We start from the raw sequence: 72,089 nt of genomic DNA, 5'->3' as shown, positions 1-72,089 counted from the left end.
ATCCATGTTGGAGAAATAACTCATTGACTGGATTTATATGCTGGGCTAAGGCAAGGTTTGTTGTAACTGAGATTTGCTGAAATAGAGCTATCCTATCTGGGCTGCAAAAATCAAGATGATCATGTATCTCTTCGTTGCTGTTGGATTTTTGCCGCTTAGAAAGGGTACCTTTGAATAAAGGTTCAAACAGCCATAGTAAACCAAATTTATTAAAGGCTTAATGTGTTGTGTAAAACTGGTTGGATATATTTTGGTTGGAGATTGCACATTTTGTTCTTATAGCCCCATAGAACAGCTGTTCTTTCCATTCCACCCCTCCAGAGTGTCCATGATTGATTGAGGGCCAATCTATGTAGGTCATGCCACATTAAGTATGCATTTTGAAAAGTATGTTGAAAAGACAATTACAATACATACATGGAGTTCTATGCAGAACTGCAAAATTGTTAGGATGCTCGATATCAGGAAACCATTTTAAACCCTTTCTCCTGCTAACACTTCCTTGTTAAAATGCAACCCCTTCTTATTTCCCTTCAGATGTTGTTTTTGCAACAAAATACACTTTCTGTAAGAAGGGAATACAAGGAATTTGTAATGCCTTTTGATATTAATTTGCCAATCTCTCTCTTGAAAGACAGAAGTAAGATCCAGATAGTTAATCTGGGGGAAGTGGGGAGGGCTGAGCCACAGTACTCTGTGGGTGCCAGGCTTAAAACTTTATTCCAGAATGAAAGGAAGATAAATGTATGCATTTTTAAAATGGCCAATATCTTAGCTGTCATCAAACATCTCAGGAATTTGGAATGCCCAAATAGGAAAGAGTGAAATCTCCACCTTTTTGTAAGATTTAATACTTGAACAGGATTCTAGCCATTTTTTGAGTAGGGCAGGAGACAGTTATCCAAAGCCTGGAAAGGTCCCTGAGCCTTGTGTTATAAATTAGCATCAGTTCCCCAAAAGACAAGCCCACAACTGAAATCATAAAAGTGTTCAGCAACAAATGCCTTCAGATATCTGCCAACTTCTTCATGGAGACTCCTTAGTTGGTTCTTTGCTGATCCTAAACCAGCTGACTGTTTGAATTAGACAGAGGTCACCATCCATTAATATATATATAAATATCCATATTCATTTAAGCAAGCATCTTCTAGACTTAAGTGTTCATTAAAGAAACATCTTTTACTATTAAGTGAAGAACTGCAGAGAGAGAAGAAACAATCTCCATGTTCCTCCTTGCCCACCTATGACACTTGTAATATTTCTCAAGCTAACAGTAACACAATGGTAAATATGCAGCTAGACCTGACAACCTTTTATTGTATTTTCATTTAAAATGGGAAATAGGTACTTATTTTGTTTTACTTTTATGAATGAATCAAGCCAAACACGCTCTGAAAGATACACAGCAAAGAAGTAATTTCTTCTCTATTTAACTTGCCCCAAGGTCCGAAGCATCAAGAAGGATGTTGCCTAGAAAAATCCTCCCTTGGTTTCTCTTTTACACTGATGAATGCTGAATTGGAATATAATTAAGGTGTCTGAGAGGGACAAAACACAAGAAGAAAAGAATGAATTGGCATTATTTAAAAACAGCAAATAAGAAAAAAGTTCATTGAACCCAATGAGAAAATTTCAACAGGCTTTCTATATCCATTCAGGGCAAATCAGATGTTCTTTTGAAATACAGCTAATTAGCAGGTTTCTTTCACATAAATAAGAGCAAATACAGGGGGATATGATCTTACAGGAAATGCAGAATACCAGGAAGGGAATCCTTCTGGTGCTAGCAAATAATTCGGCTTATTTTGATAGTAAAGTCAAATGTGTCTGCCCATCTCATCTGTTCCTTCTGCCCTCTCTACCTGTGACTAGACCTCTTGGGGAAAGTTTCCATTGACACCAATGGTAGGACTATTAGATGTGGGCTGTAACAATCTGGAAGACCATTAGATGGCAGCACAGAGATCTTCCTTCATCTTCTTTGTTGCCATCTAGTAGATTTTTGCATTCCATTGTGGAAACCCTAAAGAATGAAGATTAATCCATTCTTGGATTTCAAAATCTTCTAATCATTCTTGGATAAGACTGGAAGGGAAAAGATGACTCTATAGAGAAGGATGACCTAATGGGTGTATGGGCTTACTTGGACTTTCAAAAAGGCTTTGACAAAGTCATCCATCAAAAGGTCCTGAGCAAACTCAGTTGTTTTATAATAAAAAGACTAGACTCTTGTGGATTGACAATTGGTATAAAAAGAGGAAGCAGAAGAGGAACAAATTATCTCACCAGTGAGATATGCAGAGTGGGTTTCTCCAGGAGTCACAGCTGGAAACTGATGAAGCCAGAGTCAAAGGATTGGGAAGAGTTTAAAAAGGATTTATCCTAGTAGAGTGAAGGGCTTCCGACTGACAAATGAAGCTTTATTGAATGTATTAATCCAACTGCTGTTAAAAAAAAAAGTGGTGGGGGAGGAATATTCCATGCCTGGAATCATTAGGAAGATGTAAGTATCTATCCTGCTGTCTGGAATAAGCAATATTATGCAAAGATAGAGAAGGAAGAAGAATCAATATACGAAAGAATTGGATGAAACCAGTCAAGTACTGCTTCACACAGTATATACTGTATACCGTGTAGAAATAGACAATGACACCCCAAGTCCAAGGGGCAGGTGGAAGTCATATAAAGCCTCATACATGGGGCAAGACTTGATGTAACATCTGAATCTCTCTCTCTCCCTCCCTCCCTCCTTAAGGGAAGTTGGACTGTACGACCCATTCTGATAGATTGAAAGAAATTACAGTAAATATATAAGATGCAGGCAATAATTAGTAGCTTGCAAGAAAGTTTCTAGAGTAGAGATCCTAGCTGGCATAGAATAGCATGGGCATGGTGGGGACAAAACTGGACTCATGATCCAATGTCCAGAACAGAGTTTCTCAACCTTGGCAACTCAAAGATGTGTAGACTTCAACTCCCAGAATTCCCCAGCCAGCATGCTGGCTGGGGAATTCTGGAAGATGAAGTCCACACATCTTCAAGCTTCCAAGGTTGAGAAACACTGGTCCAAAACATTCCAAAGACAGCCAGGACTATCCTTACTATTAGCAAGGAATGTTGTGTGCAGTACAAGTTCTGTATCTTCTCTGTATTTCTAAAAGGGGATATATAGAAGCCTTAGTCATTAGGAGGAGTACTGAAAATAGAATTGTATGGATAATGCTCTTTCATAACTCAGTTCTGCTGACCAGTCCAGGGGGGCGGGGAATTTCAAACCTAGAAGAGATAGGGGAAGGCTATTGGGTTTAGAGCGGTTCTTCTAGGACAGGCTACAGATGTTTGGGCTTAAACTTCCAGTGAAGGAGAGTAAAGGAAGACCCAATATTGACGTATAGACATATAAATAACATAGAGAGAGAAGAAAAGGAGAAAAACTTTTTCTGACCAGGTTAGGACTAAAGGTGGTCAACTGTAATTAAATACAGGGTGATTCAGGAACCACAGAAGGAAATGCTTCCATACAGTGCGAGTACAGAATTCCCTGCCAACAGTTTTGATGGCAGCCAATTCGGATGGTTGCAAAAGGGGACTGGAAGAAACATTTTGGTGTAGTGGTTAAGACTCCAGCCTAGAAACTGGGAGACTGGGAGTTCTAGTCCCGCCTTAGGCATGAAGCCAACTGGGTGACCTTGGGCCAATCTTCTCTCTCAGCCCCGGGAAGGAGGCAATGGCAAACCACTTGGAAATCTTGCCAAGGAAACTGCAGGGACTGGTCCAGGCAGTCCCCAGGAGTCAACACTGACTCAAAGGCACCAAAATAATAATAATAATAATGGTGAGATGGGCTGGACAGATTCAGGGAGAATCAGATTCTCAGTGTCTACTAATATTGTTGCCTGTTGACTATCTCTAGAATCACAGCATCAAGTCTTCATATTGCTTGCTGGGAAGGGAAGGGAAGGGAAGGGAAGGGAAGGGAAGGGACAGTGGAAGGAGACCCTCATCCTCCACCCTCAACTTGCAAAGTTTCCCTGTTGAACTCAGAATGCTGGACCAGATGGACCATTGGCCTGATCCAGAAGGACTTTTCTGATGTTCTCCTTTTAACTCTCTCCAATGGTCCACTCTGTAAGATTTCTTTCCTGAACATAATTAGAGAAGTGGGGAAATATGGAGCTAATGCTATGCAGAAAGAGAATGAAAGTCAGTTTCAGAATGAAAGAGCATTAAACAGCTATATTGTACGTGTGTGTTACAGAGACTAATGAAAAAGAAACAGATTCCAAACAAAATGTTTTGGCTTCTGCCTTCTTCAGTGGAAATGCCTTGCTTTTAAATTTTTATGTTTCTGTTTTGTGTGGCATTATAATAAGCAGATGTTTTTCACTGATTAACTGCATCATTCTTGCATCCAGAAATAATTTGTCTGCTATTGGATGCTTTTAAAAAAAACAATGTCCTGGACTTTACACCACATCAACCACACAAACACTGAACTCAGATATTTTATTCTTTATAATAATGGGTTACTATCTCCAAAATATAAATTTAAAAAAAGAGGAAAAGCAGAAAATTCAGTTATCAGCTCTTCTGTGCTATTACGTGGTGAGGTTATATGGGCCCAAATATGCTGACCTCCTTTCCCCTATGATTCTAGCTACTTACTGACACATCAAGAAGGGAGAACCTTCTAACCTATGATCCTAACAAGGGAATCTTGGAATGATCACTACTGAATTTTGATGTAAGTAACCAGAATGGCTTTGGATGGCAACATTTCTGAGCACTGCTTCTGCTTGGATAAAGTGTTTAACCTCTCCAACAAACTTGGTCCAAGTTCTTTCTGGTATTACTAGCTTAAATTATTTTTGTTTATTTGTTTGCTACAGAACCAGCATAGGGCAGTATCAGACATGATGTGTTCCAAGGTACCCTAAATTTTTATCCATTTGGATTATCACACACCTGGGGAATGAAGGGGTGAATACCCTTAGCAAGTATGTTATTGTAAACCAGCCAGAGAGCTTTGGTTGTTGGGCAGTTTTTAAAAATTAAATACTTACATACATAATACATACATAATATTTGGAAAGATGTATACCATACAAGAGGTGCTCAGTGGAAAAGCGGTATCTTATTGCTCCTTCCATTTCAGAGTAACTGTGGTTCTTTTCATGCATGTTTGTGGAAAACCTTACCTTAAAACACAGAGAGAGAGCGAGAACAAACTGAACCCAAGAAACTTGTCTGGTTGCAACTGAAAAAGTGAATATATTTTAGGCTGTAATCTGCAGCTGATTATGCTGAAGTAAGTTGTATTTAATTCAGTGTCTCTTCCTTCTAAGTGGGTATTTATTTATTTATTTGCTTTCTATCCTGCCTTTATCATTTTTACAACTAACCCAAGGCAGTGAACATACCTAATACTCCTCAGCTTTGATGTCCGATTACACTTCAGATTTCAGAAATACTGCTAGACCAAACCAAATATAATTTTTTTAAAAAAAGAAAATCTTTCCACTTCTCTTGCAGTAAACACGGAAGACTTGGACAGAATGAAAAACGAAGCCCAGGTGTGAAGTTAGGTATTAGATAGACAGACTGTCTTGATGAAAGACTAATACTTGAACAATGCATGTAATGTTGTCCTATTAATTATTATTTACTTCCAGCACTGTTACTCCATTCTGACAAAGTATACAGTATCTCCCAGAGCTAAGATGGGAATTTTGGGAAGGATCATCCCAAAACACTTGGGGAAGGTTGCTATAGAATGGCAAAGATCCTTTTAAAGAGAAGCTTCCATGGGTTAGAGACCACCTCCTGGACTACAGGGCCCCCCATGGAATCCCAGGCCATAATGCACGATGCCATAAAGCAGCTCCTTGGGTTTTTGCTACAACAGCCTAGCAGGACAAACACTGTGAAAAATATGAAGAGCCTTTGGACCACGGGTGAAAGGGATCCTGATTATTTGCGTTAGTTGGCTTGTGCATTTCTCTTTCAAAAGGATGCTCTAAAAGTACAGACCTAGAAGGAGGGATCTGCCCCACTCCTTCGGAATGTGGCTGTCGATTCCTAGGGTAAACCCGGTCTGAGAAGGAGGGCCTTTGAAAGCTGAAGGGAGTAAAGATGGAAAGATTTGGCACTACCCACCATGGAGGATTGGTTGGTGAAATTCACAGAACTTGCTGAGATGGACAGATGGACTTTTTTGATTAGAGAAAGGACAGTATTAATGACTGGAAGCCTCTTATGGACTTCTTGTGTAAAAATGAAAAAAAATGAACTTGTGATTTATGGTTTTGATATTAGACAGGATAGATTATAGAAAGAAAAGAGTCATGATGTAACTTTAGAGAGAGAGCTTAAAATATAACTGCTGTGAAGAATATTGGAAGCCACTTCTTTATATCGTTATATACTTCTCTTTCTCTTTTTTTTCCTACTTTCTTCTACCTTTTTTTCTTATTGCACTTTTAACTTTTTCTGTTATTTCTCTTTTCTTTTTCTTTTTCTCTGTCCTATTTTAGTTTGTATTAGTTTTTATAATTGCTCTTAAAACATATCTGTCTGTCTGTCTTTTTCTTTCTGTCTGTCTCTGTATCTCTCTTTCTTTCTATCTTTCTGCATCAGGGAGTGTGCCAGGGCAGACACCTCTGTTGAAAGATGTGTTGATGCTAAACAGATGTTGGGAGTTTGCAATGCCTTCTTTTTTTAAGTATGTGGACTGCTTAAAAGGGAGTATGCTAAAAAGGGGCTAGGACATTAGAGGCTGCACTCCAAAGAGAAGTTGCAACCAGGATGACAATTACATCTTAATTTAAATTTAAAAAACCAGGTTGATCTCAAATTGAGCTTGGTTCCTGGTGATCATCATACCCATTCATGCGGTGGTGGTGATGGTGGTGGAGGCCTTCTTCTAGGGAGGTTTTCAACTTTCTAGCCAATAGAAAAGGGTTTCCTGGAGACCTCCTACCCAAGTACTAAACAGGATTATACCTACTTAGCTTCCAAGCCAAGACAGGCAAGGAGCAGCCTATTTGAATTTACAGCAAAGCAAAATAAATACTTATGGTGACAACTGCATATGATGGATTTAATACAATATATTGGCTCCTCTTGTCCCATTAAAAATCACACTTGGGTAACAGGTTTTGGAAGTAGCTGGATTCCTACCCAAGATTCTATAGGGCCTCATGTTTATGAGTTCAGAAATAGGGAAAAGTATATTCCCACTTAGTGGTACATATGCCATCCATTACCCCACTTTTTTTCAAGTTCAAAATCCAGTCGTGTTTCTTTCTGTATTTCAGGGGCTGAAAGGAAGGCCTCCTTACAAAAGCCACTGCCCAAAATAATTTTTCCCCAAGACTTCCCAAAACCAGCTCGCCCTGGTCACAAAGAGAGATCCAGACCTTCTGCTTTAAAGGCAAGTAGTTTTCCTACAGTTGTTTGAAAAAAGCTAAACTTTTAAAAGCAGTGCTAGCCATTAAGTTTTTGTGACATAGATGGAACCACTTTTCATGAAAATCATTGTCAACTTAGGATCATAATATTCCATTTAGAATCATGCTGTTAATCTGACTCTAAATGTGGCATATGTAAGCTTATTGTTTACAGTATCTATCTACCTGTCTAGTAGTAACTGGTGAAGGGTTTGTTTTTTTTATGATGATGATGATATATGTGTCCCACTGTTACCTTGGCAGTAGTTTGAAAAAACTGAAGAGTTACTAGATGCTAATGAAATGGCATGTTGGAATTGTATTCATTTTTATTAATTTTAAACATGGGCATGCTGCCCTTAATGTTTTGAATCCAGAGAAAGGGCAAGGCCTTATGAGACTGCAAAGTTCACTAGAGAGAATGTTTTCTCTCTTTTCATTAACAACACGACATGTGTATGGGGGGGTTGTTTGTAGTCTACCATAGCTGCACAAATAGGACTGAAGCTACAGTTAGGTTAATACTACGTGCAACCAAACGATTGTGGTTTGCCTAAGAGCTGGCAGGAGAGGGAAGTGAGGCAAAGAACTAGGCTACTGAAGAAAAAGGTCTGTGTGTGTGAGGGGGGGGGGAGGGAGAGACGATGGCGAGATGAAGAAGATTATCATGGTGTGATATCAAAGAAGTATCACTTTCACTCTATTGTCGTACTCATCTGGATAGTGTTGATACCCAAAGCCACAACTTCAACAGATAGTCATATTTCATTCAGACTTTTGCTAAGGTGTTCAGCTTGGAACAAAATCTTCTCTCTGTCTTGTAGGAGGTTGCAAGAAGGAACATACACACACACACACACACACACCAAATCTCTACAAAGAAGTGTGCCTCAAATAAAGCTTTCTTTGGGCTTCTCCACCACATAGTCCTTTCATTAAGACAGCATTTAAAAAAAAAACATCTCAGGGCAAAGACTAATCATGAATTCCACTTAATTTCATGCTCATGTGCAGAGTGGATTCCTTTCCTTGGGGTTTTGTCTTGCACTGATTTAGGATATTGTGAGTAGCAGCTGCAAGCTGAGTGGAAACGCAGGTTGACCAGCTCCGTGTGAGCTAAGTCAAAACATTTGTAGCTCCCAAGGAGTTGTGCAGAGCAGATGTCTGCATTATCCTGTTCTCTATGTTCCTATCAGAGCTGTTCCTGGAATCCAGAGTAGGAGGTGGCCTAGACAATGGTGGCCTCAGAGTTGATGAAAGGTCCCCTGTGCAAGCACCGAGTCATGTCTGACCCTCTGAGGGGATGCCGCTTTTGCGACGTTTCCTTGGCAGACTATAGAGCGGGGTGGTTTGCCATTGCCTTCCCCAGCCATCACCTTCCCCAGCAAGCTGGGTGCTCATTTTACCGACCTCAGAAGGATGGAAGGCTGAGTCGACCTGAGCCGGCTACCCGAGAGAGAATCCAGCTTCCGCTGGGATTGAACTAAGGTTGTGGGGAGAGTTTTCGGTTGCAATACTGCTGCCTATCCCTCTGCGTCACACGAGGCTCTGGCCTCAGAGTTAGGCATCTGCAAAATAGAAGGATTTTTTCCACACTGTCATCAGGAGCTGGAGCCAGCCTAATTTATTAACTGAAATGCTTCTTCCAATCTCAGAATGGATGCCTCTAGTCTCCAATTCACCCACAGGAAGGTGATACATCTGACAGCATTATGATTCCATGCTCCTTACAGGAGAGCTGTGTGTCCACCCCATGTTGGCCATTCCCCTTCCCATCACCTCAAGCCCCCATGGGCAATGGTGAGGAACCATGGGGGCCTGTTGTCCAGCATTTGGCAGGACAGAGATTTAGATATTAAAAATATACAATCCCCATCAAATAGGTTGAGCTGCTAAAGAAAACAACTAAGTACAGCACACAGGAGTAACAAGGAGTAATGGAGAAGTGAGTGAGGATGCTTAGCATCAAAAAGCTGGAAGGTAATGCCAGCAAGAATCTGTATCTGTTCTCCTTATGATTTGGGTTTTAGGTTCTTTTCTCCATCCCGCTATCTCCAGAACTTAAGTAATAATGGGCTATTTTATTGTTAAAGGTACAGCCACCAGCTGAGGGGCTACGTCCATCCCCTGAGAAGCCCAAGACACCCCCTGAGAAGACCCAGACGCCCCCTGAGAAGCCACAGCCCACCGTTCCTGTAGCGCCTGCTGTCAGCGGGCCTCCTACACCCCCTGCTGTAAAACAGCCCCCTCCAGGTACTCGAGCTCGACCAGGTCGAAGAAGCACCGAGCCAGAACCAACGATATGGGAAAAGATATTCCCATGTCTGAAGAAAAAGAAGCCCCAACGTAGAGAACCTTTGGAAAGAGGTTTGGTAGCAGTCGGTCCGGCCCCTAAAGGAGAGTACGACAAAACATCCTTCATGGTTGGCGAAACACGTTGCATCTCTACGTTGCCTTCGCCGCCACTCCCCGACTCTGAGGAGTCTAAATCGAAGACCCAAAGCAGGAGAAAAAGGGACCAAAGGAAGGCTTCTTCGACCCACGTCTCAGTGCCAAAGACCGTTTTTTCTATATTTGATCCCGCCAAAGAACCAACCGAGGTCTACATTCAGGAGCCCTCTAAATTACCCAAAGGGATTTTGAAAACCTCAGAAGAAAAATTGCAGCCAAGCAAGTCGGTTTCCATCATTTTACCTTCTTCAGAAAAGGACAAGGCTGAAGTGCCTCCAGAGGGTGTTGTGAAGTCTACAAAAACCCACTTTAAAAGTCAAGAGATTTCCCCGGTGATGGGTGAGAGCACAATTCAGTCGCCTCCTCGGGAAAGGAAGCCCATCTCATCCCCCTCTGATCAGGCCAAAGAAGAGGGAAAGGAGGAGGAGGAGGAGGAGGAGAAGGAAGAGGAGAAGAAGCCACCTGCCTTTTCTCTCAAATCACAGAAACGTGTACCCTTGGTTGCCAGAACTTATGCTCCCCTAACACGGAAAGCTAGCACAAAAGATTCAGCTACTCAGACAGGTCCACCAGTTGAGTCCCCTGAACCTCTTCCCCCTGTATCTTTGTCTCCCTCACCTCTCTCCACTCCACCTCTCTCCACCTTACCTTCTCAGCCTCCTGAGAAGATGGCTTGTCGTTTACCTGCAGCACACTTCCAGCTGGAGATGGCTCCTTCCTATATTCTATCTCCCAAACATGAACATCATCTGGTTTCATCGAGCAAAGCTGAAGGTGCAAGAGAAACCCCCACAGCAACTGAGAGCAAGCCCCGCAAACCAGGACCCAGAAAGGCACCACTGGTGAGCTACTGATAGATTGTGTGGAAGTTTTCTTTTGCAGATGTTTTTCAACCATTCTCATTTAGAAATGACATTCCATCCCAAGAGAGAGAGAAACATTCCATGTCAAGAGAGAAACAAATTTGGGTCCAATCCTTATGTTGGGGGGCAAGGTTCTGGCATCCTGTGGAGCCAAGGGTATGTGTTAATGTTCTGCCTTTCATGGTATAGTCACCTGCCTAACAGCTGTAGCTTACCTGGTTACCCAGACCATCATTCCGTCCCAGGAGAAGACATCAGGAGGACATCTTCCTCCTTCTTCCCAGGTGGGAAACAAGCAACTGGAGAAGCTCCAGAATGAAGGCCAGATGCGAAACAAAAACACCGCTGCCCTCTTGCAATGATAACATTAGCCCAACAAGGCCACTCAAATCGATTTGGAGAATGAGGCAGAAAAACACAACTCCTTTTCACAGGAAACTAACAAATTTGGGCAGTTGGAAGACCTTACACAGAATTATTTGGTTTCACGGCTGGAGAAAACAGACTAAGTTTCAGCAATTTTGTGGGGAGGAGGCCTAAGGGAATATTTGAAAATTTTGAAAATTTGAAATTTGAAAAAAAAGGTCCTTCTCCCCTCACTTGTCAGTTACAAATAAATGGTAAAAGAAAATTGTAGGCATGATGTAAGCCACGCATGTATGAATCTAAAGTTAAAGCCTGATATTATGCATTTTTTAAGGAATTCTCATAGTGACTTCTTAGGGGCTTATTCCCAAATAACCACTGGGCTGTACTTTCTATCTAGATTTCTGAATGTTACAATAATCTTTTTCAAGATTGTTCTAGGTTTTAGTACTTTAATTCTCCTTTGAGGGTTTTTTTTTTTAATATTAACCTGTTTTTGCATTTTGCTTTTTGTTTTGGTAACTGCCTTAGATGCACTTCTTGGATGGAAAAGCAAGATATAAATCTAATAAATAATAAACAAAATTGTGAAGGAGGGGGTTGGCATTCTCAGTAAAATCCTACCTAGGGCACATTCTGTGTAGAATGTGTAATGCTGTTTGCCACTTCAGGTGGTAGAAAAATATGGATTGATTTCCTGCAAAATTATGACATGTGTTACCTTCTTGACATTTTCTGTTGGTGTTTAATTCTGCCCTTGCCTTGTCTTTTTCCCCCCAGCCTGGAGCAAAATGGGTTCATAAATTCCTTTTGTAAGAAAAAAGCAGGATGGGGTCAGTCTTCTCTGGAAGTTCCACAAGTGGTCAACTGATACGGTGGTACCGCTCTTTTATGAAAAGCCAAAAAATAAAACTTTTCCACCAGCATCCAGTGATTTATCAGTTTTATATTATATTTTGATTATAAATATAATTATTATATTATGGGACTTTATAGATTGGATCTACTTGTGTTAGGATTGCCACAACTGAGGATTCATATCTTGGTGAGGGTATGGGGGGGGGGTAGTAAAACTAGCTATGATGGATTCTGAAGATGCTCAATCCAGATTTCAATCAATAGTCCCATCACCTGCTAGGTGTCCATGGCTGAAGGTAGACTTGAAGTTGAGAATCCCCAGTCTTGTCTTATATTTTAACTTACAATATTACTTTGGCTTCTCCTTCTCCATCATCATCATCCATCATTATCATCCCTTCTCCTTCTCCTTCTCCTTCTCCATCATCAGCCCATCTCCTTCTCCTTCTCCTTCTCCATCATCATCATCATCATTCCTCCTCCTCCTCCTCTAAAAATGCTCTGTTTGCTTTTTACAGCAAGTGTGCTTCACCCAGTTCCAGATTTTAGAATTGGAAGCAATAACCCAATGTGGTGGCATTGAGATGACATGAATTAAACAATGCCGCCATCTTCTGACCAAAAAAGGAAATATATCAAAAATAAATCAAATGAAATCAAACAAATACAATTCTAACAAATTTTATTAAACGGCATAAGCTTTTGTGAGCTACAGCTCATTTCATTGGATACAGTGGAGTAGCTAGACTCATGTAGGATTTAAACTGAGATTCTACCAAACTCCTAATTTTAAATGGAACAACATTATAGCAAAGTTATTAATTTGGTGAATAGATACAGTACACTTGGATTAACTGCTTAAATGTTTGAGGTGTTTATCATCCTGGGCAAACAGTGGGCTGTTCTTTGCTTGTGGTATCAGGTAGCGAATAGAATCATAGAATAGGAAGGGACCTAAATGGGTCATGAGGTCCAACTCCCTGCAACCCCATGAATAGATGATCATCCATGAAGGATACCCCAATTGCTTCCTATCTTATAGATCAGATGCTGAACAAAGATTTGGATTTCTCTTCTTTTAGGATTCTGAAGCCTAAACTGAAATTATTTTCCAAGTTACCTCTGATATTTGCTTTGTACTTTTAAGGCAGGCATTGCAGGGAAAGCAACTGTTTAATTAGATTTGCTCTCCTACCATGTTTATAGTGTTTATAAATTATTTCTATTTGCCTTTGAGTTTATTTATATGCTGAAGGAGACCAACTCACAGCAATTTGCTATATGACCTGGAAGGTTGTTACAAACAGGTCTACTTAGCCAGTCATCATAGGCACTTAGTTGCTAGCACTTGGTGTAGCTGAGGACTATCCTTAATAGTCATTGTCCTCTGCTTAGAAGTTCTACCTGGACAGGAACATTTTATCCAGCTGTTGGGAGTGGGTGGGTGAAGAGACCCAATTACTGTATTTTTTTTTCTCTTCCACATAGCAATACATAGACTAACTTCTAAAAGTGGATGCTTTGTGTGAAGAGTATTATTGTAACCTTCCCAAATAGGACTGGAGGACTAAGATCTAGTCTGAATAATGAGCTTTGGTCTTAATAACTAAGTTGGTTTTAGGTTGGATTTGGGGAAGTAAGTATGCTTCTTGGTGGGGATACCCCTCTATTGTCCTGAAAAAAAATTAACCAAATCTAGATCCAATTATGTTTGTGCTATCATGTTAACTAGCCTTTTTGAGGAGTTAGGTACTGGAGAAGGTGATTATTATGTGATATTGGAAGATTGCTGTTTATTAGAATAGTTCAATCCAGAATCTATCCTGGGTTTGAGATAATGAAGGGAGATTCAACCTTTTTTAACATTTACAGATTGCTTGTCAGACTTCAGTAGGTGAGCCTCAGTTTTGGTGTTCTCAATCTGGTTTAGACTGAGACACCGTATCAGTTGTTCTCTCTTTTGTAGCACATCACTTTCAGCAAGTGAGGCTGGTGCCCCAAGGTTAGATCTTGTCCCTTCTATGTTATTTCCTATTAACACGGAAGAGCTGGATGCAGTCATCCAGAACCTTGAGCAATAGCGTCAAGAACATGCAAACAATGCACAGGTTGACCTCTCATTTTCACAAGTCTAACAGAGTGTGTGTGAAAAGCCCAAACATGTATCTGAACTCTGTTTGAGGGATAAATAAAGGCAAACACATTGAACCTTATGCTTGACATGACAATCTAATTCTGGCTGAGACTGAACTACTCTAAAGGTTTAGTCCTTCCTCTGAAAAATTTCCATCCCTGAAAGGAAAGATAACATCAGCAATGGAATGTCTTCTGCTAGAATGTGCTGATGCAATTCTATTGGCACATTCTTGTCTTGGCTACCCACATTTCACCTCTACACCAGTTAAGCCTTCTATAATGTGTTCTACACAAAGGCCTCCACAGATGGACTGTAAGCTTCAGTTTGTGCAGAATATGGCTGCTTGGATATTGATGGTGGTTAGGAAAATAGAACATGTGAGATAGAGCCCTTATACAAAGCTTTCCCAACCCTTCAGACAACATATGCTGGCTGGACATGATTGGAGTTATAGACCAACATAGATGAAGACATTGAGGTAGGATGGCTGAACGCAACCCAACTATCTTCTGCTTCAGAAGAAGCCCTGTCTGTAAGCCAACAGTATTTCTTTTTGACAAGCATGATAGTGTCCTTTTAGTGATGATCCCATACACTGTAGACTCCCTTCCCTCTTGAGTATATCTCCAGTACTGCCCTTTTTAAACTGATTTTGAATACTGTCAACTGCTTTCACACTACTAGTTTCCAAATTAATGAAACCACTTTAGCATTATTTTAAGATACCACTGTTTTTACAGGACCTAGGCTTTATAATGGAATTCTATGCTGCTATATGGCTTTACTGAATTTGGTTTTATTATATCTTATTTTTGTATTTATTATTGTGAGATGATTAGAATGACTTCTTAGGAAGCAGCTTATAAAAAATAAGTTATTAGGGGAAAAACCCCTTTGCTTTAAGTATTTTAGAACAATCAAAACGTCAAATTGAAAACCTTATGAATGCATATTTTTTGTTTTTATTCTAGTAGCCATGGACCTTTTTATTTAATGAGATGCCTCACAAGCTTTCACAAGCCATACACCCCATTCCTCATTCCTATATTGTCTTTGGGGAAGGGAAAAGGGAAGGGAAGGAAGGGAAGGGAAGGGAAGGGAAGGGAAGGGAAGGGAAGGGAAGGGAAGACGGCATTAATTTTAGCAGCAGGATATAAACAATGTATCTTTCAATACAATACTGGATACACCTGTAAAATAATGTAGTACAATGCAAACTTTAATGTCAATATATACACAGCCTGAAAGAAAAACTTAAGGAAAAAAAAAAAAGAAATTCTGAATGGAATAAATACAATATGGTACAAATCCACAGTCTGTCTAAGAAATGAGAGTTACAATATTGACAACAGGGTGGTAGATGAGAATGTTTTGCATGATCTGAAATCTTTAGGAAGTATTGCACCCTCAAATACCACGTAATTAAAGCTTGAACAATAGGATATCCTGTAATGCTTCTATGGTTCTGCAGCTGAAGACCAGTCACAGGTCAGAGTTTTATAAAGTACTTAATAGCCAGGTTCAGAGATAACATATTTTGACACACAAAGCCACGGGAAAACTTGAGCAAGCACATGCTATTCCTTCCCTGCTTGCCATGCACCAGCTGAAGGCTTCCTGACCACAGTTTCCCATTACATCCAAAGAAGGCATAAGTTTGGTAGAATTCAGAGTCTGAAAGCCATTTCAAATGATGGTTTAGATGCTGGCCTACTCCAGTTTGTTATCTATCAAGCTTTGGTTCTAATAGTGAATTTTGGCCAGCTCATCTAGTCTTCATGTCAAGCAATGGCAAGAAAGCGGAAGGGACAGTGTAGCAGGTCAAATCTAAAGGTCAACACGGCCTGGCATTTTAAACGGAAATAGTTTATGTTCAAATCAGCCTATTCAGTGCAAGAATGCGAAGTAGTTGGGAAGCTGGAAGGAAGCGTATTCACTACTGCCCCCAACAACAGTCCCAGCCCATAATACCAAGATTTCCATACAGAAAGAAGATACAGCTTTTGCTCATTTCTCCACCTCACCAAAAAACATTTTTAAACTCAACTTTTTGAAAAGATTATACTAGAACAAGATTGTTCTTAAAGTTCCCATGAACAAGCCTGCCTATTTGGAACTTAAAATGGAACTGACCTATGCTGTCCCAAAGAATCAAAACAGATAACTTTTCATCTAAATCAAATTTTATTATTCACCAGCAGTTTCAGCTAATCGGTACCTTTTTAAAAATCCTACTGTCAGCTAATATAAAGAACTAGCTAGTTTAAGTATAACTTCTAACCTCTCACAGTACTGAAGTCTGGAGGACACCTGTGATCTGAGTGCTTCTTAACCTCTGCCATTCATTTCAACTGTCTTGGGTAGAAGTGATTTTTCTAGAAAATTAGAGCTGAGCAAACTTCTATCTTGAGGACACTTCCATTAGTATCCACCCCAGAATAGGAACCTACAGCCCAGTACAGACTGCATACAGGTCTATAAGTGTACATCTACCACTTTCCAATGATCGGCTTTTTCTAAGTATGGACAAAATTGGACTGTCCATACAATGAGAGAGCAATCCCTGTATTAAATAATTAACCTTAGGAGCATTTTTTTAAAAGGAGGCATTTATAATGGGGCTATTGATTTCTTGGGTTACATACTTCATTTGAAGATACACGTGAAGATCTGCTTTTGAAAAAGGCATTCAGCAAGTGTGATAAAAACTAGTTTTCACCCACTTTGGTTTATTCCATCCACTTCAAAGTCATTGGCAGTCATTTCCCTTCATGTGATGCCACCTGAGGAGGTTTCTCTCTTCAAAACTGCTTTCATTTGCCAAATTAAAGAAAGAAACCAGACATCTCTGTAACACGAAGTTCACTCTTGGTGACCACATTTCCAGCTATGGCTGAAGAGATTCTTCCAGGACTTTCTTCTGTGCTTATTTGCAAGCAAACTGATTGCATAGAGCTACTGGAGACTTGTCTCCAGAATCTTATAACTTATCATTGACTATCTAGGAGGCTATAATTATTGTAACTCACCCTTAAGAAAAGTCATTAGGCCTCAGACATGCCCATAAAATACCCAAAACATGAGGTTTGCTCATGACGCTGTTCTCCTAGTCAACATATGAGACAGATTTTTTCCAACTGAATATTTTAAAACATCTGCATGCCCATTATTTACTCTCAGGGATCTTATTCTTCAAGGTTTTTTAGGAATTCAAAGAGGTCCTAGGCTAGAAAGGGCTCCAGTACTCTGGAGATGTTAGAGCTAAGTTTCCTAGTCATTTGCTTAAGATCTTACAGTGCAAATCTAAGCCTTCTCTTAGGCTTCCTTTCAGGCTGTGTCAGACCAAAATGCTGGACAAGATAGGATTTTGGTTTAGTTATGGGTGGGCAAATCACATGTGCCTCCTTTTCCACCAGCCCCTCTAGATAGCTTGCAAAATTAAGGGTATGAATAGAAGCAGTACGGAGCCAAGGTCATTTTCAATCCCCACAATGCAAAGATTGTTGTGCAGTCAAATTTGGGCCATTTTAGAGTGGAAATTGCCCACACTGTTTAGGGTGTTTTTTTTTTTTTTTGAATTGGGAGAGTTAAAAGTGAAGATTCAAAAGGTTTATTTTATAGAGGGTTCCTGATCATATTCCCACCCTTGAAATCCCTGTCGTGAAAACAACTTCCCCATGAGTTCATTCCAGCTTCCCGAAGGACATGATTTGCAATCCCCAACCCATCAAACACCGTGTAACACTTGCCTAGGTCTAGTCCATCATGATTTATCTGTCACCCACCTAATATTTTTTTCAGATGATTGCATTTAAAGCAACACATAAGGTGAAAATTCCTTGCTTCCTATGAAGATACAATATTAAATGTAAATACTAAGCTATGGTGTTGCATTGCCATTCTTTTTCCACTTAATACCATAATCTCTAATTGTGCAGAGTGCAATTCTGTTTCAATCATTCTCAAGAAATCTTTCCAGAGAAGAAATGCTTTTAACAACAACCAAAATACAACTAGGAATGAAAATGCACAATCCTAGAGCAATTTTCCCCAACCTGGGAGTTGCCAGACTCTGCAATACAATTTCCATCAATGCTGGCCATTGGCTAGGCTAATGGATTTTTAGACTAAGCTGTCTGGAATGCATTTGGCTGCCTAAGAGAGAAAAAAAACAACAACAACCAGCAGGAGCTATGCATAAAGGAACCACAAAAAACCACAAGCCAAGTTCCCTGACCCATTTAACTCTAATTAGAGTTCCAGTGGCCCACACCTGTCCTTTGGAAATAGAGCTACTTCTGAATGTGTGGCCAACATAAGGTACTGTTTACGTGAACTAAGCTACCCCATTGTCTTCTGCAATTGATGAAGGAAAATACGACACGTAGACACATCTCGAGATTGGCATCTTCATCCCTCACATGAACACTTCCTGGGGCGTTCCTACAGTGGCCAGGGTGCAACAGTGAAGCAAAGGGCAGGCTAAAGGCTCACAAATGGATCCTAATCAACTTTAACAATACGGAGTATGGAAACCAGGAGTACTGGCGATCATTCAGGTCTGTCTCTATAGGGTATGAAGCATGTTGTGTATGGACACCTGTCAAGAGTCTGAAGAAGGCACCTGACATTAAAGAGTTTTACTCAAAGGAAAGTAGTTATTAGGCTTCACACCGGAGCTTGGCAGCAAATCTTGCCTCTCCAGACAGTTAACTCCATATTCAGGAAAAGGCTTACTCAGTAGAAGATTCATAGGCATGACATGGCAAGTTTGGGCTCTTTATTGCAATACGAATAGAGCCGTATACACAGAGATTATTTGCTACAGTAGAATGCATAAGTCAAAACCTTCTCTGGATGGCCTTGGGAGGCACCTCATCTATGTGACAGAACAGTTCTCTCCAACCTGAGAACCACTGGTTGTCACCTCACCAGGTTCAGCCCTTACACTCCTGTCCTTCAGCCCTCAATCCTGTTCAGATCAGGATGCCTCATGAAGTACAAAAAAACACAATCTCTCATCGCCACATTTCTTCTCCTACTATAAGATAGCGAGACAGTACAGCATGCTTCCTGAACCCTGCACCCTCCAAGCATGTTGGAGTACAATCTCTATAATCCCTTAACAGTATGAGCAATGAGGCAGTGGGAACTGAAGTCCATCACATCTGGAAAACAGCCCGTTGGGAACAATGACCCAGAGCAATGCATTCTATTGCCATGGATGTTTGATCATCAGTCTTAACTGGCAATTCTATTCTGACTGTAACAAAAGAGCTGCTGGAGAAAGCTTTATCTCCTCCCTGCCCACAGCACCCTACTTGTTGCAGCAAAGACATATATAAATAATAAGCCTGGTGGCACCTGGAAGACTATCACATGTATTATGGCAAAAGTATGCATGGATCAGGGTGAACATTCATGGGTTGATATCTGGCTTTCCTTGCATGGCAAAAGATTTTACATTGCTCTATTCCACTACCATCTTTCCCCCCATCCCAATAAGAAATGACATGAGCTGTGTGAAAACTACTGATTTTAGATGTTTTTCTGGTTTATGAGCACTGATTGACCCTTATTTTGCTCTTTAAAAATATGATGCTTAAGGGCATCTGCTAGGTGGGGGATGTGCCAAAATGGGCAGGATGGCAGACATGGTGTCACGATGCAAGACCAGCCTTCTTTGCACGCACAGACAAAAGGGGAGGGACTTGCCTCATGACATTCTGCCTACTTTCTTGCCCATTTGGCCCACCACCTGTAGACACTGCGGATATCCCTATTTCAATGGCCTAAAACATGCTTATAATACCAGAAAACTGATTTAAAAACCCACAATATACTCAGCTGTCTACAACTGTTCACACTGAAATCACCAATCCTTCAAGTCAGTTATTTTTTGTGGTTAAGGCACAGTACTATAGATGACCAAAACTATATTTTTCCAGTCTTAATTGCAATTCTCCTTGAATCTAGTGTGATTTCAAAAGTAATTTTCTGTTGACTAAGAGTACCTATTTGCTACTCTGCTCTTCCAGTACAGGATTCTTCAATTATTTAACCATCTCCCTCAAACTTAATTAATTAGCAAAACTTGGAATGTTCAGTGCTCATTCAGGATGCCCGGAATGTCAAACTAGGATTTGTGGGCTGAGTTCATATCCCAGCAAAGCAACACTTTCTTCCTGATGATGTAAGGCCAACTGCTTCTCAGTTATCCTAATTAGGGTTAAGATTCAAATCAGTTAAAAGGCTCTGAAGGTTAGTTGTTGAAAAGCCCCTGAGATTTGTTGATTTCCTGCCAGTCAGAATGGACAATAATTGTCTAGAAGTACATTTATTCTAACTTGAGATAAGTCCGATTTCCTATGTGCTATAAAAAGAAACATATAACTTAGATCATATGCTGAGCTCCTTAAAGGAAGGAGGTTGAGTTTAAGCCAAATAAATCTTTGCTACTGAAATGGATGGAAAAGGTGGTCTTTTTCCTCAAATATTTTATGCCGAGCATTTCCAATTGCCTATTCATATTTGAGAACATTTAATGAATTTTAAAAAGGCATTCTATTTTCAGACTTCAGCCTGAGCAGTTTTATTTAATCCCAAATGAATCCATCAATAAAAGAATAAAGTATTATTCAACATAATATTCAGAACTCTTTCGCATGTTCTCTCTCTCTCTATATATATACATATGTATGAAAAAAGATCTCTTGCAACAAGCTCTCTAATTCATTAACGGTTATTCAAGGAACTTGCAATCAAAACAGTTGATTCTATATTCTTAGGATTTTGATCAACCTCTTTAATCTCATTTTACAAGAAAATAACTCAGGAATCCATATTAGCATATCTTTCTTTGGGGGTGGGGGCAGAGGAGGGAATCTTCTAAGATGCATTTTCTAAGAAAACTTAATCTATATCCAATATGGGTTAACTTGACCAATCTCCTGATTTTTCCCAGTCATCATTCTGATCGTCATTGGCTTTCTCCTTCCCATTGAATTTATGGGCCATTACTGTACATGTAGCCGGACTGAGAGCAGAAGTTTCTCCCCATTGAAGCATCTTAAAGCTTGGGTCAGAAAAGCTCAAGAAATTCTTTAAAGCTTGCACCTTTCCAGCAGATAGCAAAGTTGATATTAAAAAGGAAAGAAAAGGGGGAAAAAAGACATTAATAGAAGCATTTATCTTCAAAAATCTTTATAAAATGTCAGAAAAAAATGACACCAGAGAACTTTTCAGTGTGTGAATAAATAAAGTCTGTTGTGAAATACGGTGTGTGATTAAAAACATCACTATCTTACAACTTAGGGTGAATAAAATGCTATCCCAGGATGAGAAAATTCAGCCACAATGACAACCAAAAACCATGAAGGGAAGAACAATAGAGAGCACAGTGCATTTCTAAGGTAGCTTGATTTGTTTTGTCTTAATACCAATCAAGTGTTAAGGTCTCTTTCTATGGCAGGCTTGCGTCTAGAATTTCAGTGCAAAGGCAGTGTCCGTCCTCCTATGGTGAAATGAAATGAGCACAGACTGTATTGCACAAATGTTCACAGGTGATGAAACAAATCTAAGCCTTAGGACATGAGATCACAATACTGGAGGAGCTGAGATCAACTCAGTGCCTTTTAGATACAGGGTAAATTCCACATACCTTACTCTGTATCTAAAGTAGAGTATATCAAGCAGAGACCTACTTACCCCTTCTTGAAAAGCTCCAATGATGGTGATGTCATACATAATGTTAAAGTACAACAGATTATTTATTTTCCTAACAACCGCCACTCTTCAAAAGCCTTAAGACACGGCTAGGTTGACCAAATCTACAGCTCTAATGAAGGCTTACACACTATCATCTCAGTGTATGTCCATGGATTATTCTACCTGTACATTAGTTTTTATAGATAATTGCCTAACACAAACAGAAAATTAGGGCTTCCATCACACATTTTACACCAGGATATCCATCCCAATGGTCCTCGGCTTGCTGTACCAATAAATTAAATGAATGGAGTCCATTGGTAAGGTGACCAATTTACAAAACCAGAGCACATCATGTTTAATGGATTTTTTCTTTTCGTTTTCTTTTTTTCTTTACAACAGGGCCAAGATAGCAAAAATATTAAAACACTGACTTTTTCTTCTGAATTTAAATTTACAACTGGAGCAGTGTCTATGGTCCCCTAATACATATCATTATAAACCGGGTGAAAACTATACAGTATTTAAAAGTATTAACATAATGCAATAGATCTCAGAAATGAATGTGTACCGAAATCCCTCACAATCGTTGCGAAGTACCTTGATGCTACTGACATCAATCTACTAACTGCAATAAAACCTCTAAACTGGTAGAGGGTTGTTGTGGTTGTTTTTTCCTTTCTTCAACTGAATTCAAGTAGCGTAGGAGGAACTTGTATTTGCCTTTTAATTCACAGGGCAGGCAAATACAGAGCTGCTTCTTAGATGCTTTTTTTCTCTGTTCCACATGAGCTAAATGCCCCAGCTGACCTATAAGTCTGTGGATGTTAGTTTTTTCATGCTTCTCCGCTGAGCTAAGCTTGAAGCTGCAACAGGCTCCAAAACAGGCTGAAATGTCTTGTTATTCAGTGCAGAATATGTGGCAGCCATGGCCCCCTGGAACATAACAACATTAAATGAAAGTCACCTTACCATCCACAATAATTAAGATACTAATTCCCATCCCTGGGACATGTTGATACCAACCTTACCTTCACTAAATGTGGTGCATCTTGCCTGTTTAGCTGGTAATGTGGCAATTGATCCCTACAGGCTATCCATGAATGTTTCAGAACTTGCTCTGCAGTATATCTTTGATGTGGATCTACATGTAGCATATGAGATAGCAAATCCTGGATTAAACAGATAACAAGTGTTATAAGCACAATTTAGAGAAGAGCAGCTTATAGACAGTTGGATTTGGCCGTTCTGATATTGTCACTCATACCAGGATCATAACAGTGATCCTTCCACCCAAGGTTTTCAGGCTACTGGATTCTAAAGATATCAGTAAGGTACATCATGATCAGTGAATTGCAGGTTCCATTCCTGACTTCAGAGGGAACCAAGATGTGAAGTAGAGGCATGGATGACCCAAAAAGGCAGAAAAGCTTAACTGTGAAGAAGCAGTTAAGCTTTCTGAAAATGGGATGCTTCGGGATTGGAAACTGTTCATTCCCAACAGGCCTTCATCTTAACTCTTAACTGAGATGTAGATTCCCCCCACCTGAAATGAAAAGTGATATAGCTTGCATACTGCAGACTTTTAAAAAACAATGACTGGAAAGCTCAAAGTAAGATTAATATGCACACTGAGTAGTGTATATCTCATTAGATGTTTCTACTATGACATTTTTGAATAATGCTATTGCTCACAGAAAACCACGAAGCAGATCTGAATTTCAGTTTTTAGAAGCGGTAGAACAGAAAAGCACCATATATCAAGTTGCATGGGAACATAGCAGAATACACAGATATGGTTAGCATTTACATAATATATTGTAAGATTTACGCAATATAAATCAAAGGAAACTTATACAGCTTGAGATTCAAGGGTGGAAAAATTTTGGGCCCATGTATTTTTTAAAAAAATAATCTAATTTTAGCACACACATGGTACTTTCTGGGGATAGAAGATTTAAGGACCAAAAGTAACATATAATGCCTTGCTTTTTACATAAAGTTAATTTTCAAATGTTTGCAGAAAATGCTTTAAAAATTATTTATGAAAGGTAGCTGTAGGTTCCGTACTATTGATCATTATCAAAAAATATATTCACAGTGAAACCCTGATTTAACAGACATTTTGGAGCACTGATTTTACAGACATTTTGGAGGAGAGGATGTGCATTGCACCCAAATGTCTGTTAAATCCAAATTCATGATATTTGCATAATTATGCAGATGAGGTGATTTATTTTATTAGTGTCTGTTGCATGAATCCTCTGGAATCCTCTGGATACAACAGGCCTGGTCTATTATTTGGGGGCAAAGCCTAGATGCACATTTTGTCTATTTCATCTGAAGTATGTTAAATGTGGAGTCTTTTCAAGCAAAGGTTCACTTGTCATTCCATTCACACAGCTGCCTGTAATTTATAAAGTATAAAATAAAACACATTTATACCTTTGCAGCATCTGACACAGTGTCCCAATTGCCTCCACTTAAAGAAAATTTTCCACTACCTATTCGTAACAAGATTTCTTCAGGGGTATCATTGGGACCATTAGCAAAAGGTGTGTACCTAAAAAATAACAAAAGAATATTAGTTTCTATTTCATCAGTAGTTAAAAAACATAAATGGAACTTGCTTATTTAGGATGGATTTCATACGCTGGGTTGATCCTATAAAATAAGCGGAAGAGTCATGGCTTTGAATATCTGCAAAGTTCAAAGCTATGTCAACATGAGAAAGGCACATCTCACCCTGCCAGCATTGTATAAAGGAGAACACCCAAGCTCCAAATATCACAAGCAGCATCATAGCCTTGCCTCATGAGAACCTAGAAGATGAACAAAAACTCTTTTATTGTTAGAAAGACAAGGCCCCACCATACTCAGATTTAGAAGTAAATTTAAACCAGTGTTTTTCAGCCTTGGCCCCTTTAAGATGTATGGACATCAACTCCCAGAATTCCCCAACCACCATGCTGGCTAGGGAATTCTGGGAGTTGAGGTCCACACATCTTAAAGGGGCCAAGGCTGAAAAACACTGGTTTAAACTAACGGCCACTGTGCTGCTAAATAAAATAGTTACTTTTCCCTGCAATGCTGCAATATTATACAGAGCAGTAATCATCATTCAATTAAATTCTGGCTTTCCATGTTTGCTTCTACGCATTAAGGAGCCCATTTATGTTTGCTCTTGTGAGAGAGAGTAAATACATTAATATGGTGCAAGGAACAACAGAACAGAGCAAGCTACCCTCAACTCCCCAAGAATTGCATGCAACAGAAATACTTTCTGGAGATTTAAAAAGACAACTTGTAAAACTAAACAGAAGAATGCATACCTCTGGTGCCACAAAATTAGCAGTGTAGCAAGGCGTTAAGAGAAGTCCATTCTCTCCCCGGAGTTGCTTTGCAAAGCCAAAATCACAAATCCTGATAGAATCAGCATTATTAGAATCGTCCATATATAAAATATTACTTGGTTTAAGATCCCGATGCACAACCTTAAAAACACATACAAAACCCAACTATTCAGGCTGAAAGCAGAAAAACAGCCACTCCAAGTCTTCCAAAATGTTAAAGAAGATTAAGGAATTCTATCAGCCTCAGGAGCAACACAAACATAGGAGAACAGAATGAGTGATTTAATGTTTGAAGCCAATTTCTACAAAAGCATGAGCTCAAGATCAGGAGCTCACCACAGAATCAATTTATTTGGCTGTAATTTAAAAGTTATCACTAAATCTGGTTTTCTTTTTTGCTTACAAACACCAGATTCTAAGTCAGGTTTGTTTGTTTACTGATTTATTCATTCATTCAACTGCATTGCTGCCCATCTCAACAAGTGACTCTGGGTGGCAAACGATCTTCAAAGGCTTCCAACGAACGCCATCTCTCTCTCTCTGTCTCCAGCAATTGCCAGTTAAATTCTAAAATGCAAATATCCCACCTAGCTTTGTTTATTATGCAGAGCAATATCTGGTGAGCTCTTCTCCCCAAACTAACCTGTTTCCTAAAATGATGTACATATAGGAAAATATAAGGATTTCAGTTTTTGTTTGTTTTCGGTGCCTTTGAGTCCGTGTTGACTCCTGGCGACTGCCTGGACAAGTCCTTGCAGTCTTCTTGGCAACATTTTCAAAAGTGGTTTGCCACTGCCTGCTTCCTAGGGCCGAGAGAGAGGGACTGGCCCAAGGTCACCCTGCTGGCTTCATGCCTAAGACAGGACTACAACTCACAGTCTCCCAGTTTCTAGCCTGGTGCCTTAACCACTACACCAAATTGGTTCTCAAGAATTTCAGTACATGGATATTTATGTATTTAAAAGATGTGTATGGCCACCCGTCTTAAAGCACAACTCTGGGCAGCTCGCAGCAACAATAAAACCACAGAACCATACAAACCATAAAAACATATCATAAAGCAAAGACCAATTAAATTATCAAAATGTGCACAGCTTACTCCTTGACAATGCAGATAGTCCACAGTTTTAGCGATAGTATATAAAACAGCACTCGCTTCTCGTTCTGAGAAATACTTCTGTCTGAGAATACGATCCAGAAGCTCACCGCCCTTCATCAATTCTGTGACAAGGTAGATATATTTACCATCATCGTACACCTGTAGAAGTTTAATACAGTTGAGTAACACATACTCCAAGAAAGCTGCATGAAACACAGGGTCTGCCTAGAGGCATACTAAGCAGAAGGAATTGCTTTTGCACAAATACCTTTTTTTTTTAAGGTTGCAAAGATTCCAAACTACTGAATAGTCTTTTGCTGCTCCAGCTTGGCAGCATGAGAGAGAGGTCTTCAGGGATTGGGAAAAAAGAGGATCAGGTGTGATGGGTTCTTTCCTTTGCTATAAAGTTAATACAGATGAAATTACATTTCTGTTCAGGTGGGAACAGTAAGTCCATAGATCTGTGTACCTATAAAATCTGCCACGACAAAGCCTATTTTTAATCAAGCAGAATCATATTTCACCGACAAATATTGAAAGCATCTCTTCTGCATTCCAGTAGAGACAGAAGCAGAGGAAAGAACGTCGTTCTATCAATATTTACAGTTTGTGTATTATTTGGAAACCAAGCAGAATACTTACATCTTTTAAAGTAATAATGTTAGGGTGCTGCCCATAGCGCATCAAGATTTCAATTTCTTCAGAAGGATCTCTCTTACTTTTGTCAATTATCTGGAGGGGGAAACAATGATAACAAGGAAAGGTGACAGGATATTAAATTCTGCACGATTGCCATTTAAGAAAGAATGGAGGAGCCTCACTTTTCAAGGCCACCTTGAAACATGGGCTTAGAGCAGTTTTTTTTAAAGATTTTCTATCCCACCTTTATTATTTTTATAAATAACTCAAGGTGGCAAACATACCTAATACTCCTTCCTTCTCCTATTTTCCCCACAACAACCACCCTGTGAGGTGAGTTGGGCTGAGAGAGAGTGACTGGCCCAAGGTCACCCAGCCAGCTTTCATGCCTAAGGCGGGACTAGAACTCTCCTACCATGCCTGATTGGCTCTTGGGCTGAGAGAGAGTGACTGGCCCAAGGTCACCCAGCCGGCTTTCATGCCTAAGGCGGGACTAGAACTCTCCTACCAAGCCTGATTGGCTCTTGGGCTGAGAGAGAGTGACTGGCCCAAGGTCACCCAGCCGGCTTTCATGCCTAAGGCGGGACTAGAACTCTCCTACCAAGCCTGATTGGCTCTTGGGCTGAGAGAGAGTGACTGGCCCAAGGTCACCCAGCCTGCTTTCATGCCTAAGGCGGGACTAGAACTCTCCTACCAAGCCTGATTGGCTCTTGGGCTGAGAGAGAGTGACTGGCCCAAAGTCACCCAGCAGGCTTTCGTGCCTAAGGTGGGACTAGAACTCACAAGCTCCTGGTTTCTAGCCGGGTGCCTTAACTACTAGACCAGACTGGCTCTTCCTCCCTTCAATTCCCAGAATTGCCAAGCCAGCATTACAGTTGAGAGCCAACACTTCTAGACAGTGCTAGGCTAGAGGCAGTATCTTTGGAATATGTCCTGAGCATTTCAAAGCATGGGAATTCCTCATATATGAAGCAGATACTGAACCTCTCTGGCCATAGACCATAGTTCAAGGCAGGTACACAGATGAGACACACACAAGGTAATACTTCTGAGATACTTCAAAAGATGGATTATGGACAAAGCAGCAAGCATGAAAGGCCTACCTACGCAAGGGCTGTGCCACTTCAAATCAAATCCTGAACTGTCTAAATGACAAGAATAGCATGCTAAGGGAACCCATCCGTTGGTAGATGCAACTCATGGACTCACATTCTACCCCAGGCCAATTAGATGAGAGGAAGTACCAGCAGTAGTGTAAGATTATGGGCTTTATCTACCTAATGTTAAACTTTTAGATAGCACATCCACAAATAACTGAATACAGTGACATTTCAACCCCCCCAAGGAGGAACCATGTACTGCAAAATTCGCAGCTTATGAGCAGACTTCTAGAAAAACTAAAATGAGTCCTGTGTTTTGTACGTGCCCATTCTAAATAAGATGAAAACAACTTAAATCTTAATTTAACCTAAAACTGTTAAGAAGAGCTATAAGACATTTACTAAATGTGGGCCAATTCATGTAGGCTGCTATAAATGTTTAGATATTTAAAGTGATACGGAAAATACAGTCCCCTACATACCTTCACAGCAAATTCCATGTTGGAAACGGTATGGGTGCAGCGCTTGCACACGGAGTAGGAGCCCACACCAATGTCTTCTTTGAGTTCATAGGCGTCTGTGAAGAGTGCACTGCTCCCATGAAGTTGCTGAAGAACATGTAAAACAACTTACAAAACCTTGCAATTTCTTCATAGATTTTTTGGAACATTTCTGCAGGCATCCTACTTCTTATCTGCTCTATACCACTTGGACTTGTTTAAAAAAATGTAACAGTAAGGGGAAAAAAGGCTTAAAAAGAGCATGTAAATTTTAAGTTTTAGGCTTAGTGGATGCAGATGTTGATGCATCACAACTGGTTCACGTATAGCATTATACCAGACTTTGGTTAATTTTAGATTTAGTATGATACCCATTTTCTGCAGTCTGTAAGCCATGGCTTCTTTCTTTGGATGGGTCTGCCACACCCCTAAACCCATGACAAACCACCTTAGCCACAGACATTTTCAGCCAACTATGGGAAAATAGTGTGACATCACAACCCAAACAAATAAACAAACCTTTATTACGGTCAAACTCCAGTATAAACATCACATCCCAAGCCCTACAATTAGGTACTTGTGTCTCAATGTCAGCCCCAAATGTTTATGTTAGGGGTGGGGTTGGACTGTGATATCATGATGCTGGTTTTGTCATTTCCACATGCACCCCCCCAAAGACCCTATGGCATCAGCAGTTAATATTAGGTGTGAATCTGGCCTTTTTTGTTCTAAATTAGCTATGATTAGTCCCAAAGAATCCAGTTTCCAACCATACTGAATCTGGAGTGACTGAAAGGAACAATAACTATACTTAACTGTATTTTATCATCTATATGTAGTAACTAATCATGACTAAGAAAAGTACATTCTAACATTTTCTATAGGATAAGGGGAAAGTGTCAGTATGAAACTCACTGAAAATAATTCCTGCGCGGTCGCATAATACAATTTAATAGTTTACTCTGAAGTGCAAACAGGGATATTAGGTGACCTAGATGCTCCAAAGAAGCCTTCATTTTAAGCACCTTTCAGGAGAAGGAACAGACATACTTCATCTTCCCAGTCCAGAAACCATCATTCTCAACCGGTGAGAACTCTTCCAACTTAATCCCTACTTTTTTTTTTCTGAGCCCCACCAAACATCCATATTTACAAACCAGAAAATCAGGCTTTTACATAAGCAATGCTACTCAAAAAGCATTTCTTATGAGTTTTAACACTACATACAGTAAGTTGGTCAGAGACGGTTGTTTCAATGCTTCTGCACGCAGACAGAACTATTTTACCTGAACTATTGGCAAAATGTTGTTGAGAGGAGTGATTTTGTGGTCCTCTATAGTGCTTGTTGCAACAAAACTGAAACCTTTGAAGAGCTGATGTGCGTTAGCGCTTGGTGGAACTCCTGGAGAATCTTAATTAATTGCAGAGTAAGATACGTTAGGTTGCTCAAAATATACCATAAGGAAAAATATATTATGATGCAGATTTATCGAAGTATCCTCTTTCTGAAAAACAGCAAATCTAAAGACCTAATTTGTTTTCATGCTGTACCCAAGAAATACACAAGTGAAAGGTAGAAGGTAGACAGACTTGATTTTTTTAACCATATAATTAGCATGGAAAACTAATTTCAAATCAGCAGCATTAAATAAAAGCATTCTTTAAACAAAAATCTAAAAATTAATAGAATCTTCAGACTATTTTGGGTGGAGACCAATAGGAATGCCCTATAATATTTATTCACCTAGGTCACTCTAATAATTTATACCTATTCCAATTATTATGCTGATCTTTTAAATGGAAACTTCTGCTGTAGAAGAGGAATGGGGGTAGGGAAGATACAATACATTAATACAGTATAATCTTTTCAATGGGTATTACCTTTGGGAGTTTTTGCTGTGAATTCTGGATCAAAGCAAAAAGTGTCTTCTGGTCTTCCAGAAGCAGGTTTAAATGGAGGCTGGATCTCCCTCCTGTAAAGTTTCTGGAATCAGAATCCCAAAAGATTATTTCACAGGTTACCATGGATTTATACTACTTTCCTAATGAGAGGTTCTTTGCTTTTGCAGATTCAATTTTAGAAACATTTCCTTTCTGCCCCTGTGCCTCTTCCCACACTTGCAATTGTCCCCAGAGCCATCTGGAGCAACGGAAAGAGGAACTGGCAAAACTCAACTTCTCCTCTCCTTCTGTTACAGAAGACTTTGCTTCTTCAAAGAGACTTATATGAGCGAAGGAAAACTAGTGGATGTGAGTGCAAATATTCTCCAAGCACTAGGCAGTCACTATAGAACCAAAAAGTAACAGGCTTTTCTTGAACCTGCGTCTCCTGTTTTTGAAAATGGTTTTGAAAAGCTTCTAAATGCTATGAAAAGAAATAAAAAGAAGTTCCTAGGTACATATGAGTTACACAGGAGGAGGAGGAGGAGGAGGAGGAAGGGCAGGGGGGGAGGAGGAGGAGGAAGAGGAAGAAGCTTTCTTCCAGTTTACTGTAGCATTATTGCCCCTTTCATCTTTTCTTTCTCCAATAGAAAAAACGTATGTTAGCAATTATTGCTTTACCTGTGCAAGGTATTTCCCAACATTAAAAAATGCAAGAGTTGCCAAGTGTTATATTAAACTCGAGTCCTTACTAGAATGGTATCCTGAGTACAGATTTATTCCATAGACTCACATTCCAGTCAATGGTTGAAAAGAAGGGATGCCTCTTTATTTCTTCAACCCCATCAGGACCAGCCCCTATAATTTCAAGGAATGCAAAGCACACAATTATTGCAAATCAAACAGCAGACATACATGCTGCTGAAGGTCCCCACCTATTGAGGGATGCCGTGGGAGGGGTCCTAAAAGCAGGCATTCTTGATGGAGGTTCCCCTCCTGTGGAAGAGTTTGCACCTCTGTGGCATGGGTAGCTCTTACTTTCTTAGTCTTCTGGAAGCTTGTAAAACTATGGGTCTTTTTGAAAGCCTTTGGAACTTGAGGGTTGCAGAGCTCCCAATGCCAGGAGAACCCATTATAAATTTTACTTTAATTATATAGTGTACTTCCGGGATTGCGGCTCGCTGTTATGATGGCGCTGGCCATGGCTTTTGCATTCCACTATGAGTAGCCTTGACCAAAGTGTTTGTTTCATACATTCATAAATAAAATAAAATAAAACAAAACAAAACAAAACACCGAAAAGAAGCACTGAGCTTGATTTCCCAAGCCTCAGCTTCCCATTTTCTACACTGCTCTTTTTGCATTGCAAGTCAGTGTCAAAGGGAGATTGCGGTCTGACACAGTCATACTACTGCAAATGAAAGATAAATCACAGGCCATACCCAGGTGCTTAAGCACTGAAAGTGGCTACTGCTTTCAAAGACAGAGCATGTCCTTTTTAAAAACCAATGTAAGATATACCAAGGCTAATTTAAAAGTTCTTTCAAACAAAAACCAAGAATCAGGAATATTTAGATATTCAGCTATGGTATTCTTAATAGTAGTAGTAAAGGTAAAGGTTTCCCTTGACGTAAAGTCCAGTCGTGTCCGACTCTAGGGGGCGGTGCTCATCTCCGTTTCAAAGCCTTGGAGCCGGCGTTGTCCATAGGACACTTCCGGGTCATGTGGCCAGCATGACTCACGGAACGCCGTTACCTTCCCGCCGAAGCGGTACCAATTAATCTACTCACATTTGCATGTTTTCAAACTGCTTGGTGTGCAGGAGCTGGGACGAGCAACGGGAGCTCACCCCGCCGCGCAGTTTCGAACCGCCGACCTTCCGATCGACAGCTCAGCGGTTTAACCCGCAGCGTAGTAATAATAATAAAATCAATATTCGTTATCTTAGCTTTGACACTGTAGCGTTCTGGAGTTTCATACATAGTTTCACAGCTACCTAGGTGCCTTTTTGTGAAAGGTATGGCTTCCAATTCTATCATCTCTTTCTTTCAGACATGCTATCTTCCTAAATTTGCTTGAAAGGCAAGAAACACTGTCCACAATAGATTATATTGGGCAGGTTATGAACTGATACAACACAGTCTTCCAGCCTGGGTCTTTTGCAATGTTGCAGACTAAGGCATTTCTCTTCTCTAACCTTTGACCATAGTATTTGGGGATGAAGGTCCAGAACATCTGGAAATTCCCACCTCAAGGAATACTGATGTAAGCAGTACTAACTTACCTAGCCTGTTTGAAGGATTCCTTTTAAACAGCATCCTCAGAAGACTCTGAGCTTCAGGGCTAAGGAATTGTGGCATTCCAAGTTTTGCTCTGGGAAAAGAGAAAATTCAGATTCAAGATGTGTTTCCTAATTAATAAATCAAATGCAAACAATTTATTCAAATGGGACTTTAACTGAACTTGAGCTTGGTAACAGTTTCCAGTGGACAAGACATTGTCCAAAGTGACAAAAATTATTGTTCTAGCCTAAGTATTCTAAAAAGGTGCATTTAAGCAGGTTATAAGAAAAAGGTATTCTTAGCACAAACTTCAAGGCTGCAATACATAACAACATTATATTTTCTAGTTTACACTATTCTGATTGAAACAAAAATTCTATGGTGCTTTCATCTCAGAAGCAAGCTTTAGCTGTCTGCTCGTTTGATGGGATAATATGCAGACTGTTGTCCTGGGAAATCTGTGGATCTTCATATGTCACCATTTGGTAACTCAGCCAACAGGGTCATTGGTCATGATTACTGAAGTCACCTCACCTCCCATAATCAACCAGAGTCAACATCTGGAAAGCCAGAGATTCCACTTCCCTGCCTGTCACTTTAACATCCCCCATATGATCAGGTGTCCCTTCTCAGAACCAAGGCCTGAAAATTCTCACTGCAGCTGGAAAGTCAAGGTTATGCACACACTACCTTGAAAACAATCCTCCACCCTACTTATTATCACAGTCCAGAAAATATGAAACTAATGTAAGAGAAATGTTAAATGCTGCAAGAGCTAAAAGGCCGCTGCCTTGGATATCCTAGAAATCAGTTTTCACAATTTGTGTGTGTGTGTGTGTATATGCGCCTTCAAGTCATTGTTGACTCCTGGTGACTGCCTGGACTAGTCCCTGCAGTTTTTTTGGCAAGATTTCAGAAGCGGTTTAAAATACCCTTTTAAATAAAGCCTGAAAACATTAAATAAAAATATCCAACATGCAAAATTGTCACTGCAAGTTTCGCCGATATACAATTTTTTCAAACAACTTAGATAATGGATAATTGTTTGGATGGGGCACCATTTATCACTCCAACTTGACAATCATTACATGGTATCAATAACATGTAATCCATGCCATCTTTGTTAACTTGCAAATACTTAGCAATAAAACTATTTCTGAATAGAAAAATACTTACTTGAGTATCATATTCATAGTTTCATTTCGGTCTTTACCTTGAAAAGGTAGTGTACCAGTGAGCATTTCAAACTGAGAAAGAAACAAAGACCAAACATTCAGAAAACGAACACAGAAACAGACAACACTTAAACTTCTAGAACTGGGAATTAAGAAAACCCTCCTTCTTATTATAATGCATTGTAAAGGTGCACTAACTTGCACTAAAAATAACAGAATTAATAAACTCATAAAGCAGCTAGATAATAAATCTATATTAAACAATTCGGGTAACATTAGAAAGCTTCTAAACATTTTGCACTGATATAAATGTGGTTAATTTTAATAGAGATATTTAAATATTCAAGAACAACTATGTTGGCTGAAAATACATTTATAACTTTGTTTAAAGAGTTAATGACAACCATAAACCCTCCATTACAACCACATTCACCATTGCATTATATAATATGATTTTCATCATCAAATGCTGCTTTGTTACTTTATCAGCTATTTTGCTTAGATCAATTAACATAAAGTGTGTTTAGTTCAGTTCAGAGAAGAGTTACAAATAAAACACTTTCCCGCATGTTGTGATCTTAGCAGCAGAATTACGATAATTATAAATTATAACTTATTACAATTCGTTAAATTTGTATGCCACTGAATCATTCTGACTCCTGGCAGCTTACAAGATAAAATATAATAAAACTCCCAGGTAAGAGTTTTATTGTAGGATTCTCTAGCCTAAAGGTTGTAATAAAGGTTTTAATTTGATCTGATAAATACCTCTTACCATAAACCCTTCATTACAACCACATTCACCATTGCATTATGTAATATGATTTTCATCATCAAATGCTGCTTTAAGTGTTACTTTATCAGCTATTTTGCTTAGATCAATTAACATAAAGCGTGTTCAGTTCAGTTCTGTAACTGCCCAGAGTCCCCTGATGGGAGGAGATGGGTGGGGACAAACTAAATAAATAAATAAAACAAGGGAATATGTGTGTGTGTCTGTGTCTGTGACTGTGTGTACATAAAAAATAAAATAAACAAAACATCCATGGCAATAAAAACTCAAACAAATATATTTAACCCACAACACTAACACACCAAACCTAACACTGTATCACTGCTATAATAATACATTAACTTCCATAATCTCACAAGGTTATGACATGCAAAGCAAAATCAGGCCATTAATGCACAGTACCATTAGAACACCAAACGACCACCAATCAGCACTTTGATTGTGGCCCCGCCTGTTCACAACTTCAGGGGCCATGTACTCTACAGTACCACAGAAAGAATATGCTTTCTTTTCTTGATCAACCGACTCTTTGCTTAAGCCGAAGTCTAAAACAGTATCACAAAGACATACCAAGTAAGGAGACACTGAGGAACATCGGTCATAGAATGTTAAGTTTAGCATATGTTACACCACCTGGAGATGAGAAAACAATGGCCCTCCAGCTACCATTAAGAGCCTACTTTCCTCAGCCCCATCCAATGAGAAGTCATAATGGAAGGTACAGCCCACAAAGGGGGATAAATCATGTGTCATGGTACAAACCCCCAGTCCTTTGGTACTTGCATTATAATGTTGTATGCAGTACATAAGGGGCCAAGCTTGCAACATGCCATGATGCAAATGTCATCATCCTGACCAAATCTTGCCTTGCTGCAGACACCCTGAGCCCCATAACACCAGGAAGGTGATAGGTTCCTTTCTACAGTCTAAATTTCAGTAGACTGAGACCCAATAAAACTATCAACAAACTCTTCAAGTAATTAATAAATAAAACGATGAAAATGGACCCGAGCAAGCCCACTGAAATACCCACAAGCTGCATAATAACACAGCATTGCTTTAATACTATGTTTCCTGTCTCTTCCTAGTTACATGAACTAATGATTAATTAACATTACATTATGCTTGGTTTGAAGAATGAATTATGCATAAAGTAAGTTATGATTGCGCACCATCCATAAAGATATGGACTTGCTTTAGATGTAAAAGCAGTATGTCTAACCACTGTGTCAATGAAAAATTTGAAGAGGAGAATCAGTATTGGACTTCACTCTAGCCCAGTTTCTGTAAAGCTTCTTCAGAATAGGGCTTTGATCTCTGCCTGGTTTCCGCCAGTGTCCAGGAATAGAGGTGACAGATTTGTACAACAGTACAAAGACCAAGCTACTATTTTTAACTGTGGATCATTCCAGGATCTTTCTCCAAGAAGAACCTGAAGAATTTTTACTTTAAGTTGCCTTTCAACTTAAGGCAAGCTCCCTCTTTGCATCAGATCACACACGGTCAGAATACATCCATACGATTGTTTTTCTCCCAACAAAGAAGCAGAGTCCATGCCTAGCTTCTATACTCATTTCTGCTGACCGTATTTCGGTGTTTTCAGCCAACTTTAGTGCAGCAAGGTGGCCAATGCAGCTTTTCTCCCAAGTGTGCTTAGTTCCCAGGTGTCATTTTTAGATATCATTCAGTGATAAAATGCGGGCTAAGCTACCTGCGTTCAGCACTGAATTAGAACAACGAGCATCAGTACGTCTCCAATAGGCGAAAAGCCACTATCTGGTTTTAAATTAGTTGCATTTCTGTCATCTATTTAGAGAGATTTGTTGTGGTAGCCCTTGTTGTTTTGATTAGTTGTTTTATGATTTTATTGGAGACTTCGTTTTGCTTTTATTGTACATACATATTAGCGGCCCTGACATTGGTGCTTAAGATGTTATAAATAACCTTCTGACAGATCCAAATGGAACGGCTTCTTCGAAGGCACACCAGATACTCTAACCAGCATGAAAATAAGAATCAGAAACACAAGAGAAAATTTACATGTTCCAGAGAGGATGAAAATGGGTAAGACATCCACATAGCCGTCTCTGAAAGTACAACTTCCAGCTGTACTTTATACAACTGTTTTCAACTCATTTTTAATGGTTGTGTTTGAATCATGCTGATTATTTTGTTTTGTGCTTTAATCGTGTACACTGCCCAGAGTCACATGCATGGGATGGGCAGCTATATCAATTCAATAAATAAACAAACAAACAAACAGAGAGAGCATGAAGCTAGGATAGCTTTATTGTTTTAACTTGCTTCATGTTAATTTCAGCCTATGTTTGGAGTATTATTTTAAGCTTGATCATTAGCCCGTCATTCTGAAGGAGTTTTATCTATGTGGTCACCAACTTGATGGCACATAATCAGTCAATTAAATATCTTTTACTAGCCTGAAAGCATCTCAAAATATGAAGAACCATAATATCCATCGAAAAAATGCTTTATATGAGAGTACCCCCACTATGAATGCGCTGCTCCACTGGTACTTATGCCCTTGTCAATCCAGATGTCATGAAGGCACTATTTGAGATCCCAGTGCTAACTATGTCATTTAAAACACAATTGCCAAATTAGAAGGAATAATCAAAAGCATTGACATATTGGAATCCAGAAGAAACTGGCAAGTTATAACTGCCACAGTCTCCTTGGAGTTCAATTATTATTGCTTCTTGATTGCAGTTAGGTATCCAAGTGCTTCAGTTAGAATATTTCAGCCACTTAAAAATACTTTTTTTAGAAATGTTTCATATTAAAGTATTTGACATGATGATGTAAAAATGCACACATATCAAACCAATGTAATTATTTTGATGTATTTTGTTAAATGTATTATGGCCACCCACTCCAGAAGACTCTGAGGCCATGACAAAAAAATTCTGCCCTAATAATGACAATCTCAATGTTTTATGGATTAATTCTGAAGAATTTACAGAAGGGTTGATCAAGGAAAACCAAGCCATATGGTACTTAAGGGGGTTCTTTGTGGTGAACTTAATATCTTAGTGTAGAAGCCATTCAGTATTAGTTCCAGGTACCTATTTCTGTAATTCTGTAAAAATATCAATATTTCTCACTCTGTAATTTCTTCATAACAGCCATCTGAGGATATTATCCAAGCATAGTTAGTTTTATCATAATTTATACTGATGTTTTTTATGCATGAACCTCTCACTCTGTCAGCAAATATCTCTCATCATCTTGAGTTGATGATGAATTAGGTTCAACCCACAAAGTTAAGAAAGAGCTTTATAAATGCACTCTGGCATTCCTTTGTGTGAGTGAAAGGTCCCCTGTGCAAGCACCAAGTCATGTCTGACCCTTTGAGGGGACGCGGCTTTCGCAATGTTTTCTTGGCAGACTATAGAGCGGGGTGGTTTGCCACTGCCTTCCCCAGTCGTCACCTTCCCCAGCAAGCTGGGCGCTCATTTTACCGACCTCCGGAGGGTAGAAGGCTGAGTCGACCTGAGCCGGCTACCCAAGAGAGAATCCAGATTCTGCTGGGATCAAACCCGGGTCGTGGGGAGAGTTTCGGTTGCAATACTGCTGCCTACCACCCTGCGCCCCATGAGGCTGTGGCATTCCTTTAGAACTATGAATTTTCACACCTTAACAACTAACTTTGATATCAATTCTCTGACCCAGCCAGCACGGTTACGTTGAAAGCTAAGTCTCTCGATTCCTTTTGCTTCAACAATATGAAAAGCAGCCAAAACCTCACCCATAAATGCCCACACTGTTACTTTCCCCCTCATTTAAAGACCGAGAATGCTAACATTGCTAGCTAGCCAAGATAAGATGCTCCCCAAGCAATTTTCCAGTATATTTTAGCCTTTTATCTCCTTTCTTCAGAAGATAGATGTCATGAGTAAGGATGGCGAGCAGGGGGCTCCCATCCAGACTGTCAAGCGCATGCGTAGCACTGAGGAACTGTTCAGCCATTCAAAGAGACACAGATCAGGACCGCCTTAACCCTTGGGGGTTATATGTCTGGGTTTTTCCCACGCTTCTTCAGTTTGTTAGGATTCTTGTTAAGTACTAGTAATAAATATTAGAGACCAGTTCATTGTCTCAGTGTGTTTCCTGGTAGTTAGGACAATAGTGTCTTCTCTGAGAATCTACAGGTAAGACTACCTTATTATTAAGATGCAGCCACAGGTGTCTAGTAGAAGCCACAATGATATTGCATACATCATGACATCATCAAATGACGACATCATGATACACATGCCTGTCCCAAAGCCCACTAGTGTAGCAAAGCTGCACCAGCCACTTATATCTCACAGGGGAAAATAGAGTTCAAATGCTGTTTAGCATCTGTGCAAACTCCTGCATGTCCTACTTTCTTTTTTACAAGGCAGGCAATGCTTCTTAAATATTTTAGAGCAAAACACTGCAATCAAAGCACTGAGACGCAACTGTTCGACTGAGGACTAGAAATGAAAGAGAAGAGGTTTTACGCTTATGTTTATATGATTTAAGGACACAGCCATGAAGTTCCCTTATGGGCCCCATCAAAAAGACTGGGGGAGGTGCATCTGTCATGAGTCCAGACTTCTATCCAGACTTCTATGATTTTTCTACCAGCCATATAAAAACATAATTTATTTTAAATAATTTTATTAAATATTTTAAATAATTAGTAGAAGAAAAACACGGACTAAAAAGGAAACGGACTGTAGAAACTTAACTGATGGACCCACACAAACTTCACTTAAAATCTTAGCATCCTGGAATGGTATCCAGAGATTTCTCCCTAAATGCCTTTTTGGCATTCTTTGTAATTTTGCATGCATTAAAAGTTTATATCATCCTAGAACAGCATGATTTTCTTGGTTCTCATAAAAGGCAAAATGTGAGCATTAGAGCCCCAATCTTGACTGCTGTTCATCTGAGAAACGGATGGTTTGTCATCAGCACTGAGGTGTGCCATGCTTTCGGGGGTGATGCTAATTTAATAGCTTTTTAAAGCAAACTCTCTTCTGCTGGAATATTTATTGGAAATTTTAACTCTGCATTTAAAGATTAATGTATTTGCAAGCCTGTCTTTGCACATAATGTAGAGTTCTGTCACCGTGCATTGTACTTTGATGTAATATGCACCGCTATGGTAGACGAGAATACAATAGCCAGCTGGCAGATGTATCCATAGGATACAGTCAAAAAACTCAAGAGAGTGATCACAACAGTGTGACCAATGATCCACCTGTTTTCTATGTGCAACACACATAAAAATGGGCAGAGCTTTGATAGCGGCATCATGGCTGTCCTCTTGACCTTTCTGACCACATCCTGCGGACACTCCCTGAACGGACACTGGAGGAAGGCCCAGAAGAGATTACAGGCAGCCTAAAAGAAACCAACTCTGCCAGAATATAGTATTTGTTCAAGAAAAAGTTTAAAAATAACTGAAGGACTAAGGATGAAATGACATATTAATCTATCCAGAGACAACTTGACCCAGTCCAAAGTACCTGCCATTTTAATTTGTTGAGGCTACTGATATAAATATTAAAAAGGGCTATACTAATAAGTTCCACCTACCTGTTAACTTGATATGTCCTGCTTCATCAAGCAAAATGCTGAAAATTAAAATTCACATTCACCAATGCACATAACAGGAATATTTTAATAAGACAATTGAGCAAATTAGAATGTTGTCAGTACTTAAATTTCTTTAATTAATTTAATAATTTTCTTAAAACATATATTTGGGGGGGGGAAAGAAGAGCATACAGTAGATCTTCTGCAGTGATTCTATATTTATTTTACGGCACATACAAAGAAGCGTTTAAATAAGAGTACTGTAGTAGTGGATAAAATACATTTTACTTTACTTTTCTGGCTTCAAGTCCCTGTATACAATTCCCAAGCTGTGCAGATGATCCAAAGCTAGAGCCAGTTCTCCGAGGTAGAATTTCACATCTTCCTCTGTAAACATAACCTAATAAGAACTATATAGATTTACATTCCATTCTTGTTAAATTTCTGTATATCAAAGATGTTAGCAAACCCCACAATGTCTAAAGATCTGTGACACAGATTGACCAGTCCAGTGCAGTATGTTCTCAGTAATCCAGGATGACCCACAAGCTGAAAATGCACATATGCATCTTCAACGAAGACCAACATTGGTCCTGTTCATTCCCAAAGGATAGATATTCAGAGCATGCCTTCTGCTGTCCCTCATCAGTGATGAACGATCAGAAGGGAAGTGGAATAGTGGCCTCAGGAAGGTCACGTGTCCAGCAGAACACCTAGCTCCTCTGCATGAAAAGCTCTGAATGCATTCTAGAGACTTTTCCCTCCCCACTTCCCATTCATCATCTCTCCAGGAATAAAGAAACAGCCAAAAAAGGCTCTTGTGTGGCTGGGACTAAAGGAAGTAGGGAGCGGCCTAAAAAGATAAGGGGTTTCTAATGCATAATCAAAATAATTTCCTATAAAGACGATGACTGATGATGATTTATAGCCACTCAGCTCCAATGGATGGGTGGCTATCAATGCAACGTAAGATATCCTTTAGTGCAATGGTTCTCGACCTCAGCAACTTTGAGACGTGGGGACTTCAACTCCCAGAATTCCCCAGCCAGCCATGCTGGGAGTTGAAGTTCACACATCTCAAAGTTGCTGAGGTTGAGAAACACTGCTTTAGTATAAACATGCCAGAACACAGCTTTTTTTAACAAAATTCTTGTTTAGAAATCAAGCTGGAAAAAAACGTAAGTGCAAATACAGTTCCCACATACTTGTTAACAAAACCAAAGTTCAACCCCAAAAATAAACAGAAGCCATGACCAAGCTCTCTTGATGTAGACACACATATACACACTTTCATTTTCTAAATGGGAGTTCTAAGCACACATGAAAGCATATTTTTGAACTGAATAATTTTAAAGTGCAAACTATGCACATCTACCCACAAATAGGTTCTACTGTGCTTAATGGGGCTTACTCCAAGGTAAGTGTCTATATCAAACAACATTAAGCTTATTGCTCATTAAAAGAAATACTGCCTCTGCAGGAGATTTTTATCTGCTAATTAAAGATGTCAAGTCAACATCTTTATTTTTTGCATAGCATTCAGGCGATCTCTAGACCTCAGTCAAAACCTTCCCACGTAACATTTATGATATTTTTGACTCTTGTAATCTGAGATGCCCACAGTTGAAGTTTCTCTCTAGAAATATTATTCTATTTCAACCCAATCTCATTTACCTGAACAAGATTATTTAAGTATCTCAAACAATTCCAGATGTTGGGAAGGGCTCTAAGATTATTGAAAAAAACAAAACCAAAAACGAGAGCCAACCATTAAAAGACAAAATTCTGCAATTATTTGAACCTGATTGGAGCATGCAAAAGAATGGATGCAGTGCCTGTCTGTGACTCATTAAAGCAGTCAAGACATGTGCTTTTTGCACTCCAGTGTGCTTTGAAGCATCTCTTCTTTTAGAATCCCTTCTAAAAGACATTTCTCACTCATGGGAAAAAAGGACATCCTTCCCCACATAGCAAGAAATGCATTACTTATTAATCTATTTGACCTCATTGTGTTTTTTATGCAGAAACCTTGCATTTGAGTGGAAAAAAAACATTTCAAAAAACAGACATTAGGATAGTTTTTATGTAGTCACAACAGTGTAGGAGGTATCTATTTATTAAATCCTGCCTTTTCTCCAGGGAGCAAAAAATAGCATGCCAAATTCTTAACTTGATGACCTTTTTATCCTCACAATTTGGAGGGGGATTAGGTTAAGAGATATTAATGGCAAATTGATCCAGTCTCTTCACTGCTAATGGTGTCAGAGAGTCACATTTAAGCAAGCAGAACCAGATTTGAAACTAAGCTATAGAATGGATGGATCTGAGCTAGTCATCATTTTTGGGCACAACCTCCCTCTCACATGGATGTTGAAAATATAAAAAGAGAGAAGTGAGTACTCAGAAGAAAAGGCAAGGATAAAAATTAAATATAGGGCAATCACTTCATACTAGTGTTGACTGTGTTTTAAAAGGTCCATAAATAGCGTACCTCTTTGGATAATCTTGTGAACACATCTCCTCCCCTGAGAAAATCCAATATTAAATATAGCTTCCCTTCAGTCTGAAAGGCTGGAAAGATCAGTCATAAAATATGAATCAGTTTTGTAGAACAATAGACATACAGCATATATAAAATGCTAAATAATGCATTCTGATCTCAGGGGACACGTGGATCATCTAAACTTTAACTACTCAAGACAAGAGGAATCAATAGCATTCTATGAATATTTGGCCAAAATACTAAATTGATATCCACATGTTTAGGTATAACTAAATGTTTTATTAGTATTTAATAGCATTACACTAAGTGAGGCAGCATTTTTGGGTATACTGTGAAGTTTTGTACTATTAGATGAAAAGACATATATATGGAATACATTCACAATATCTTTATCTCAGTTCATATTAACTTATGTAGGACCTTCAACTTGAATTCAACTGAACATTATTAGGACAGACAAGAAAATATAAACAACAAACAACCTTTAGAGAAATTGTACTCCTATCTGGTTATGTTGAGGTTAAAATATCACATTTAGCATACCGTGGTAATATGGGACCAATATGCAGCCCACAATTAATTGAACAGAGAATCCATCTCTATATATATATGGAGGGGAGGGGGATAAAATCTACCTGAGCCTATACTGACTTTTTTTCTTTCTTTGCCACCATCGGGATTACCTAAGCAAGCCAATCCAAATAATTAATTAATATTTCAAATATTTATAATTTGTCCCTTTGCCCCGTGGATGCCCAAGGAGAGAGGCAACACTGAGGCAAAGAATTATTGGAGTAAAACCAGAGCATTCATCATAATAAAAAGGATAAACAACAAAAGTATTAAAGTTCAGGAGACCAATATTGTTTTCAACACCCGCTTAAAGCAAAATGAAGAAGGGAGTTGTCTAAAGAGGGTATTCCATAATCGTAGTATTCCTACAGGAAAGACTGTATGTTACATAGCCATCAACCTAAGTCCTCCACATGTTGGGACAACAGCAGATTCTTGGCAGGTTCTTAATGAAAGAGGCCAATATTGGAATAATCCCCAACAGGCAATATCTTTCTTAATGCTATTTGCTGGGGAGTAAGAGCAGAAGTGGTTATTGTCTTCATGGTCGCCACTGGCATCAAGGGGAAGAAGAATTTGTGTAAGTTGTCTAAAAGTAATTTAAAATGAGGGAAGGGAACATCCAACTAGTAGAAGCTTGAGGAAACTGTTAAAGCAAAGTAACCATATTTAAGTGAATTCAGTTTCATGGAAATCAGTTAAAAACATCTGGTTAAATGGCTTGTGGATCATAATCACACAATACAAAATCTGATATGTAATACGTCTACCACACTACTAGATGTAAGTCAAGCTCCAGAAATGAAGACACTTATCTGATAAACCTTGATCAAAGTCACACACAACAATACTCACCATAGTGCAGTTTGACAATAAATGGATGGTTTACTTCTACTAATATATCTCTCTCCATCTTTGTGCGAACTCTGTCTCGAACTGCAAACAGAGATACAGATTTTCCAAGAATAGAGAAACCAAATGCACACTCATACTAAGCACAATCTACAAAGGACTTTTATGAACAACTTCCTATTTGTCACTCTGCAGAAGTGTTCCATTGATTTCCATGGATATTACATAGGGAGGTTGACCATGCACATCAAAACCACCAAAACATCATGAAAAAGGGACAACTGTAGTATGACTCACTAGTATGGCACATTCATCAGCCGGTGCCACCTTTTCACTGAGTCATTTAAAACAGCCACTTCAAAATTATACGATTGGTAATAATATAATTGAATTGAGTAAGGGTTCTGATGACCACATGGGAATATCCATTTTGTTTTACTCATAAAGATATAGAAAGTGGTTGCCATTGTTTTCTTCTAGAGTCTAATCCAGTGTTTCTCAACCTTGGCAACTGGGAGTTGAAGTGCACACGTCTTAAAGTTGCTGAGGTTGATGTCATGAGTACTGATGGCGAGCAGGAGGGGGCCTCTATCCAGGGGGGAAAACGCATGCGTAGTACTGAGGAGTTAAGTAGCCATTCAAAGAGACCCAGAACAGACCCACCTTGACTTTCGGGGTTTATCTGTCTGGGTTTTTCCCACGCTTCTTCAGTTTGTTAGGATTTTCTGTCTTATGTAGCAGTAATAAACACTAGAGACCTACTCCTCGTCTCAGCATGATTCCTGACAGTTAGGACAGTTGAGAAACACTTATCTAATCTATAGACCTGGGGATTTCCTGGTGGAATTCCATCCAGATTGTAACCAGGATTCTTGCTTAGCTTCCTGAGGTCAGCCAAGGTCTCCACATGCTGCCATCTACCACTGTGTAATACAGGAATGATTTAAGGTGACTCTAGTTTAGATATTTTATCAATGCTGGAAATAAAGCCTTGAATACATACTCAATTTCCTGGAATAAATGTTGCTATGTAAATGCTGACTCCCTTTCATTTTGCATGGTCTAAGCAGTCACTACTACACCTCTTTGATTAGATGAAGAGGTTTTTGCAACAGGGATTGATCGCAGGACTAAGAAATCTAGAATCAGCTGGTTAATGAAAAAAATCTACCCAGTTTGAACCCTGGTAAGACGGAGTGGCTGTGGGTTAAGGGTTCCTCCGTATCCGGGACTTTGTCATGTTTAGTTCTGGATGGGGTTGCACTGCCCCAGACAGACCCGGAGCGTAACCTGGAGGTCCACATGGACTCACGGCTCCTGCTGGAAGAGCAGGTGGCAGCCGTGGCCGGAAGGGCCTTTGCGCAGCTTCGTGTTGTGCACCAGTTGCGCCCTTTCCTGGATCGGGAAGCCCTTCGGACGGTCACTCATGCCCTTGTTATCTCCCATATAGACTACTGCAATGCGCTCTACATGGGGCTACCCTTGAAGAGTATCCAGAAGCTTCAGCTGGTCCAGAATGTGGCTGCGCGGGCTATTTTTGGTGCCCCTAGAAGGGCGCACATAACACCTTTGCTACGTGAGCTGCATTGGATACCAGTTTGCTTCCGGGTCCAATTCAAGGTGTTGGTTATCACCTTTAAAGCCCTACATGGCATGGGGCCAGGTTACCCGAGGGACCGCCTCTTCCTCGTATCATCAGCCCGTCCCACCCGCTCATGCAGAGAGGGCATGCTGCAGACCCCGTCAATAAGAGAATTCCATCTGGCGGGGTCCAGGAGGTGGGGCTTCTCTGCAGCAGCTCCCGCCCTCTGGAACATCTTGCCCCCGGAGGTGAGATTAGCCCCATCGCTTTTAGCCTTCCAGAGGAAGTTGAAGACCTGGCTCTGCCACCGGGCTTGGGGCAGGGAGGAGAATCGACATACTTGGGGTTGGCTGGTGCCTTGAAGTGCCCCTCCTACATGATGGTTGAAGAGATCACAGCCATCTGGATTTTACGAGCTGGGGTAGTTAAGAAATTATTTTGGTTTTTAATGGGATTTTATTGGAATTTTACTGTGTTTTTGAGTTTTTATTGTATATTTATTCTGTGTTGTAAACCACCCAGAGTCCCTCCGGTCGGAGGAGTTGGGCGGTGACAAATTTGATAGATAGATAGATAGATAGATAGATAGATAGATAGATAGATAGATAGATAGATAGATAGATAAATACATTACTTGCTTCCATATAAAGTCATATTCACAATATTGAATTTGAATTCACAAATTCATTCCTATAGGTATTTCTGTTCAAATGCCACAGCATTCAATGGAATTTATCAACCTCTTTAAGATAAGGATGATTATTAAGATATAAATGGTTGTATTTCACACATAAAAATAGACCCAGAAAAATTAATTTTTTAAACTTTTTTTTAACCAAGCATACCTTTCAATGAAGCCTTCTTCAGAACTTTCATTGCATACAGATGCCCAGCATCAGGACCAATTATTTTTCTCACAAGGAAAACCTCAGCAAACAAGAAAGATTAAATATTTTACTAGACATTACTGAAGTATACATATATCTTGCATAGTCCAACGGACTTCTTTCTAGTGTCCAAAACGATTCAGATAACACTATCTAAGTGAGCTGATGTAAGACTTGTTACAAAAGTCTAGAATAATACTTCCAATTCCTTGCATGCCCTGTTTTTTCCCCCAAAATCGCAATTCTCCAAGGTTACGTTTATAAAAATAAAATATTCCACTGCAAGGAAATATTATGCAATCCTATAAAGATACAGCCTAAAACTCTGCAAATATGATTATATCAGTTTGCAGTATGAAAACACCAAGAAGATAACCTATCACCAAGTTCTTCGGTGGAAGGAAACACCACCTCCAACATCTAAAACTTAAAGAGTCCCCCGTCGGGGGAGATGGGCAGTAATATAAATCAATTACTTAGATAAATAAATAAATAAATATAATTTTTATTCGCTTATTCCTTAAATGAGACTTCCCGACCTGGAATCCTTCCAGATGTGTGGGCTTAAACTCCCAGAATTCCCTAGCCAGAGAGTCAGTTGCTTAGAATTCTGGAACTTTATCCATAGAACTAAACAAGCTTCAGTACTTTCTGGGTTCACAGTCATTAAAATCAAATGCTGAACCTGAAAGTACAGATATTCCAAAAGACTCCAAGCCACTTTTAATCTCATTAAGAATCAAGCAATGATTTAGCCAACACCAGAACAAATCTAGCACTTCATGGTGGTTAACACTGAAACCAGAGAAGAAAAGAAGGCATTAGATACGTGATGAAGAAGAGAGAAGCAGCTAATTGCTTCTAGCTATTTGGAAAGAGAAGTATAATTTTTTTCCCTATCACACAAGGCTCTGGAGTGCTTTGGATTCAAAAGCTTAAAGCTGGTCGCACTTGTTGGCAACTCTTTAAAGCAACTACATCTTTTCCCTTGATTGCATCGCTATCTTCCACAGCTGCAGTGCAATCCTAGGAAAAAACACATTTTGTTTAAGGAATACAGATACTGTAGATGCTATCTGCACCCTTCCCAGCACACTCCAAAGCAACTTTCTGCCTTCAGACTGACTCTGCTGAAATGTATAAACCCATTGCAAGCCTCATTAAATGCAAGAGGCAGATTTGCAAATGTTATGATAGAGAAAGCTAATCGGGGGTAGGTGAGTGGGAACAAGAAAAATTTGTTTAACTTTTGTTGTGAAGAATCTAGCAACTCTATCCCAAAGACTCACACATTTTACTGTTTCCGCCATGCTGCAACCGATGAACACACATATGTTTAAAGGGTGTTTTTACAGTTTTTAAACTCTGATGGCTGATAGTTTATACTCAACATATCAAAGATGGTTTCCATCTTTTTACTTCCTTCAAATGCAAAGTATTCTAATTTTCACTTGACACCTGAACGACTGTCCATATAATAAAATCTCTTGTGACAAAAGAGCGTGGGAACTTACTGAAGTGCTTACTAAGACTGCAGTAGGTTTCCCATCACTTAAAGGCATTATCCTTGTACCTACAACAAGAATGGAATTGGGGGCTATATAGGACACGCAATGCAACATTTAAAATAAATAGTTTGTTTTCATCTTTACCTTTCCAAATGACCCTTGACCAAGGACTTTAAGCAATTCAAATTGTGCAGGATCCGCTTTTTCGCATCCTTCTTTTACATGGTGGGTAATAGGTATCTCTTTGAAACTCCCTTCATCCTATTACAAAAAAGAAAGGAAAAAAGAATGAGTGCTACGTTATTCAAGACATCTGTACCCTGCTTGTTAGCTAGAAGGTTCCTAAAGCAGAGTATGAAAGGTTGTAAAGGATATTGTTTATATTTTATGATTTGTGACAAACTTAGAGGTGAAGATGCCTGTGGTGTATCTAATGCTATCACTTTTAAGGCAAAAGGTGCAGGGAACACTGTTTTTAATTATACTTCAGATCAGTTGTGTCATATATATTTTTCGCTGATCAACCAACGCGAATCACTAGCAAATACAGAAACACTCATACATCATTTTGTTGGATGGAGCAGGACATAGCAAGAAGGGAAGATGGTGCTGATGAGCTCAGAGGACAATCTACTAAAACCCCGTTTTTTACTGGTAAAATTGCATAGTAAACTGTACTTTGTTCACAAAGAAAACCAAACTGCAGTAATAGCTGCTAAATAAATGGTCATAAGTTGAGGACTACTTGTACGCAATCTCTCTCTTGGAGAAGTTAGAGACTGAATCTGGGACTTTTTATAGTTAAGTAACACATACCTATTGAGCTATACTTTCCATATCATGAGAATTAATCATTGTGGAACTCTATTATCTAAATTTTTAGGACCGTGTAAGAATTCATGAGATAGTTCTGCTCCGAAAATTTTCAGTGGCAGACTGTTTCTTCTATCTGCTGAAATCAACTTTTTGTAGGAAACCAGCAGCTCCTTGTATTGGCCAAGGAGAGATAAGTTGCTGTTATTTTGCTTCCAACCACATCACAACACTTTTCCCTTGGGGAACCTAAAGCTAGAACCTGGGAATATTCCAAAGAAATATCAGTAGAGTCTGCATGCACAATCCTCAGAGGCAGTTTGAAAGATCTGATGGAATTTGAATAATCCCCATTATTTTGCAAAAAGTACCCATTTCTTCCTCTTAATTAAATAGAGTGGGAATCTGCAGGTCCAACATCCACTTTAAAAGGAAAAAAAGAAGAAGAAAAAACTTGTCTGCTATATCATTCACTTATATTGGTAATACAAGCACAGATACCCAGATACCACTAGTGAAAATTATACTTGCAGAAAACTACATTTTATTTATTTATTTTATTTTACTGGGCTTATATGCTACACCAATCAGGAATGACAGAGCAGCATATATCCCATCTTCCTTACATTGTGTTAAGAAAAACACAATAAAAACAAGATCAATAATATCAGAATAACAGATCCATTAATCAGTGCCATTAAGTCAGAAATAAACCTTCTACTGCCAGAGGGAACAAGGTCACAATATTACATCCCCCAAAACCTGAGAAAATAGCCAGATTTTAATGGTCTTCTAAACAAACAAACAAACAAACAAACAGTAGGAGATAAAGTCAAGAGAGCAATTGATGGAAGAGGGATTTAGCTTCCAATAGCTTTCATATGCACAATTAAGAGATTTAATGTAGATAAAAAATAACTGGAAATGAATAACATACCACAGAATTTGAAACTGAATTATATACATATGATGAATATGTGATTACCTTAGCTTTGAAGATGGAAGTATAAATATTTATTTCAGTTATAAGGCTAGGACTCTTTCTTTAAAGTGCCTTGATTGTTTCACAATCCAAAAAACTCAGTAAGAAAATATTCCTGGGAAAAAAGTTGAGGGGCAATCCAATATCTACTTACCGAGGAATCATTTACCCTAAACTTACTTTGACTTATTCTGAGTTCTCATTTATAAAATTGTGTGAGTAATAATGATCTTGCAAAATAAATGTTCTCTCGAAATCCAGATCCTCTCCCATCTTTAATTTACTCAAAACTTTCCAGGAAAGTATTGAGCACAAGCCACCCAACAATTCCTTTGCCCATCTCTACCACCATCTTCATCATTTACATCAGCGGCTTTCATTCTTCCCTTCCTGTGATACTAGAAAGCATCGTAGCGCTAGTTTTGGGTGCATTAAAAAAGTATTCTTTCCTAAGAAAAACGCAGTTAAATGCTAGAATCCATGTTGCCTATGTTGAGGTTTTCCTACTAATAGATTAAGACTGCTATTGTGCCTAATCATTTTGGCCGGGTGAAAAGGTTGCAAGTGATTGTCTCCTCTCACGTGCTTCATGCAATTCACCTGGGGGGGGAGGAAACCTGCCCGGACTTGTTCTCACTTCCTCTTTTCCCTCTGCCGGCAATGTAGGCAAGCAAGGCTTGCTCCAAAGGGAGCTAAGTCCTTTAAATGTTTTGCTTTTGTTTTTGCTTTCTGTAAATAAATTATTTTTATAGAAATGCTTGGCGTGTGACTTTGTTGACCTCTCCTGGGCTAAAGGCTTTCCCAGCATCTGCCAACAGCCTAGTGACAAAAAAACAAACCAAACCAGAATCTATATCAATCAGTCCAAGCAAAGTCTTTTGCCACACATCAAACATTCCACAATGCTGTTTTTAATTGTTTTAAAAAAATGATCATCTGCATGAACTGATCTGAGCAGTTCATCTGTTTCTGTGTTTAAAAGCCATCTTAAGTAACCTTGATCTGACAGTACAATGGGTTTCTGTGGAAACTGACACAATAGTAATTAAATGGGAACTTAAGAAAACAATGGTTTTGAATGCCAGTGGAAATGATGTTGCGCTCTCTTATTACAGTAATTGGAACACTTGCTAGTTGAGTCACTGTAGACCTCTCACAACTGAATGAGCTGAAATGCCACTTCCAGCGAATTCCAAAAACTGAGCGGTGGCCACTTAACAGAGCAGAAAAAGGATTTTGAGCAGAATTTGGAAGTTAAACAGCTGTTAAGCGTGGGCAGTACACACACAGCATAACAGGGAGAAAGAAAACAGGTGTACAACTGCATAGTGCTCCATCAGCTTCAAGCTTTTTCAGTCTTGGCCTACCGTCTTCCAAAAATCTACATGTTCACTCTCTTCTTGTTTCTGCAGTCTAATCCCCCAACTTCAGTAACAGCAAAATGTCAACACTCACATTATGATGCCATCAAGCGCTTGTAACCTGATGTCAGATGCAAGTATGTAAATTGTTGCATATGTATGATGATATCAACAGGTATGTATCCGTCTCTTTTCTGTGGGTCCTATCTTCACCTGTGTATTTGATCTGCTAATACCTTAATTCCTTTAGCTTCTTCACAACAGTGTTTTAATTAGATGTCACAATCTGGAACATCTGCAGCATAGATGAGACCTTCCAGCAATATTGCCAAGATTTAGCTTAAGCGACCATCTGGATTTTATAATATTTAGTTACTTTCTTCTGCCCCAATCCTACTTAAAAGCTAGAAACCAATTCACATAAACTATAAAAGAGCAAGCAAGTTACAAGAAGGTTTTGATTTTCAGCTCCTGATTTGAAGAACTGGATTCATCGGTCTTCTGATCCACACATACCACCTTGACTGGTGACTTGAGCAGTGATTTACAGTTTAATTTCTATACAATATAATTGAGCAGAAATATCTGATTTCATAAATATATGTGATGCTGTATTTTTGTTAATTAAAATCCCAGGGTTCCTGTTTTTATTTTTACCAGTCCAGATAGTTTCAACAATGCAATGAAACCTTCTTCCACTATATTATATGATATTATTATATTATTACTATGGCGTTATAATAATGTTATAATATAATATTGGCAAACTGTGTTTCAAGGTTATTATACTATCTCCAGCAACTTTATTTGGACTTCCCCGGAACCAGTACAGTAAGTGTTAATTAACGTTAGCAATATTAAGGACCTTGAGCTTTCCCTGACTGTATTCTTGACATTGGATACTGGTCAAATTTTTCAGCTAGATTCTATATAGGATCTTTAAAAAATAGTTATCATTTCAACATGTTTAAATATTCCCAAGACCATCTAGAACATTACCAACCAATCTAACTCACATACTTTAGTTTATAGGAAATGAAACAATCCTGTTTTGAAATACACATGCCAGAGCACCAGAAAAATGTCGTAGACTCAACCTGGGGGCCTTGTGGTGCTGATATTTAAAAAGAAGACTGTCTAATATTAAAAATGCCAACTATCTCCTAAATTAATCATCTTATTGATTCTAATTTATACGGAAGCATTACTGTGTGTAGCAGTTTTGGAATAACACAAAACCAATAAAGATCCTTGGCCCAAAAGCTTATCTTTAATTAACAGTCAACACATTTACTGCTGAGACCCACTAATATATGGTTAGGATGTTAGTTCTGATGTTCTGGACAATGTAATTTGTTGGGAATGAGTGGGAGCATTTCTTCCAGGGTTAGCATTAGAATCCATGGAGAATTTTCACATCCTTTTTTCGATTCCTTTCAATTAAGTTTGCAAGCAAAAATTTAAGTCATTGGAAGAGGATCGTTCGGACATCCTAAAGACAAAATAAAATCGGAGCAAACAACACCACGTAAAACAACTACCATGGAATTAAAAATATTCTAAGGCACCAACACTGACCAAAACACATTTGGGGTATTTTTAATTTCACATTTCTGATAATGTATTTGACACATAGGAAAACACTGCATCCATTCTAAAGGGTTTCAAATTCATGGGTTGAGATCTATTTTGTTTTTCGGCTAGATCTGTAACTAGTCACTGTATGAACCGCTTAGACCAGGGTTTCCCAACCAGTGTTCCGTGGCACCCTTGGGTTCTGCAAGAGGTCACTTGGGGTTCCCTGGGAGATCACGATTTATTTCAAACCTTATTTCAAATTCGGGCAACCTCACATTAAAGAGGTAAGTTTCATTCTTTATTTTTAGTTTAAGAACACTGTTAATGCATCTATACAGGCCTACCCATGAAACGAATATAATCATGTTGTAACTTCTGGCCTATCTTTGAGCCTGAATGTGCAAGAGTTCCCTGAGGCCTGAAACATATTTCAAGAGTTCCTTCAGGATGAAAAGGTTGAGAAAGGCTGGCTTAGACCAAGTAAGCTTGGCTAGCAAGTTGATAAGGTTATCAAACAATTTCTCCCCGCAACTTTCCACAAGCAGGAAAGGAAAAACATTTCTGCGAACAAGTCACTTTTGCAAACTTATTTTCCAAGTTGTTTTCCACTCCTGGACTCAGTAGATGGCAGCACGTAGCTAGTCATGGCTGATCTCAGAAATTAAGCAGGAACAGCCCTGGTTAGTACTTGATTGTGAGAGTCAGATGGGAACGCCAGGGCAGATGGCTAGACTGGAAAGTAGAAAAAAGAATCCTGGAAAAAGGCAACGGCAAACCATTTCTGGTTGGGCTGCCAAGAACACTGAATGGATATAGTTACAAAGAGTCAAGTTTGACTCAAGGGCATCTTTACCCCTTCGAATAAAAAACCCAGAAATCTGCAATAATTTCAGTTGCATGTTCAGACTACAGCATCCTGTTAGCTACCGTTTCTCCTTGCCCCAAACAACCAGGAGCTCTGATTACAATTCTTACAGAATTTGCTTTTTAAAAAAATGCAGACTTACATGTTGTAAATCTTGAGAATATGTAATTATTTCAAAAGCACAGCGAGGCAAACCAAATAATTTTGTACGTACTTTCCATCAGCCTGGCCCAAAAAGAAGTTTTTCCTGATGAAGTAAAGGACGGGAAATTTCCTTTCTCTCCTCTTTATGCTAGTACCATATAATATAAAACTATTTTGAAAGACTTCAACAGTAGTCCCTATCATTAGGAATTCCGCAAATGTACTTACATTAGAGGAATATGGTTCTCCCTCCTCCATAGGTTCGTCCACCATTTTAATGCCATTCAGCTGCAAAATAAAAAATAATCATGAGTTCAAACGCATAAGCAATCACACCGTTTTCTTCTGTTAAAAGCATGATCAAATAGAAATTGAGAAAACTGTTGCACAAACCCCAAAATGGCCCTTGTTTTAGGTACGTACATTAGCTAATCCAAAATAAATTAAGCAGGATGCTGAAAAGTTGTTATATTGTGCCACTGAGCAAAGAACTGGCAAGAATCTATCCCAACCATATTTTCTTTTGGTTTTGGCTTGTTCTTCTACTTATCTTTTTAAACCAGGGACTTTCCTTTTAGTGAAATGGGTGTTTTGTGACATCCCATGCTCCCCACCACAATTTTCAAAGGGGGACTCTTTCTGCATGATTATCTTAATGAAATGAAGGTCTTAGTGCTATCTCAAATTCACTCAATAAACCCAAAAGATTGGGAGAACCGCACTGTACAGCAAAACAGAGAAGGTTGTAAAAATCTTCCCAAGGTGATATTTTGAGAGATGGTCATTGCTATTAGCAGCTTCCCTTCAGTCTATAGGATTGCACTCTCCTTCTTTTTTGCAGAAAGTAGTATTAAACGCAACTGTATTTTTAAATAGAACATGCACTCCTATCAACTTGGTTAGGTCAACAAGTTGATAGCGACAGAATATAATAATATGCTATAGAGCAGATACAGCAGAGCAGGGTTTCTTGACCTTGGCAACTTTCAGATGCCTGAACTTCAACTCCCAGATTTCCCCAGCCATCCATGCTGGCTGGGGAATTCTGGGAGTTGAAGTTCAGGCATCTGAAAGTTGCCACGGTTGAGAAGCAATGCACTAAAGCAGTGCGTACTTTGAAATCATACAAGGAATATGTATGCTTAATATTCTCAGATGTTTATAAAGGAACAGAAGTAGAAACAATAGCTTTCTACAACTTCTTTTCTAAGATGAGAACAACCAGGAATTTTAGATAATGTTTCTTGGTCATATAAAGGTTCTATAATAATACAGAAAAAATATGTTTTTTATTTGTATTAGCACTCACTGGGTTTTATACTTTTTCAGAAAATACAGGAAAGTTGGTGAGGGATCTGCAATCATTTTTAATGAATGATGCAAATGTCCTGGTTCTCAGAATGAAACCATCCTTTTGATTGTATATCAGTACTCAAAGGTGGTGAAATAAAAGTGGAAATGCCAAATGAGTCTGGTGACTCAAAGTGTACAGAAGCCAATTAACTTAGAATTTTACTTATTTCTTAAAAAATCAAGTGAAACAGTATCGACTGCTAGAAGACTGTTATTTCAGACAGATGGTTCATGAGATTTTCTTCTCAATCTAATTTTAAATAATTGGACCCATTTAATGAAAGTCATACAAGTTAAATAATCCTTTTCAATCTTTTTTCCCTTACTATGAAGGTACTAAATTTGTTCAAACAGTTGAACTTTAAAAAGAAGGATATGGTCTTGTCCTAACATGTAGATCATGTTAACTAAAAACTGGAAAAACCTGATAAACAACGCAAAGATGATTATTCATTTTGCTATATTAATTATCATATAATTCAGTAACAACTCCTGCTCATCAGCTCTCCCATCCTAAAGCAAGTACACAATATCTGCACACACCCAATACCACATTCTGAAAAACGAATTCTGGGATCAGGCTTTCTTGATTATTAAAGCAACAGTAGTTACCAACCATCTACCACAAAGTTCTTAGGGTAGTCCACAAAATGATATAGAACATATTTAAAGTTAAATACCAATGAAAGTACAGGTAGTCCTCACTTAATGACCATTCATTCAGCGACTGTTCAAACATACAGGGGCACTCAGTGACTGGTACTTATGCCCTGTCCCCTAAGTTATGGCTGTTGCAGTGCCCCCGTGGTCACATGATCAAAGTCAGGCATTTAGCAGCCCACCCACACTTATGACCACAGGGGTGCTTTAACTTCCCCTATCTGCCCACCCACCCACCCCAATTCTGTTTTTTGGCTGCCTGCCAAGCAGCTCTTCTTGGCAGCAATGGCAGTGCCAGGCTAAAGTAGAGACCAGGGGCCTTCAGCAGTCTCAGTCGGCCGCCACCACCCCTAGGCCTCTACTTCAGCCCCAGCACCACCAGCTCAGAGTGCCTCAAGACCCATGCCATGGTCAGCCACCCCAGTGCCAAAGTGCAAAGACTCAGCCACTCACCACCACCCTGCATTCTGCCAGCCCTGCCATGCCGAGCTGACATTCATTGTCTTCTTCTTCCTGCTGAGACCTTCCGAAAGCCCCCCACCCCCAAATATCTCCTTAAGAGAATATTCAGATTTAATTGAGAGTGGTCAAATGTAACTTGTTTCGCACCTATTAAAGCCTAGCTCCCTTGCAGTCTGAACTGTCATGGGACCTCAACTGCACATTGGCTTCTCGTGCGGTTGACATGTACCCTAGCAGATACTCTCTCCATCTCCGAATGAGACATTTAAGTCTGTCTACAGCCCAAGACCACTCACTTAAAATACATCAAATACAGCAGATAAAACACACACTTATATTTTCAAAGAAGTATAAGATTGGCCTGAAACAATTAGTAATATGAAGAGGGCCTCAGATGGCTTCTTTAAGCCATAGCTACTGATAAAAATTCTGCAACCTTCCGGGAGGTATCTAAAAATTAGTCACCAGCAAGAGAACGGTCACTCATGGTCATAAAAGGAGCCAGGTTTTCTAACAATAGGTAGTATAGGATCCATTTGCCACTGTGCATAAAGTGAGCATTTTGATAACACATGGATACAGTGTCGACCTCCACTTAATTGTAAAAGGATCAGGTGTCTTCTATGCAACATTGCAAGTAAGATGAATGCCAGTGAAAGTGTGTGTGAGAACAGACTGCTAAACAATGAAAGCAAATCCCTTTCTAGGAAAAGTCAGGATGTTTATACCAAAAATGAATAGATTCACTTGGGAAAGCTAGTTCCAAGGGGGAGTGGGGAGAGAGATTCAGCTCATTTCCTACTGAACTTCAGCCCCAGCAGGTACCTTGATTTGGTAGTTATTTAAGTGGACCACTCAACAGAAGAGATGAATCTATCTTCTAATCCCTGGGAAAGCAGCCCCCATGCAGGGCTCAATTTGAGACGATGTTCACACAACACGCTAGTCAAAGCTTACCGTTAAGTGTGAGCACAGGCAGGCCAATCCTTGGTCGCCTCCTCCTCCTGCAACCCACTCAGTTACTACTGGTTGTTTAAGCTGTTTGGTATTCTTCTTTGCCCTCTTATTACCCTTGCTAATAAGAGATGCAAAGCTAAAATAACCCATCAGTAGTTTTAGGTGTATTTATCTGGGTAGCAGTGGGTGGAAGTCATTGGCAGATGATTTGATAAGCCTTAAATAACCCTGTGGTAGATGCTTTGGGAGGGGGTGAGAAGCCAATGGTTACAATCACATCCTGAGAGATGCTGGCAATGTTTTTTTTTTTCCCCTTACACAAAAAAGGTGGCAGCAGAAACCGAAGAGATTCTAGAAGTACCCTGCCAAGAATGTTAGACTATAACATACTTTAGTTTACTGGGTCCATCTGGCTCTTTGTAACTTTATTTTATTTGTTGATGAAATGATTCTAACTGAATTTTCTGACACCAAGCACATCAAGTTTGTGAAAGTAAAAGCAGGTTACACCCTTTCAAACACTGCAAAATGCAAAAGGAAGGGCAGGGGGGAAAATACCAGAAATCAAGCAGAACAGAAGCTTTTGTAGATTACTTGAAATTAAAGGAAGAAGCGGCCCATGTTATCTTTTTAGGAAACACAATGAAGGTTGTCACCACGAATAGCTTCATGGACAAAAAGGCCTCTGGAGCAGATCTTAAATGATGGGCAGGTCTGTACAGAAAATAACTATCTTTCAAATACCCTTCTCCCAAAGCACTAAGAAACCAGCACCTGAATTCTGATCCTGATCAGAAATAAATATTCACATAACACTGTTTGTTGAGCATTGCATAAAATCTCTTATATTAGTGAGAACTTTGCTCTCTTTGCCACAATCCTTCCATGAAGCATTGTTACACACATGTGCTTAAACAGTGACCAAGATCCAAATGTAGTAAGCTTGTGTCTCTATCCCAGCCTAGATGGGGATAACAGAAAACGCAAGGATGGAGGGGACCTACCAGAGATAACAGGCCAATGGATGAGAGGAACACCTAATGCATACGGTATGTGCATTACTCAGCATCAGTATTACAAAGAACAGCACTGAGGATTTTGTATTTCTCTTCTAGCCCCTAATATTCAGCTTCTCAGATAAGCTGTCCCATAATGGACCAGTTTCCATTAACAATGCGGGCCTTGAATGCCTTAAAAATGCATTAATATTCACAGAACTTCCACACGTCCACAACCCTTTACACAGAAGTGTGACTAATAGAGCAATGAAGTTTACATGGAGCTGCCCTGGAGAACCACTCAGAAGCTGTAGATGGTCCAGAACGCAGCAACATGGGCAATTATGGGTATATCTCATCAGGCCCACCCAACATATTCACTCTATCATTGGCTCCTGATAGGCTTCCAGGTGCAATCCAATGTGCTGGTTATGAAATTAAAAAGACCTTCATGACACAGAGCCTAGTTATCTAAAGGACCTTCTGTGTTCTATGGCTCCCGCCTGCCCTATATGATTGGGTAGAGTTGGCATGCTCCAGGTCCCATCCTTTAAGCAGTATCACTGGATAGACCTAATGTAGCACATGACTTCTGGAGCACCATCTGAGATGGTCCAGCCCCCACCCTGGCCATGTTCAAAAGAGCTTGAAACAAACTGGGTCTTTCTTGGGGCCTTGGGTGAGAATGGGTGGTGGGTCCTGCATATTTGATTGTCTTTTAATGGTTGCTCCTCTATTATAACATTTGGGTATTTTTTTTGTTTTGTTTTAACTGTGTTGTATGTTTGTCTTCCCTCTATACCACCCAGAGTAGTTGTACAGTTGGGCAGCCTTATAAATTTCTAAAATATAATAATAAAATCCATAACATTGGTTGCCTCTGCAACACTTTCAGTCTAAAAAAAAATGGTTTTAAATATCTCCCACAGTGCTTGTAAACAAAGTCCATCACTTGATTGTTCTTTTCAACAAAACACTGATTTTGAAACACTGTTCAGTTATACAACAGCAAATGAAATTGGTTCTGGCAGTAAAATAATGTGTCTGAAAAGCCTCCTGCATCTACTATGACAAATAATCCTTCAGCAAAAATAAGTCCTTTTCTCCTGCTTCAACTCAACTCTGCCTTGCAAGCAGTAGCTCTTTAACCGAATTCTTACGTTTCACAATGGTTTTTAAGTGATCTATTCTATACACATGGAACTCTTTTCCTGCCATAACAGATAATCTCCAATTATTGATTGTGACACTATCAACCAGTTCCAAAAACACACTTCTAACAAGATAAAACAAACTGAGCCAAATTCTTGTCAGCATGGAAAACTAACAAGAGGCTAGACCAACAGTAACATGGAAAACAAGAGTTTTGCAACATTAATTAATAACATACTCCTCTGTAATAGCACCAGTATAAATTTATGTACAGATACGAACATCTGCTTTTCAGACACCAACTAATGGTATAAAATCTAGAAATTATCTGCAGCCAAAGAGTTTCAAACTTTATTTGGGGTGGACAACTGTAAACATCCTTCGCATCAATGTTTCATTATCTCTCTGTAAAGCAAAAGTTTTACTCTAAACAGCTGTACTAGATTTCATGACAGATTAAAAGTACCCCACATTAATTCTGGAGAACACCTTAATGAGCTGCCAAGTTTTTTTTTCTTTTCCTGCAGCTGGATGCAGGAGAAAAAAATCATCTTAGGCTGAATGAGATGCTCACTTATTTTGGAACAAGCCATACCAAACACAGCGTAAGAAACTGAATTTATGTTTACAGGGAGTAACAATACCGCCGCCTGCATACCTGTAATACCCAAAAGGGTTAATGTAGGTTTGTAAATGACCATTTGCCTGGACACCGATTGTCAGCCTTCGCAGGCAGACCAGACAGGGAACAAGAGCAGATGAGCTAATTCTACTTTATTGTACGGCTACATTGAGAGAATCTTGCAAGTCTGAAAGTACAGATCTCCTGCCATCTCTCAGCAGGGTCCCTTCTCAATCTTTTTCTGCCCATTATGCAGCTGTGGGCCACACCCACTCTCATCTGACCATTCCCTAGGCAGCATTTCTTCCCCGATTCTTCTCACATACCATTACACCTATGGTCGGTAAGAGTATGGTCCAGACCAGTGTTTCTCAACTCTGGCAACTTTAAGACGTGTGGACTTCAAGTCCCAGAATCCCCCAGCCAGCATGGGGAATTAAAGTTGCCAAGGTTGAGAAACACTGACCTAGATGACCAGAAGACTTCATAAATCGGAAAAAAGCATGAGAAGGTAACTTTTTTGTTCTTATTTACAAGGCTATTTGAATACAGAGCAACCCCTAAGCAGCTATATGAATTACAAATATTAATAACAGCAAATACTTTTTTATGATAAATTTATTAAATATTTTAAGCAAGAAAGATAAAAACTAAAACTATTATTTAGGGTAAGGGAAAGTGAGGAATGGAGGAAGGAGCCAAATGTGCAAGCAAAAAGAGGCCAAAAAGAAATACAAAGAAATGACTTCCAATTTTCTTTTACAACAGTTATAGGTATAAATTTAAATTAAACTTGTACTCTAGGTTACAACATAACTTTCATTTTTTCTATCATCTACTATTTTAATATCTGCAAGTACTTTGAACTAGTAGTTAAACATCAGTACGCTGTTTGATGAGCATCCTTCTCCTTACCAAATGAAGATTCATACAGTAAATCCTTTTGACTGCAAACACAGTCACCTTCTCTCTTCCTTTCATAGTATTGCTCAAAGGCATGCATAGCTTTCAGTCTTTCACTGTTCATCAGCTCTGAGAAAATGAGAACTTGTAATGAAGTATGGATCCGGAAGTACCTTCAAACCATAGCTTCCTATCTCAACTTGCTCCAAAACTGCCAACCATCATTTCTTGTTTCCTTCCAACCAGGAAAGACTGGTGTAGCCTTTCTCAACCTTTTGACCCTGGAGGAATGCTTGAAATATTTTCCAGGTTTTGGGGAACCCCTGCACATTCAGGCTCAAATATAGGCCAGAAGTTACAAAATTATTATATTCGTTTCATGTGTGGGCCTATATACATGCATGAACAGTGTCCTTAAACTAAAAATAAAGAATGAAATTTATTTCTTTAATGTGAAGTTGCCAGAGTTTGAAATAATTTTCTAAATAAATTTTGATCTCCCAGGGAACCCTTAGTGACCCCTCGTGGAACCCTAGGGTTACATGGAATCCTGGTTAAGAGATACTGGACTAGTGACTTAAAGCATTTCATTTATACATGCTGGGGTAGAGGAACATGGAGATAAGGTTGAAGAAGAAATATAAGAACTGTTATGTAAATATCAACTTTGGCCTGGGAAAATGAAGAGAGGTGAGACAGAAAAGATAAACCAGTCTTGATTCTATATGGTATAAGACAGGCCTTCAAAATTCTGTTATTATACCCTACAACAATAGAATTCCAGTACAGCTTGCAGTGGCTATTTCCTAATTTGCCCTAGTTTGAAGGGCTGACATTGGAAAGGGAAAATAAAACACTAGGCAAAGCACTTGTTCATATTCCACTTGTGATTGCTCAAAAGGAAACCCTGATCAGTAGCACTTCTCCAGGAACTCGGACACAGGTCTTCCACATGTAAAATGTGTGCTTACGAAATTCCATAGGCATTTATAAATAAATAAGCAGACCACCATGCCTCTGAAGGTGCCAGCCAGAGTTACCGGCAAAACATCAGGAAATCTGTTGTCAAGACCACGGTCACTAAACCCTGAAACTCAACACTGCCCAATATTTATACGTTCTACTTGTGCTATAAAAGCAAAAAGACAATTTACTATTCCCAAGACTTCAACTCCCATATCCTTCAATCCACATGAGTGCAGCAAGGAGCCCAAAACTGCATTTTAGGGCATGAAGCTAAAGCTCAGATAGGACATGAAGCTAAATCTTGAGGAGTATTCATACATTACTCATTTGCAACACTACTGCAACTAGATTTTGGAAACAAGTCATCCCAGATCAGCAGATCCATTCTGCACATTGGACTACAAGTCCTTACCTTACTTCATCCAGTAAACAAGCAGGCACTTATGAACCATTAGCCAAACATAATAATGGCAGAGTCTATGAGGCATATATCTGAACAATGTGCTTACAGTCACTACCTGAACTTCCTATTCATGCTGGGTCACACAGTGGCCACTCAGATGCATTCAGGAGCTTACGAGCATAAATGTAAGACAACAGGCCTCCTTCACCACTGAACCTCAAGAGCTGATCTTCAAGGTCTGCTGCCTGTGATTCAGTTATCAAATCTGGAAGTTCTTAAGAATTTCTCAGGATGACAAGGTGAAGAAGAAAAGAAGAAGAAGGGAGGGAGGAGAAGATTAGAAGCTCTTCATAGCATAGCCAGTTTGGTCTAGTGGTTAAGGTGCTGTGCTAGAAACCAGGAGTCTGTGAGTTCTAGTCCTGCTTTAGGCATAAAAGCCGGCTGGGTAACTTTGGGTCAGTCACTCTCTCTCAGCCCAACTCACCTCACAGGGTTGCTGTTGTGGGGAAAATAGGAGGAGGAAGGAGTATTAGGTATGTCCCCCACCTTGAGTTATTTATAAAAATAATAAAGGCAGGATAGAAATTAAATAAAATAAATAATCCCGCATGAATCCAACTCTTTTTAAACCATCTAACTTGGTGGTCATCACCACACCTGATCACCATTTAACTATATGTTGTATAAGGAAATATATGTTAATTTAATCTCCCAGTGTAACAGACAAGAAGCCAGCTGAACTTCTTATCACATAAGCAAACCTCCCCCAGAGTTGTAACTGCTACTTGTCATAGATCTACATTTAATACTAGCTATGATTACAGGAAGTCTGAATCCCAACTCACTTTCAAAGATGAGAATATTCACCCAAACTATATCCTGTATTCAGTGACCTACCAATCTGGAAAAGAGGGAGGCTTCGCAAAAAAAAATCTAAGCAAAGTATGGATGTCAATCCCGTAATAAATTGGGGCACCAAGTTGATAATCTAAGGATGCTTTCTTCTCACACAAATCCTGCAATCAGCACATACACAAAAGGGGCATTGACAGGCCCTGCCACTGAAAGCGTAAGGTCCAATTCATATTCGTGACAATATTTGCCTTCTCCAAATCCAGTGGTATCATCCTAAACAAACATCCTAAACAAACATCCCTTTTGACACGGCTGAATAATTTCATTTTGGGCAATTATATTACTCTGGCACTGATTTCCTCATGAACTTGCTGACCAAGAAGTTTCTCATGTCCACTAATTTGCATAAAGTCTACATGACAAGTAGCTAAAAGGTGGAATGCAGAAACCCAGTAGCCTACAAAGCTAAGAAATACTAACAAGAGAAGACATACTGAATGGATTACACTAGCAGGCCCACATTGGAAGGGCATCAGTTCATGCATCCAGATTATTTTCGGAGGAACAGTTTAAGTATCAGCTGCTATCTATCAAATATACTACTAGTTGTAGAAAAGGCCTCAGAATAACTGCAGAAAACATTAGGGCATACTGTATAGTGGCAATTTCACAATGTTATCCTATAAGCAACAAAGATTTTTACAGTTGTTTCCATTTCATGCTAAACTACAAAACATAAAACCAGGCATTGCTTCAATAACTCCTTTGCACAGTATCCACATTTAAGCCAATGCTACTTTCAAAACAACACCAGTCCCTTTTTGTCCTAAGGTGCATGGACAAATGCCTAAGAGTGAATTCAACTACCTTTAAATCTGTTTTTTTTTTAAAAAACAACAACAGCAGCAGCAACTGAGGATTGGCAAATGCCTTGATCATTTAGTGTAAATGCCAGGAATTCCTGCTCAGCAGACACACACGTTTGACTTCGGTATCAAATGAACTGATAGTAGAGTTTCCCTTGCAGTTAGCAGTTGGTGTCTTTTGATTAGCAAATGCATGAGCAGGCAGGAAACTGAAATTAGAATAAGGGGTAGGAAACATTGAGGGAAGAGGCCCTGTATAGGGTGTGGGTGGGAAATCTATGTCCCCTCTCTGAACTATAACCCAATAACTTTCATGGTCACAGGTGAGGAAGAAGACAGGTACAAGATTGCCACACTGGTAAATCCTCCATTCTGTCTGCTTTCTACGTGAATAGCTCCTCTCTAAATCCCTGAGGATGTGATAGGGCTGTCTCTTAAGCAAGGGTGCCTACAAAAACCCCGTAGGAACTGCATTTACAATTAGAACTGTGCCACGCACACAAGGGTAAGAAAATGTGCAATTTCTGAACAACATCCTAACCACATGTTTTCATTACCCTGCAGAATGAAATTAAGAATTTATTGCCAGTACTGCTGGGATTAAATTTAACCATTCCAAATAGAAGTACTAATCTTCAGCATCTCTACCCAATACTGAAACTTTACTACAGTATTTCCCTAAATTACGGAGGCAAACAGACCCTGATTAAGCAATTCAATCAAAGAAATACTGCAAAGTACATACAGCTATAATAGAGAACAGCACAGTAATTACAGTCCTTTGGAACGGCACTCGGCGGACACACAAACAGGGAGCGCAGAAAATAGAAAGGCTACACTCCTGCACAAAAGTTGTTTCAATCACAATGGCTTGGTTCTTATACAATCTTACATTCTAGTTAAGCACCACTGAGTGGTGTAGGACTTACTTCCCAGAAAACATTGTAGCATGGTGCTGTATTTAGAACGATCTAGCAGAATATTAAATGTATCCGCTCCTTCGCATCTCTGCCACATAAAACTGCAGTTACTAACTGTAAAAGTTCCTCTCAGAGGAACCTTTCAAAACAAGTACCTTAAAAAAAAAGCTTGAGTACAATCAGAGGCAAGTCTGACCAGTTTCAGAACAGTATTTGGATAAGATCTTTCATTAACATAGCATATAAGCTGGCATGAACGCAATAGTTCACTTCCAACTCTCGACTCCCAATGCAAGGAAAAGTGTAAAGTCTGCCTTCTTCACATGTCTGCAGCACAAATATTTCAGTAGTTCACACAGCTGTCAATAGCAGAATGGGGTTATTTCCCCAGTGTAAATTTTCTGAACTCACTATAATAGGTGCTGCAATTCCAGCAACAGCCATTGAGGGAGTGGTCTGGTGCCAAGAAAACTGACCAATAATTGAAGAAATGATTGCTGAGGTCATTGCTTATTTTTATAAAGAAACTGCTGACTAACTTTAAAAATAAATCCGTCCCTATTCTGGCACTAATTGATGCATCTAGTATGTTTGTTTAATGAAACCCCTGGTAGTGTCTGGGACAGAGACTGCTATAGTTACCCCACCTAAAAGAGAACAAAAACCATTCGCATAAAAAGCTGTTGTTACCGAGGTCAAAAAACCCTGCCAGTCAATGCCCCTTCCCAACATCCTGTCAGTGCAGACGTCCTGCATGCCAGCTTGCAGACAACATTCACACTAGAACACCTTGTGGGAATCCAACCCAGTTGTTTTCCATGATAAACAAGCTCTTGAGAGGGCCTGAGGTTGCCCTCCTCTCCTTGGCTAGAAACAGTAACCACATCAGTTCTCACATCCCCTAAGGACATGTGAACCCAACTGCAGATAGATTATAGACATACAAGATACAGGATGGAAAGACAAAACCAGTCAATCCAGGAAGCAGGCTGATAAGACTTTCTGACTCAAATGTCTGGCTGATCTGAGTTTAACTGACTTTTTTTTGCCAACCTAGCCACTTACTATTAAGAAACCATGGTTTGGGGCTAATTGCTGTAAGCCAACTCTGCCTACTGCAGCTTAGTCAGCAAACAATGATGTAATGCTCTGTATAATCCTGAGCACAGATTCTTGGGATATGGTTTAAATGTTTGGAGCAAACTTTAGGACTCGGACTAGATTAAGAATAGGTGATGGGGACAGGGTTCCTGAAACTAAATAACCAGGATATGCTCACTGCTCCTCATAAGCACTGTCTTAGACTCCATAGGGGAAAGGCTGAATCTGGACACAATAAAAATACACATTGCTTTTTGAAGGTTTATAATGGCAAATCAACAAAAAAGCATATTATTAATAATCACTTTAGTTTTAACAGTTACAGGACATTCTGTCCTTTCCTGAAAAAAGCAGACGACAACCTCCAGCTTACCTCCTATTTTTTAAATGAAATATTAGCATTATCCTGTGGGGCTGATGAAAGAAACATGGCTGAAATTTGGAGGTCCTTTGGACTACTTACAGGGCACGTCTCAAGGACAAAGTAAGACACCTTGATGGCAAAAGTATTTTAAAAGGGTATAAAAAAATAACAAGGGAGAAAATAATTCAGAGCCTTTCAGCATTCGGGGTTCAAAGCATTCTAAATTACTTCAGAAATAATTTCAGAATACAAAGATCTTTGTTGATACGCAAGTAGTGCTGAAAACAAGCCATTTGTTCTCTCAGCACAGATAGTGCTGAACGTATGTTAATGCCCCAAAGGAGAGATTTGTTGTTTATTCCCCCCCTCCTGCCAACTTTTTGGAGTAAACTGAATACTAAACAACATCACCCAGAACCACTTTAGCAAAAAAAAAAAAAAAAGTAACGGTGGCAGTCAATCCAGATTGTTCCAGTTCTGCGTGTCTTAACCTTATTGCAGACTGTAGGTGTGAACATGCTGGCTTTTAGGATCGTTGCTGGTGTAAGGGATTCAGAAACTCAGAAAGTGTAGCACGTCCTCCTCATCAAAATGGTTTAATTCCAAGAACTCATTCTGAAGGGCTAGAAAAACAGTCCTGCCTCTTGTTCTAGGAGAGGGGAGCTGGGGAAAAGAAATGTATACATCCTTCATGTCTGGAACCATCTCCTCACCTAGGGTGAGGAGCAGAATTCCAGGAGAAATTGGAAGAAGGGTCTTAAAAATATGCACCAGAAGTATCTGGCAACCGTTCAAAACTAGGTTTATTTGGAAGGTGGGAAAAAAAATCTTTCAAGGTAAGGGACAAGCCAAGGTGGATGGAGCTGAAGGAACTATCTAAATCAAGGAAAGACAAGGGAAGAAAACAAAGTATGAGACCAGTTCTAGCAGTAGAGGACCAAAAGCCAAGAATGAGAGGGAAAAGAGGTAGAAAAGAGAGAAGTTTTTTTAAAAACCCTTTGATTATATTGGTTTCAGATTGCACTCTGCTCAGAGGATCCTGCTAGGAAGAAGTTTTACATATGGAAAAAAAAAATTTCAACTCTCATAGGATAGGGACAAGTAAAGGGATGGGGGGGGGGGGGTCAGAATTATTGAGGCAGCCTTCTCCCAGCCTGCGCTCCTGCACGGCATTCACATCTGTCTGCCTTTGCCGGGGAGGCCTAAAGTAAGAATGGAGTAAGGTGGAAAACTATCAGAAGATGAGAGCAAAGGCTGGCTGGGGATCAGAGGAATGGCTGTCCCGAACGCCTGAGAGCCACAGTCCGAGGATGACTGTGCTAAACCAGACCTAATAAATAAAGTGGTATCAAATACCCTAAATAATTTAGATGGCCTCGCTGCGGGCGGGGGGGGGTGGAGGACACCGACGGAAGAAGAAGCAGACTACAGTAGGAGAAAGTGTCTACTGCAATGTATGGAAAGGGGGAAGAGGCGCCGGCCGGGGATCGCCCCCCCCCCCATCTCTGGAGGGGACCAGTGGAGGATGCCGGCGCTTCGAAGAGTCCCGGGAAGGGGCCTCGACACAGACCCTTACTTGGGGGCGCGGGAGAAAGACATGGCAGCAAAAGTTCGGGGGGCGGGTGGACAGCGACCCCGTCCCAAAGGGGGAGGGCAGCCGGTCGGGAAGACCGTGGAAAGGAGCGGGGAGGGCAGCCTGTCGAGGGGGCGGCGGCGGCCAGCCCGGCTAGGACCCCTCCCGCCCCGCCCGCGGCGCCCCTCCCCGAGCGCCCGCAACTTCTCCCCGCCCGCCCCGGGAGCCCTCCTTCCCGGCGCTCACCTCGCCGCCCGGGCTGCTGCTGCTCCTGCCGCCGCCGCCGCCTCCCCCTGCTGCGCCTCCTCCCCCGGCGATCTCCGGCAGGTCGGCGGCGGGGAGCGGCGCGGGCGGCGGGGGCGGCGGGGGAGGCGGCGGCGGCGGAGGGCAGAAGGGCTCCGCGTCGGGCTCAGGCGGCGGCTGCTCCGCGCCCTCGGGCGGCGCGAAGGGCACCATGGCGCCGCCTCCGCCGGCGCGCTCCTGGCAGTCGGGGCCGGCGCCGCCGGCGCCGCGGGGGCCCTGCCTTGTGCCCGGCTGCCTGCGAACCGGGGCGGCCGCTCATGCTCGTCCCTCCCCGCGCGGAGGGGGCGGGCTGGGCGACCGCGGCTAGGCAGTCTTCGGGCGCGCTTCGACGCGGCGCATGGCTTGGCAAGCGGCGCTGGCGCGCTGGCTGGCTGGTTGGCTCGCCCGGCCCCCGGCTCGGCGGCGGGGCGCGGGGAGGCGGGGAGGCTCGGCTGCCGCTGCCGCCGCCGCTGCTGCTCCCGGCGACCCGGCGAGCGGGGGCGTCTCCGCGCGGCGCCGGCCTCGGGGGTGGAGAGGGGCGGGCCGGGGCGGCGCCTCCAGGCGGGGAGGGGGCGGCGGGGCGGCGTGACGTCAGTCGCGAGGGGAGAATCCCCCCCGCGGAGCCGGCGGGCGCTCTGCGGAGGGAGGAGGGGGCGAAGGGGTTAAAGACGGGGGAGGACCCCCGGGGAGGCGTGACATCAGCGGTTGCGTGGACACCGAGAGGGGGTGACGTCGGTGGTGATGACGTTAGCGCGGGCGGCTCGCGGCCGCCTCCCCTCCGAACAAAGGAGGGCCGGCGAGGGGGCCGGTCGGGCGGGGGAAAGGGGAAAGGCCGGGGTGGGAGCGAGCCTGGTCGGACAATCGCCCGCCCGGTTGGCCCGGCGCGCGAGGTCTTGCGGAAGGAAGCGCGCTGGTGCCCCTGCTGCAGGCAGCAGCCGGGGTGGTGCCCTCGAGCTAAAGGCAGCGGGCATCCCGGGCAGGGCGTGCCGCCTCCCCTCGATCCCGCAGGCTTTGGCTGCGAGGCGGTCATTCCGGGACCAGGAGGAGGAGAGTGGCGACGGCGATCGGTGGGATCGGGCAGGTTATGCCAGGCGCCGGAGCCTGGCCCCCAGGGTCTTCAGCGTGCCCCTCTTGCCCCTCAACCCCCCGTGATGGGCGGTTCGTTGCAGCGGGCCTCCCCCGATGCCCAGGCCATCCTCTCCCGCCCCAGAACCGGTGCCGCTTAAAAGCGGACCCGAAAAAGCACGTTTTTCCAGAGGAAGGAACTATGAACGGATCAAAAGCTGAATGCCGCGCCACGTCCAGAGTGGTGTGTACGGATTCTCCCTTTTTCTCAGCTCCTCGTTTTTAAGGCAGCCTATAAGCAAAAGAAAGTCATAATACCGGTCAGGAGTTTTCGCTAACAGCAGCATTTCCGATGAACGGGAATGGCTAACGCTGCCTCCCTTAATTTTGATCGCGGGCCCGTTAGTATGGTGGGGGAACCAAGTGCGGGAGGAACTGAGAAAGGAGAAGGTGCCTTTCTTCTGTAAAAACGCCTCTGCTTCCAATATAGGTGGTTAGTGAAAAGACACCTGGCAGGCCTGGGATGCTTCTAATACTGTAGCTCGAAGCCCTTTACACGCGTGTGTTCTCATGACGATAAACCATGACCTCTGGTTTATAATTCACCCCGGCCAAGGTCACACCCTATGTTAAAGTTACACAAAGCACATTCTAGCTTATTGCCATGTGTAAATTCAGCTCTGCTCTGGCAAAAAAGACTATTCCCATACTGCAATTAGGATAAGGGAAGAAGAGAAGGAGAGGTAGTGATAATAGCCCATTCACAGCTTGTTTTGCTGTGGATACAATGCTGTGCGGAGGGGAGGTTCGCTGAATACCATAAAGTTTGCTTCTGCGTATAGGCTCAATCTGAGCTTCTAGATCTGGGTTTGAAACACACTTCATCCCCGATAGAGAGTTTGGATTTTAGTCATGGATTGCTGTGACTATGATTGCTTTTTTAGCTCCTGTGCAGGATGAAAATGACTTTAGAGAATGCACTGCATAGCAAGCTCTGTTGATGAGATTTTGGAAGACCTCATTTCAGAAGGTGACCGTTCCAGGATAGATTCACAAAACAGCACGGCCCTATGGTTTCCAGATCCGACGACGTCTTAAAAACTTCAAGGCCTGAGTTGGAAGAGTCTCATGGCAGAAAAGCCTCTCAAAGGTGTGCTGGTAGAGTTGTTCCTTCTTTGGAATTTTTGTTGCTGGGAGAACATTATTGGTAATTGAATATACTCACCATGTGATGGTAGATTAATTGAGAACCACTGATTTGAGCTCTGCTTTTCATTGTTCGCTATGTCATATTATTCCACCTCAGGGGGATTTTCTTTATTTTGAAAAGGGGATTTTCTGAGTTTCATGAAAGGTTTCTTCGTGCCCCAAACCACCACCTCCACTGCTTCTTTTAGCATCTTCGGTGAATGGGGCAGATACTTATTTCTGGCCAACATAGGATTTAATTCCTAGATCGTTGGTCAAACAAATGGCTTTTTAGCCTTAGTTTCCTTTTGTAATAAAAAATGGAGAAGATGGAGAAAGAAGGGGAAATAAACAGTACTAGTTCATTATTTCTGGAGTATGAGATTGGGGCCCCTCAGAAAAACATATCTCTACATATCTTATTTATTTGCTTATTTACAGTCCAAGACCAAGTCACCAAAATTTAAAGTACATACATACGGGGCAGTACACGCAAACTTAAGAGCAAGGAACCCTATAAAATTAACAATCCATTGAAGGCACCAAATGGTTCCTATAAGCTAAGGTGATAAATAAAAGTGTTGCTACTGCCTTCAAAACACCTGGGTATTGATCGTTTATCATGAGTGGCGTTTATCAGGTTCAAGAGCTAGTGTATTGGCTCTGGTTGCCAGTGAAAGTACAGAAGGCACTTTAAAAGGATGTATGAAACAGATTCAGCCTCTCTGTTTGAGCAAATACATCTTTGATCTTCATATGGAAGACTGGCCTATCCATTGGCTGTCACCGTAGTAAGGAGAGCGTCTATGTGGGGTAGGGAGAAGACCCTCCCAATTATTTCCTCTGCATGTCAAATTCCTGCAATCGCTTGGGCATCTGGTTTTGCTTCTGCAGGGCGATATTCCATCCTTCTCACCATCTTCAACTGAGCCATCTCCAAGCCGTCACTCATGCACCCAAAGAACTGCACAAGTTATGCAAAGCCTAAACATGGCTTTCAAAGACCTTTTTGCACAACCACTACATTAAAAGGCTATATTTGCCGTACTCCATGCCATGTTCCCCGCTATCCATACATAAACAGATATGCAATGTTCTTATTTTTGCCCTCCCTTCTTCCCTTCTATGAAAACAGGAGGGCAGTTCTGTGGTGGGAACACCCTTATCTTAACATGAAGGATTATTTGCTCATTGGATTTTCCTGTCCTCCCTTCCACATTATTGTTAAGATTCCAATGGTAAAATAAATTCATTTATTACAACACCCTAATAAACTATACATTCCATCAGTTAACCAGAATACCGATTGTGTGTGCACATAGACACATGGTCTTCTGGCTCCAATAAATAGTAACTTTTACATTTACGCAAGGTTAACCAATTGAGGCATATCAGTTGGCACAACTTCAGAAATGGAGTTAATTCCTGTCACTAGTTGCTAGAATTGTTACTGCAAAGCACTGGAAATTTTAAATATATTTTCCACCAGATTAGTGATTTAATTGCTCTG

The 72,089-nt window shown here is 40.4% G+C and overlaps 1 protein-coding gene across 2 annotated transcripts; it reads right to left on the bottom strand.

Annotated features, from left to right (window-relative positions):
• Positions 1 to 15,321: 15,321 nt before the first annotated feature.
• Positions 15,322 to 68,376, bottom strand: RPS6KA6 (ribosomal protein S6 kinase A6). 2 transcript variants are annotated; one of them, XM_063313730.1, is made up of 22 exons: positions 68,291 to 68,376; positions 54,118 to 54,177; positions 48,291 to 48,407; positions 46,597 to 46,678; positions 44,173 to 44,253; positions 42,733 to 42,812; positions 40,535 to 40,641; positions 40,242 to 40,279; positions 35,055 to 35,197; positions 33,861 to 33,931; positions 32,687 to 32,775; positions 31,196 to 31,260; positions 30,403 to 30,505; positions 29,808 to 29,932; positions 28,504 to 28,629; positions 26,925 to 27,014; positions 26,283 to 26,441; positions 25,163 to 25,324; positions 24,576 to 24,652; positions 24,276 to 24,393; positions 22,862 to 23,002; positions 15,322 to 22,766 (listed from the first exon to the last, which is right to left on the bottom strand). In XM_063313730.1, exons 2-22 carry the CDS (start codon positions 54,160 to 54,162, stop codon positions 22,641 to 22,643), a joined length of 2,145 nt encoding a protein of 714 aa, XP_063169800.1. In that variant the 5' UTR covers positions 54,163 to 54,177; positions 68,291 to 68,376; the 3' UTR covers positions 15,322 to 22,640. The 2 variants fall into 2 exon arrangements, 1 of the variants encoding a protein (XP_063169800.1); XR_010068649.1 differs by lacking the exons at positions 15,322 to 22,766; positions 24,576 to 24,652 and having other exon boundaries at positions 22,872 to 23,002.
• Between the last annotated feature and the right edge of the window lie 3,713 nt (positions 68,377 to 72,089).

This window comes from Candoia aspera, chromosome 12, assembly GCF_035149785.1.
Source record: "Candoia aspera isolate rCanAsp1 chromosome 12, rCanAsp1.hap2, whole genome shotgun sequence".
Classification (NCBI taxonomy): Eukaryota; Metazoa; Chordata; class Lepidosauria; order Squamata; family Boidae; genus Candoia; species Candoia aspera.
Note: the sequence above shows the minus strand (reverse complement) of the source record. Positions and strands in the feature narration are given on the sequence as shown.

Bases quoted from the DNA above. Each gene is read 5' to 3' on its own strand.
- RPS6KA6 (XM_063313730.1), bottom strand. From the start codon at position 54,162: ATGGTGGACGAACCTATGGAGGAGGGAGAACCATATTCCTCTAAT. The intron at 44,254-46,596 runs GTATGCTTGGTT...CTCTGTTTGCAG, and splicing joins GAAGAAGGCTTCATTGAAAG to TTCGAGACAGAGTTCGCACA. The intron at 32,776-33,860 runs GTAAGTATTTTT...CTCTTTTCCCAG, and splicing joins ACTATGAATATGATACTCAA to AGCAAAACTTGGAATGCCAC.